Raw genomic sequence first — 72,089 nt, forward strand, 5'->3', positions numbered from 1 at the left:
GGAGAGAGAACATCAACCCTCACATTTTATTGGGGTAGGCCTTGCAAAGTGCTGCCTCACATGCCTCCCTCTTCTTCTAGCCCCTCAACTGCAAAGTGCTCCCAAATAAATGTAGAGCCTATTTGATTATTTTTGATTAGATACAGAAATTAGCACAGTACAGTGTAAAGCATGTACAGTGTCCAGATTCATTGAAGAAAATTCATCACTATCATCACAAAGTCCCTGCGAGATCAATGCACACATCACCCCTTTGGTCAGTCTTCAGCAGACCCCCTCCATTGGTGTCCCTCGGGGCCTGTCCCATATTTCTTCCCTTCTTATCTAAACAGCTCCTCGAGAACTGTCTATTATCTTCCCTAGCACCAATTCCGATTAAATCAAGCGCCCAGAAGCCAATCCCAGTGAAGTATATTTCCATATTTCCAATTCTAATTATTATATTTCAGGCCTTTTTTTCAGTTGGGGTGTGCAGTTCCTGTATTTAAACGATCTGCTCAAGTGGTTAGAGCTATCATTCTGTCTTTGCTTATTTTTCTACTTCAGCCGGGATATTTTCATCCTGAAAAGGGTTTAGAGTTGTGAGACTACCTTTGCTTATTTTGCCAATTCAGGAGCACTACATGACACAATGCAATGTTATACTCCTTCTCTTATCCAATAGAACGCAGCACTTCTTCTCTGCCTCGTCCACTTTCAAACAGTCCTTCTCGTACCTTCCTCTCTTCCTACAAGCACATTCTCTTTTCCAGCAGACCCCCATGTGTCGCGTCTTCCTTCGGCTAGCCTTTAGTCTTTCCGTTATCCTGGTCTGGCTAACCTTTTCTCTCCCATATTTTTGTTTCCCCTTATCCCTCCTTTTCCCCTCATGTAATGCTCCCTAATTGTTTGTGACACCTTCAGTCAGTGATAGCTTTTCAGCCAATAGAAGTTTTCATTCTGGGAGTTGTAGTTTCCTTTTTCTATTATAATCTAAAGTGCCGATTTTCAAAAACGATATGTCTCCATGTCACAGAATACAAAGTTCTTGCTATTGGCTAAAAAGTCAGGCCTGGTGGGGGATGTCACAAATGATATGGGACCACCACAAAGCTAAACTTATGCTTCTTCCTTGAACCCTTACGTTCTGTGACTTTCTTCTGTGAGGTTGTCCAGTCCGCTGCCCATGACCCTTCTTCTGACAACCTTCCCTCCTCGATGCTCCACCCATCTGCTCTTTCTCTCTCATGTACCCAGCTGCCCCCTCATGCCCTTCCCTCCTTCCCCTCCTTCCACCCCCTCTGCCCCTCATGCCTTCCCCATCCCACTGCTCCACATCTTTCCCTTGCACCATTTCTTTCTACGCCCACTCCTTCTTGCAGTGAAACCCATCTCCCTGACCCTGTGCCTTCCCTAAACCCTGCTCCCTTGCACCTTACTCCTTCCCCTCACAACCTGGCTGGGAAATTAAGGCTTGTATTACAGAGGGAGCATGTAACGGGAGCAGGAGTCGGAGGGTAGACCTGGGTCACCCACACAAACAAACCCAGCCCTTTGCACGCGCTGAGGCTAGGCAATCCCTCAGCAAGTGTATACACATTTAAATATATGCTTATTCAAAGCTTACTTACCACCAACAACGCCACCTGGTCGATCGGTTTAAAGAAGAACATCTTGAAAACCATCTCTGTCGACCAGTCTGCTGCTTTCATTATGTCCTCCAGTCTTGAATGTACTGTAAACGCCTTTGAAGCCATGGCTCCTCTCGCTGAATGAGCTCCAAAGGCTTGTGTGTCTATTCCGGCCTCCTCCATGAGCCATTTCAGCCCCCTGGTAAGTGCCTCGCAAGAAACGGCCTTGAAAGGCCTCACAATCCTATCAAAAGCTGTGTCTCCCCGGGGGGCGAGGGCCTAAGGCTCACCATCTCCATCTCATTAATCTTGAGTTTGATTACGCAGAGTTTTGGCTGCTTGGGAAACCCGGATAGGACACTGACGCCATACCTGTCTTGGGGCGCCTGGCGATGTGAATGGTCACCCCCTCCAGCATATACCTTCTACTGGTAACCCCAAGGGCCGTCCAATCCGACTATCTCTGGAAAAGTGTTAGCACCTCGTTAACATACCAGAGTTTGGAATATTTGAGAGCAGGGGGCTTCGAGAGCCGCACTCCTCTCATGAGACTTTTAACCAGTCGGTGTTCTCTGATAGGCGCACCCTTTATGGCTGTGTGTCCTGCTGAGATTGACGATCTGTATACGCTTACCATCCTGTGAGCTTTCGCCTCTGCTGCTAGTTCGTACAGGAAGTTCAGCACTGCTACCACATCAGCCTCAACTGGATTTTCATTCCTCTCCATACACCAACTATGCCAACCGGCCCAAGCTGCACTGTATGACTTGGCCATGCCATGAGCATCATCGTTATGTCTCTCACCAACGGATGAAATTCTCCTGCTGGATTCTGAATGATGCGTGCAATTCTGGGAAGCAACATAGGAGGCTCCACAGAGAGCTGCAGGAGGATCGAGACAACGTCTGTGCCGGCCAAAGCGTTGCCAAAAGTACTAGCCTGACCACTTGCCCCTGGGCTGTTGCTAGCATGCACGTGATCATGGCGAACAGGGGAAAGGCATAGTCTGTGTCCTGTCCCCATCGCCGGAGAAAAGTGTCTGAGTCTGTTGCCACTGCCGCTGGGTCCAGTCTCCATCTGTAGAATCTCCCCAGCTGTCGGTTGAGCCTCGATGCGAACATGTCCGTCGTACACGGACTCCAAATCTGCATCAGCCTCTGTCCAACTTCTAGTCGCTGAAGTCCTTTACATTCCTCGAGTTCCAGTCCGCGACAGTGTTTGACAACCCCGGAAGGTATTCCGCTATCAGTGCTTAATTTGTGGGGGTGCTTGCCAGGACTCAGCCCAGGCACTTATTTCTGAGCCTGGCACTTATTTCCCAGATTAAGTTTAATAGTAATGTGCTGTTTTAACAACTGTATCACTTTACCTGTCAATCAGTAGCAGTCACAAAGCCAGCAACATCAGTTTGCCCTGGTCACATGTCTCTGCATCCTGGGCTGGCTCATTGATGACCCGCACTGGAGCGACAGTGCTAGTTATTAATTTTCATAAATACCAATGAGGTGGAAAGTGACAGTGCCATGCACTCATGCTGGCCCTGACTGCCCTGACACCGCACCAGTCAGCCTGCATAACATTGATGTAGCTCCACTACTGTAATAACCAACAGCAATGCCAGAGCAGGGTGGGTTGACAACAGGAAAGTCAACAGTACCAATTTCAGGGCAATACCAGGGAAACGCCCATTGCCGAGGAGGGGTGCCTGTCCTGAGTGCCAACCGACACCAGAAGATCTTGCTGCAGTGTTTGACTGAAGAGTTAATTTGAAGTGCCTGCATTTGTTCACCAATTAACCATAGGAGGAAAGTGTGTTTGCTGTTTTCTGCGGCTGGCCAATAAGTTCCTTTTGACTCCTAAAGAATCATTGCAAGATGTTAACCATGATAATGTGTTTAAAGAAGCATTTAATCATGTGTCTCATTCTAAGACATAACTAGCATGTGATATTTTCTGCTGATTTTTATTTTAAATCGCATCTCTGCCATAGTCAGTGCATCAGCAGTGTGCCCGCGTGACTTGCAGCTTTAACCCCAAACATGATGATACTGTGGGGGGCAGCCATGGGCGGTGGCAACAATGGTGCAGAGCAGTCTGACCCAATGTGACACAGACAAATATTTGGGCCTGGCACTTATTTATTTGCAACTTGAGCACTGTTGCAGCAGGCGTCCACTTCAAGTTCTTCTTTGGATTCCTTCGTCCAGTGGTTGACTCTCCTTCCAAGCCAAAAGACTCGCCTTTTATTCAGTGTTCTCCCATTCATTCCAGCCTAGCTGTCAGTCACCCAGCAGGGTGGCTGTCCTTGCCGGACAGCCAGCCCGCCAATCACCTAGGAGTGCATTCCTGTCTCCTAAAAGACTAAGCACAGGGAGTTTCGGACACCTCCCTCACTTTCTGCCCCCACCAGACACTCTGGCGCTAGAGGCGGGTTTCACTCATGAAGCCCGCCAAAGACAAAGCGAACAAAGGGACACAACCTGGTTTGGACGCAGAGTAAATCTCAAGAAGGACTTAAACAACAATAAATGGCAAAAAAAGAAGACCGGGCAATTATGACAAAAATGGCACCCATGGGTGCTTTACTTTAGCTGTGAACGCAGCCCGCGGTAAAAACACATCACGGTAGTAAAAAGTAACAACTGCCACCAGCCATTAACTGTGTAAAGGGTAAAATTAAAAATGTTACATGAGAAGCTAGAAAAAGGGGCTACAAAGTAATCCCGCCAGCACCCTATTGTAAGATAGTGAGTGCTGGGTCTAGAAAGTTACAATGTAAGTAAAGTCAGTTTCACTTTACAGATCTTGGAAACAGTAGTTTTCCAAGAGAAAGGTACTTAAACCTTAGGAAATTTAAAAAAGACTTCCCTGTCTCACTGCACTGAAGGTGCTGTGTGACACAATGCAAAAAGATGGCTATGGAGTTGGTCAGATTCCAAAAACCAAAAGAAACACAGAGTTTAAATCAGAGACAAATACATGAGAGAGTGGGAAACAGGTCTAACTCTCTCCAGTTTCAAAATGTTAAAAGTCATGGAGTCCAGCATAAGTGCTGGGGGTCTCTAAGGTATAGAGGAATTAGCACATTTCTGAGAATTCTCCCTAACAATGCCACATGCCCAGGCAGTTCCGATGCCCTTTCTGCTTCATGCCCAGGCAGCTCCGATGCCCTTTTTGATTCATGCACAAGCAGCTCCAATGCCCTTCCTGCTTCATGCCAAGGCCGCTGCAATGCCCTTCCTGCTTCAAGCCCACGCAGCTCCGGTGCTCTTCCTGCTTCATGCCCAGGAAGCTCTTATGCCCTTCCTGCTTCATGCCCAGACGTCTCCAATGCCCTTCCTACTTCATGCCCAGGCAGCTCCAACGCCCTTCCTGCTTCATGCCCAGGCAGCACCAATGCCCTTCCTGCCAAGGCAGCTCCAATGCCCTTCCAGCTTCATGCCTAGGCAGCACCAATTCCAAGATAAAGGAAAACGCAGAGAAAGCAGAGAAGGGGGGCAAAGGCAGAGGCAAAGAGGAAGGTCTTGAGTGGACCCCTATGTGCTAAGTTAATGAGCCATAATGAGGGGGGTCTTTCAGACCATCAGTCAGCAACGCCCACACATAGGTAAAAGAAGGGCGCGGGTGATGAGAGAAGAAGTGATTGCAGGTCATTCAAGACCACAGGCAGCCCAGTCCAGGACGCCGCCTGTGGCCTCGTATGGTAACGGTCATATTACTTACCAGTAATCTCCACTACTCATAGGCATACTCTTCCTCGTCCCAGTACAGAATCCTAAGGTCAGTACTGGGACGGGGAAGATGGCCCTGGAGGGAATGGAAATCAGCCTGAGCTGCAGGGTGTTTGTTGCAACTGTGGTTGGGAAGATGGGGCTGTTGGCCGTGTAGGCAGTGGGAAAGGATGGACGCACACCAGGTCTTTTGGAATATGTATTCTTTATTCAAACACATAACCAAAACTAACTTCCTTCTCTCTCCTTCCTCCTTACACATCACACAACCACGTGACCCTTTCCTGGAGCCCTGTCTTAAAGAGACAGGGCCATGTAACAACACTATCGGACAAATGTCCTTGTACTCAATGTTTTGTACTCAACAGTTTATAGTCAACATTCTTCAACTAGCTTTGGTGGCTTCTTGATGGTCATTTGCAGACACCCGTGTGGCTCTTCAATCGGGCCATCATCGGAATTGTCAGGCAGTTCTAACCGATGTAGAGCCGGAGGCTCCGGGGGTATCCATAACTCATCTTAGGCATCATGATACTCAGGGTCCGGCTCAGGAGGCGGAGGTCTCGCCTCGTCTCCTCTGTTGGCATGCTTGAATCATGAGCTGTTCCTGGTAATCTCTTTTCGTCATTTGCAAACTGTGAATCTGTTTTCTTGCTCATGTTTTGTTGGACCCACACTTCATCCCATCCTCATCACCCCTCACCTCCCCAGAGATTATTTGATAAGTTTGACAAGTGCAATGTTGTGTTTTTTAATATGTGGAATTCTTTTGGTCTGGCCCCTTTCCTTTCGTCTGTCTCAATTCTTGTCTTCTCCTTCCTCTCGGGATCCCTCTTAATGACCACTCGACCCACTTCGGGCTGGTTTGCTGGGTTTCTGACAATTCTGGTGCAGACCTGGTAATTCATCATCAGTTCCGCAGGGGTCCTGTTTGTGACCTTGTGGGGTGTGTTGCGAAAATCTCTTAACATTCTGCAGAGCGATTGGTGTGGGTCTGCGCTTTCGATGCAGCCCTTTTGCAATGTCTTCATAATTGAGGCCATGAAACTTTCTGCCATCCCGTTGGCATGAGGCAATCGTGGCATGATCTTTTGATGGCTGAACCCCATGTGTCTCGCGAATATTCCAAACTCTTGGCCGCTGAAGGGTGGACCATTATCTGACTTGATGGTATCCGGGATCCCCCATTCGCTTATGACTTCGTCAACGATGGCGGCTACATGGGCGAATCCTGTAGATTTCGTCTTCTTTGCAATTGGGAATCTGGAGTGCTCATCAATGAAGAGTAGCAGGTATTCGCCGGTCTCGAGGGGTCCGTAGAAGTCTACAGCAACCCGCTCCCAGGGGTGATCTGGGATCTGAGCCACTCTGAGCAGAACTGGAGGCTCTGCTCTGGCTGTTCATTGGCAGGCTACACAGTTTTTTACCCACTCGTCCACCATGGCGTCCAGGAATGGGTACCAGACGTGACATCTGAGTTGTCATTTAGTGTTGACCGCTCCTCGATGGCCTTCATGGGCAGTCTTGATGACCTCTGATCGGAGGGCGGCTAGGATGACCAGTCGGCATCCTCTTAGCAGTATCGTCTTGTCATGGACGGCAAGCTATATGTGTGCCTTGGCTAGTGTTTTAACTTCATCTTTGCAGGTGCCTGGATGTTGGAGCACCGCACAACGAAAGTCCTTCCACCTGTTGTGTTCCGTGAGGCTTATTGCCAGGGCTATGGAGGGGTCCACTGCTGAGGCCGATGCTACAGTCTCGAGTGAGACAGCCATGACAGAATTGATGTATTCAGTGTCTCCTGGTCTGGGGACCGGCTTGCCAGCTGGATGTCTCGATAAGTAGTCTGCCAGGTTTTTTTCACCACCTGGTCGGTGGATAATTTCTAAGTCATACTCCTGCAGTCTAATGCCCCAGCATGCAATCCTTGGGGGCATTTTCGTCCTGTGGTTCCCAAAGAGGGACAGCAGAGCCTGGTGATCCATGATAAGGTTGAATCTTTTCCCGATCACGAAGTTGTGGAAGTGTTCGCAAGCCCAGCCCCTCTTTCTCGGCCTGCAAATAAGCAGACTCATGTGGGGCCAGTGCTCTGCTGGCGTACGCTACTATATGTCTCGGGTTGGCATCCTCACCGCTGGTCTGTGCTAGGATGGCACCTTGCCCCACTGGGCTTGCATCTGCCACAATCTCTGTGTGCCAGTCTGGGTCGAAAAAGGCGAGACTCCTGGCTTCAGCCAGTGCATGTTTGATTGTGTGGAACGCTGATTGGCACTCACTGGACCACTAGAATGGTACCTCCTTTTGTAGCAGTAGACGTAGCGGTTCCGTGATGGAGGTGAAGTGGGGTATGTATCTGGCACAGTATCCTGCCATCCCTAAGAACGATCTTACGTCCGCGACCTGGCTGGGTTCCTGCAAGGTGAATATGGTGGAGACTTTGTCAGGGTCAGGCGTCATGCCGTCAGCTGAGAAGATGTGGCCGATGAATTTAAGTTTGCACTTGCTGAAACAGCATTTTTCTAGATTGAGAGTCAATCCCGCCTCCTGGATGTCAGCGCAGGTGGCACGGAGGGCTATGTCGTGTTCCTCCCGAGATTTCCCATACACGAGTATGTCCTCGCTGTTATTGAGTGTCCCTTTCATGGGTATTATGATCTGCCTTATGGCTATGTGGAAAATTTCAGCTACCAATGAGATTCTGAAGTTTAGCCGTTTGTACTGGAAAAGTCGGTCATGGGTGGCAAAAGTGGTGATCCCTCTGGAGTCAGGATGGAGTTCCATCTGATGGTAACCTTGGTTGAGGTTGAGTTTTGAGAAAAGGACTGCCTTATTGAGCTGTACTATCATGTCTTCTATTCTTGGTCCAGGATGCCGTTCTCTCTGGATGGCGGTATTGGCCATCCTCATGTCCACACACAGTCTTAGGCGGCCCCCTTCCTTTGGCACGATGATGAGTGGTGAGACCCATGGAGTTGGGCCTGTGGCAGGTTCAATGATATCATCCTTGAGGAGCTGTTTGAGTTCATTGGATATGGCTGTCTGGAGGTGAAAGCCAATCCTGCGCGGGTGTTGAGGGACAGGGCGGACTGACAGGTCAATGTGTAATTTGACGGGGGAACCCTTCATTTTGTCTAGTCCTTGACATTGGAGTGGGAACTCCTCCAAAATGGCGTCTCTCGTGGCTTTGGTGCTGCGTTGTGTTCCGTGTTGCAGACATGTCCTTGTATTTCGGGTATGGGGGCTGTTGAGCGTATGGTGTCACCCTCTTGTACATGGATGTCAATCAGGCCTAGACATGAGGCAGTCTTGTAGCTCAAAAGGCCCCTGCCTTTTGTTGGACTCTGGATCACGTGGATGATCGTCGTCGTGACCTGATTCCGATGGATGAGCCGTCGTCGCTTGAAGGATCCTATGCTGTGTAGCAGGGTGTCGGCGCCCCATTGAAAAATTCTGGAGGGTGTTTGTGCCAGCGTTGGTTTGTTCTGGAGTTGTTGAAATTCTTTCTCCCCCATAATGTTCACGGTGGCCGCTGAGTCGATGAGGTAGCAAAATTGTTTTCCACATATCTCCACTGGTATCCGGGTTGCTTTCCTTGCCTCTCTGTCGTCCATGATGAGGTTCACGAACTCGTCTTGCGAGTACAGGTCATATTGTTCATTCTCAAGTTCTTGGCAATACGGTGGCATGGTGTAATAACCTTGACGTGGTGGTGGAAGTCTGTCGTATTCATCACAAATTTGTGGGTTCAAGTCTTGTGTCTCGAGCTCTTGAGGTTCATCTTCAGGGTAAAGTTCCTCTCCTACTCTTACATATCTTCTCGACCCTTGTTGGTATGGGCGCATTTGGTAGGTTTGATCCTGAGGTGTCTTTTGGTATGGCCTGTATTGCGGTGTCGAGGATGGTCATGGCGGGGGCATGGTCTGCCCTCTCTGCAGAACGACTGGAAGTGTCCTTCTCTTCTGCAATTTCCACATTTTTGGGTGAGTGCGGGGCATGTGCCTGCGTGGGCTACAGCCATCCCGCATCGGTAACACTGTTGTTGCATGCTTGGGGTCGATGCGTAGCTAGGTCCGTTGCCCCTATCTCCTCCTCATGCCGTGTTTGTGTGGATTGCTACTACTACGTCACCTCTGTCCTGCCTGGGTATCGTGTTGCTGGTCATTTGGGGTGCTTGTCTGTTCACTCTCTCAAGGATCCTGGCCATTTTGCTGACCTCTTTGATGGTGAGGGTTTCTTGAGGAGTTGTTTCTTAAGCATTGGCGAGAGACACCCACCAATCACTGGTAGGCGAATGGCTTCATCTACGGAAAATGCATGAAACTGGCAGTGTGCGCCTTTGATTTGTAGCCGGGTGATGAATTCATCTACGGTGTCATCTATTCTTTGGGTGCATTGGTTAAACATGTATCTCTCATAGACTCTATTGGGCTCTATGACTAGCCTTTTGTTGAGGGCTGTAATTAGTGATGTGAAGTCAGGGTGTTCTGCTGCCGGAATGGTTTTGATTAGTGTTGTGACTTCGGTGCCAGCTGTATTAATGAACATGCTCTGCAGTCGTGGGAATGTCTCTTCGTCTGCTACTGCAATGAAGTTATTGAAGTCCTCAAGCCATTCCACCCACCGGGGACCCTTGTCCTCGTGCAGGGTCATTGAGAATGGTGGGGGCATTCGCCAGGCTGTGGCAGTCGACTTTGTTGCGGGTGCTGGAGGCGATGGGGCTTGCCCGCCTTGATTGGGGGGGGGTGAGCTCATGGTCATGGCGGGCCGTAGTATGGGCCTTGGATACTTTGAGCCTGCACTGTGCAACCATGCTTGGCAGCATGTGGTAGGGATGGGTGGGTCCGGGTCACTGCTGCACCTCCGGTGAGTCTATTGGCGACTCCTCTGTTATATAGTGCATAGAGATGGAGCTCCGGAGTTGGCCTCTGTTGTTCCTGGGGCTTGTGTGTCGAGGCTTTATATTGTATGCCTCCACGCGCGTTCCTTTTGCTCCCAGTATACTCCTATATCAAGGAGTTGGAGCGTTGTGGGGTTGCTTCTGAACTGTACCTACCACATGACCCTTTTCTGGAGCTCCTGTGTTGAAGAGGCAGGGCCATGTAACAGGCGATCGACACGTGCCCCGTCTTCCCAAGGGGTGGGGGGGCGGTCAGCAATTAAGTGCAACAAAAAGCGCCCACTCAAGGAGATAGGAGGATAAAAACCAACAAATGTCCAGGAAGTTGAACTATACGCTTCTACCCTGTGGATATCAGCGCTCATTGCATCAATTTACTGATACTTCCCCTTCACCTCACCATAGACATGTACAAGGGGTTATGAGCAGCCCACTCCTTACAGAGGGTGACGAGTATGCAGATATTGCATATATGCTTATGACATCGGATCATTACCGCCGGGCCTCAGAAATGTCTTGTCGTGCTTTCTCTGCATTTTCCTTTATCTTGGAATTGGTGCTGCCTGGGCATGAAGCAGGAAGGGCATTGGAGCTGCCTGGGCAGGAAGGGCATTGGTGCTGCCTGGGCATGAAGCAGGAAGGGCGTTGGAGCTGCCTGGGCATGAAGCAAGGTGACCCTGTTGATCTGTTTCCTCTCATGGCATTGTGCATTGTGCACCTGGCCACCCTCTGTTCTTTCGGGCCCAGGTATCTGCTCACCCTGCCACCCTCCTGCACTGCCTCCAGGCCACCATCTGCACTAGGGTTCTGTATCTGTACCCATACAGTCCCCCTCCCACGTTTCATCTGCACTCATCAGATATACCTTTCTGACTAACTTTCACCTGCCATTTGCTGGCTGCACTACAATGGTTTAAAGCCCTTATTTATAATTTATTCTATTTAATATTTATTTGTTTTTCTCTCCTCTGCTTCGCACTTTTCCCCCATTTTCCTTTCCCATGCGCTTGCACTTTCTTAAATGTCACTGGGCCTAGGAAGATCGCTGTTTTTTCTGTTTTTTCTCTCCCTTGTTCCCCTCCCTTTTTGCCTGGTCGCGCTCTGAAACACTTGTGTACGAGCGCGATATAAATAAAATATCATTTAATTTCATTTAATTTCATACCTAAAATAAAACTTGTATTTTTTAAAGGAAGGCCACTATGTCGGACATGAAAAAGGGTTTGGATTCAACGGATGCATAACAGTATCAAGCGACATTACTGCAGTGGCCTAAAAAGAAGATGTTTGTTCAGGCTTGCATTATTTTACATTCTGAGATTTGTAGTTTTCCATTTAGGATGTGGGAAAATAATCTGCAACAACATTCTTTCTGTTTAGCATGTTTCTCTAAAGATGTACATGTTGTAATGTTGATTTAATATGAGATATGTGTATTTAGCTTGTAAACGCAGAAGCTCTGAAGTTTCCTGTGACCATGCGTGAGAAGTCCATGCAGTCCTGTTTGCCCCTTTGCATTCTCCGACTAGTAGTTTTCTTTCCCATTTGAAATTAAGGAAACATAAAAGTCCAAGGATGCCAAGCAAAATCAAGGCAAGGTGCCCTACTCATGCATAGCTGCCACAGGAAGCCTGAGAGCTCTGCTCTATAACACATTAATGTAGGTCTTGAAATACAAAATGTAAATACTTGTGCTAACCAGCACTTGGAAGGTATGTGATCAAGTGCCAAAATTGTAGCATGGGTTAAAATCTTCTTGACCAAAGTGGGTGATCCTAGGCAAATAATGTAATCTCAGCTAGTATAGAGGGCTCCACTGAGTAGAGCCAAATCTTATTTCTTCCTCTGTTCCTCCCAGAACAGAAAGTTGTGTGGGGATGTCAGAGTGCCCAACAAGAGAATGAGTGAAACTCTTTGCTATGCCCTGTTATGCTATGTTATCGAGTCTTGTATAGCACACAGGCTATCATTTTCATAGTTTCTTGGAGTTCAGGATGTGCACGAGGTGGGGTAGGGGGTCTAACGTATAAGCATGGCAAGGCATCTTTGTTGCAGTATTGATGGTGGTTTCTGTGGTGTGCAAGTTTTATATGTTTTGAGTAGTCTGGCGCAGTGGTTAATGTGCACTTCAACGTACATTTTGGGTGTGATTGTATTGTTTGTCAATGTGGTTTTTAAAGAGTGTAGAGCGTTGTGTTGGTTTATCTGTAGTGCGTTAGTGTGCTATGTAGAGACATGTAATGTAGAGACATGTCTTCAGTGGTGTGTGTTCTATTGTGTAACGTGCTGTTTCGGCGTTGCATTTCTGTGTAGAGATGTGTTGTTGGTTAGGGTAGGATGTAGAATGCTTTTCAGGTGGTTACTCTTAACATGTTTCGCTGAACAGACCACCTAATGACAGCTTGGGACAACCATTTCATTTGGAAACATTACAGCTGGTTATATTAATTTGCTTAAATCAATGCAAAAGATTAATCCTCCAGCTGTTATGCCTTTGTATGCCCTTTTGTGTAATGGTAGGCTAAGCGTTGCTAAACCAGGTGATTTTGCAATGGCAACAATTTAGGGGCAACATTTTCTAGTGGGTTTCCCGGGACCTCCGTTCTTAATGCCCACTGACTCCTTAAAGACACTCCAGCAGCACTCAGTCTTACGTGGGATTATGGCACAATGGAGCTGAACATGCATCAATACGTAGCAGCTGACAAAGCCAACTAGGCACCACATGCCGAGCACCAGAGAATTGATGGACCAGATGATAAATCACAAGGGAGCCAAAGACCAGAGGGGTCATAGACCATATGAGCTGAGGCCCAGACAAGAGCGGCCCACCAGGGAGCCAAATACCAGAGGAGAGTGACCCATTAGGCAGCCACGGGTCAGAGGAGTAACTGACCAGAGGGGAGTTACTCACCCGGGAGTCAAGGACCAGGCAGGGTAATGGACCAGATGGGAGTGATTCATCTGGGAGGCAGGGAACAGAGGGGAAACTGACAAGGGGGCCAACGACCAGAGGGGTGATGGACCATATGAACCAAAGACCAGAGGAGAGTGATCAACCAGGTTGCCCAGTACCAGAACAGTGTCTGACCAGAGGAGAGTGACTCACAAGGGCGCCAATGACCAGATGGGTTATAGACCATATGAGCTGAGGACTACCAGGTGATTTTGCCATGGCAACAATTTAGGGCCCACATTTTCTAGTGGATTTCCCGGGACCTCCGTTCTTAATGCCCACTGACTCCTTAAAGACACTCCAGCAGCACTCAGTCTTACATGGGATTATGGCACAATGGAGCTGCACATGCATCATCAACGAGCAGCTGACAAAGCCAACCAGTCACCACATGCTGAGCACCAGAGAATTGATGGACCAGACGATAACTCACAAGGGAGCCAATGATCAGAGGGGTGAAGGACTATATGAACCAAAGTCCAGAGGAAAATAATCAACCAGGTTGCCCAGAACCAGAAGGGTGACTGACCAGAGGAGAGTGACTCAAAAGGGAGTCAAGGACCAGAGGGGTCATAGACTATATGAGCTGAGGCCCAGACAAGAGCAACCCACCTGAGGAGAGTGACCCATTAGGGAGCCCAGGGTCAGAGGAGTGACTGACCAGAGGGGAATTACTCACCCGGGAGTCAAGGACCAGGGAGGGTAATGGACCAGATGGGAGTGATTCATCTGGGAGGCAGGGAACAGAGGAGAAACGCACAAGGAAGCCAACGATCAGAGGGGTGATGGACCATATGAACCAAGACCAGAGGAGAGTAATCAGCCAGGTTGCCCAGTACCAGAACGGTGACTGACCAGAGTAGAGTGACTCACAGAAGGGAGTCAAGGACCAGAGTGGTGACAGGCAAGAGTAGCAACTCACAATGGATTGCTGCCAAGTGGGGGGCCCATGTCATGTTAAACACCAGGAGCCAGTCCTGTATTTTCACTTTGCATGCTGGTTCTTGTAGGCCCTTACTTATAATGGGAAGAACAAGAATACCAGTCCCGGCATTCAACAGGAAATGCATGAACTGGCTCAGTCTCACGCATGGCCCGGGGCTACCCGATAGGTATGCAAGTGAGCCAAGGGCCAGAGGAGGGCCGCTAATCAAAGACCAGTTGGACGATGACCCGAGAAGCAAAGGACCCAAAAAGCCAATGTTGTGCTTTTATAAGTCACAAGCACACAAGAAATGAAAATAGACACTAATTGTCAGAAAAATAACATTGAATTTTAATAAATGCTTTTTGGTGGAACAAACTATGGCTGTGTTCTCTCTCTGTATGTTTGCTTCATTGTTTTATTTGTCTTACTTTTGAGACCTATCCACAGTGGCTTAGAGGTGCACTTGCTTTTCCAGCTCATTTGGTTGGGAGTCAGCTTGTTTTGGGCTTGTTTTGAAGGGTGCATTCAGCTAACATTTTCCTTCTGACCTGGACACGTTGGACCAGTGAAGGATGCAACAATCGCCTTCGACATAGTGAGGATGACACTATTAATCCACTTTCCAGGCTGGGTGGTGGTCACCCTGGGGATGGACAGAGTTGCCAGGTGAAGCCCATGGAAATATAGGGGTAATATGGCAGTGCCCAAGACAAGGGTCAGAGGATTGGCCAGGAACCTTTAAAGAAATAAAGGAAGAGGCCATCAAAGGGGTGAGCTGCTGGTGCATAAAAGGAGGCACCAGTGGTCTGGAGACAATTGCTTTCTCCCCCCAGTGTGTTTGGGCATGGATGGCCATCACCTTTTACCTTCCGACCCGCCCTGTTGGCAGAATAAGACATTACTTTGTCGCAAGAGACAGATTGGCAGTTACAAATGCAACCAGACGGCCCACTGTTATATGCAACAAACCAATGAAACATTGGAGGGGGGATTTCTGCCGCCTCTGCAAATGGACAAGCACCCTCTGGATGTCGAACCGCAGGGGCACTCTGGTATAAAATTGCAGACCCCTTGCCACTTGCCCCCTTCAACAGGAGCTGAAAGTAACATCACTCCTTTTAGCCCAGGCCAGTGGTGACCAGCATAAACATGCCAGCTGCTGAGGGGACATAGGTAAGGAGTTGCACCCCGATCCCGGTGGGGGCTTGAAGGAACAATTCCCAAACGCTGGTCGCTTGCGTCACTCCTTGTCCATAAAGAATGTAATGATGGGATGTTGATGTGATATTGTTGATTTAATAGTATAATAAATCCTGAAGCCTTTTTGTCTCACAAGGTAAATAGTTGAATCAATTTGTGTGTAATTATGTTAAAGTTAATATGCAAAATAACCATATTACAATTTTACGTGGCACCGCAGTGCACGAGTGCCGGGGTTTTTCACCTGTGCCCAGCTGGAGCAGTATCCAGACCTGCAGCACCTGCTCTACAAGTGGCATAGAGCAGGTTCAGAGGTCACAAGTGCCCAGTTGACAAGTGCAGTGACAGGCAAGGCACAGCAGCGCAGGGGCTGCATTTAAAATATGCAACTATGGTCCAAAAAGACATAATTATAAATCTACTGACCTGATGGCAAGTTAAACTTTAAATATAAACCATACCCGAGTTATGGTATGGTGGGTGGTATTTTTCATAATTATTACATCCACATCAAATTGTTGTCAGCCCTGTGAGCCCAGCCCAGTTGTGAAAGGAATATGTGTACTCCACTCCCCACCAGGGTTACTTTGCCTTCCTTAGCAAGACTGCAGCCCTGTGCGTTGCCTCTTTGTTCCTTTGTGAGAGCAGGTAACACTCTCCCCAGAGAGACAGTCACTCTACAGGAGCTGTCCTGTAAACAGGAATCATAGGGGACACCCATTCACAGAAGCAGTAGCCTCACATCAGGGTGCTGCATACCAAAAGGGCCTTTGAGTCTAGGGGAGCAGGGTTAGTGAAGACAGAGGCATCTCCTTACAGCTGGAGGAAGGATCCACCATCTTTACAAATATAATTGTTTTTTTATAAAACGCTTAATACGGGGAACCCTTTTTTTTTTTTTAGAGCAAGCCAAGGATTCCAACCTGTGTTGGTATGCATTGTCGTACTTCGAAGACAATCACCCCGCCCCTGAGCTACCCTCCCAGCCTTGTTACTCTCTGCCTCCATCCATCTTTCCTTCCTGTCCCCTCCACTTTCTGTCGCACAAAGCACTTTGAGTGTGATGTCAGAAGGCAAAGTACACAAGCTCTAAAGACAAGGAGTGGACCCTTAACGCAGACTTGCTGTTGACCAATCACATACAGACCTTTGCCTTTTATTAATATGCAGGTCCAATGTTTTAAGCACAAGAGAAAATACAGGCTGCATGAACATTATTAACATGGGTGTTGATGCCAATTCATTGAATTGGGTTTCAATTCTGCCACACTCTAGAGAGTCTGTTGACTGGCAAGTACAGGTCGGGTGGGCTGCCAGCAGAAAATACGAATCATTCTCCCAAGAGTTAGGCCTCTGTTACACTTTCTCATGAAACCTTTCCCAAGACACTTGATTCTGTAAAATAACGGTTTGTGTCCTTGGCCTAGGCAGACGCGTATGCAATAGTCACAAGGACATGTTTCAATGGGGAGCAGCAGTGGGGTGTGGGAATAGCCTGAGCTGCCAAGATGTCTGGTCCCACGCGAGGGAGCATGACTGTATCTAGCTTGTTGCTATGAGGGGCCGGTCTCGCACTTCCTATTAACTGCGCATGTCCGGTCATCCCCAGTGGAATGCAAATAGAAAGTTGCATGATATTGCAGTAGACAATCAGGATAGGCCAGTTTCTGCTTTATTAGATTAGCATAGGTAGGAGCAAATAGGAGGGATGGAGTTTGCGTACACCTGTTGTCTGTAAATTATTATAATTTGGTGGTTTTCACGTTTAAATACTATATCCCAATGTGGGCGGCTGAGCTGCAGCTTTTCAGCCTTACGAGAGTGACTGACTTCTGGCTGTTACTGCATTCCAGTAAAGCTGTGTTTTCTATAATTTGTGCAGCTCATTGTTGTTTCTGGATTTACTTTTGGCCTACCTCTACATCTGGTAATCCCGACGTGATCTCCAAGCCTCCTGAAGCCTGGTGTCATGCTGCATATCTCAGGCCACGGCGCCTGCCTGCAGAGAGCAGCTCGTGCACATAAACAGACAGGTGAGCAGACACCTTGTATTCTCTAAACGTCTGCCTGGTTTCTGGAACAGGCCGCTGTTCTGCGCTGTGCAGGCAGTTCACAGGGCCACGGCATCGGGGACTCAGAAGACACATAGTAAATGGAGTGCACGTTTTATATAAACTGCAGTGATTTTTATATTCCTTTCTCCATTGTGTGTAAACTGATGGATGAGATGATTTACAGTGGGAAAGCTCCTCTTAACGAGGAAAGACAACGCTGTGTGGTTAATAGACGGGATATCCCTCAATCCCAGGGAAGGGAACTAGAGGAGGTTTGAGTATCCTCGTCTCCAGGGAAGGCATTGCTAGCAATTGTGTTAATAGGCATTGTCAGCAACTGAGTAAATAACTGTGCTTTGTTGTCAGGTATTGTTAGTGATTGGCTAAATGAAGGTGTTTAGGTTGAAGTGTTGTTGGCAGGTGTGTGAATAGACCGGTTCATTATTAGATTGTGAGTTTTTGGAGATAAGAGTGTTTGATGGTTTGGTAAGGGAACGGCTATCAGGCCGGTGTTTGCAGACTTTGTTTTGATTGTGATCAGAGCTTTGTGGTAGTGTGGACAGGCCATTGGAGCATTATAAGGAAAAGATTTTAAACTATCATAAGTAATGGATTCAGGGAACTATAGGGAAAATGTTTACACCAAGAGGGCATGCACGATAACAGCCTGTTGGAACATTTGCATACGTACTTGTTATCAACCTATAAAGGGAAGCAATTGCAGAATCGCACGGGCATATTAGATTTATGGAAAATGTTTGTGGAGAAAGAGAGTATCCCTGATAGTGGTGGGGAGGGAACCACCCTGATGCTCCACCTCCTCAGAGTCATTCGGCCTTTCCTCACCTTCCCCCAGAAACTGAATGTCTCCAGAGCTCTGGTCCTCTCTAGGCTGGACTACTGCAACAGCCTCTTCCTCAATCTGCCTACCTCCTCCCATCGCCCCTTCAACTAATCCAGAGTAGGACTGCAAATCTTATCCTTGGCCTCAAGCCCAGAGATCGCATCTCTCCAACCCTAAAATCTCTCCACTGGCTCCTGGTTGCTGCGAGGATCAAGTTCAAGACCCTCTGCATCATCCACAAGGCTTTCTGGGGCCTGGGACCTCTCTACATCCAACTCTCTCTCCCTAAATACGTCCCTGCTAGAGCCCTTCGGTCGTCTAACTCCAACTATCTGCAGATCAGATGCTTTTCCAAGCAGAGAGTGAGAGGTAGATCTCTCTCTTCCGCAGGTGCCTCCCTCTGGAATGGCCTCCCTACCCCTCTCAGACTTGAGTCGTATCTCATTAAGTTCCTGAAGCTTCTCAAGACCGTTGTTTTCTCTTCTTCCTTCGCTCTCCCCCTCCCTTGCTAATGTCCCTGTCTGCTTTTTGACTCACTGCCTGGTTTCCTCTTAGTCTTCAGGGCACCGCCTGTTATGGAGAATTCTCAATTATGGCTAATTTCCCTTACCTATAGAGTCCCCCAGCAGCTTTGCTGGAGTTGAAGGGTTTATTTATTTTTACCTGCTAAGAGTGAGACTCTTTTTCGCACTCTTAGGCATCTTTGCTATGTGTGTTCTAGGCTATTTTTGTGTTTAATGCCTATGGGATCTTTTCTCTCACCCATAGGAACCATCTTTATGCACATGTGTTACACAGCACCCTCCGTGCAGTGACACAGGGGTGTCGTAGTGACCCCCAAACATAGACTCCATTCCCTGGGACTGACTATTGTCTCCCAGGGCATGTAAAGTCCCCATTGAATTTACTAGTCAATCTCTCTGAACTAAACCAGTACACCCCATCTTAATATGGAAGTACTGGAAGGGGTTAATAAAAGCCCTCCTTTCGGCGCCTCTGAGTCTGGGGTGGGTCTGTTGTTTGGGAGGGGGAGTAGAACCCCTGGACAGAGTTGCCACAACAGCTCAGGTCGCACTCTAACCTGATAGGCTGGAGGGTCTCCCGCCAAGATGACCACTCCACTATGTGAGTGACAGCTAGATTGTATGAATGGGTCTCTTCTGCATAAAAGCAGGGTCCCGAGGACTGGAAGAGCAAGACGTCGCCACTGGAACTACGGAACCGAAGGGGAGAGAAGCCAGAGACATCTTCAGCATCTACACCACCGGTGAAGCCCTGCCGGATCGTCTCACCACTTTTCTTCCAAACGACGAGAGGAGATCTTCAGTGAAAGAGCCTCCTTCCCTTGAGCTGGTGGGGTCAACCAGTTCACCAATCACTTCTTCGGACCTGCCTTAGTCGAATCGACAGTGCTCAGCACTTGGAGACCGGATAGCCAAGCAGCTATCGACCCGGACCGCGATTAAAAGGAGCATACCTTTTAAACTTTGTTTGGCAGCACTACGGCTGGTTTCATCCCTGGGTAGTGCAGCGAGTCGAACCTTCCTCCACGACGAGAGCTTCCTTTGCTCTGTTGGATCCCTCGACCTGCAGGAACTACCAGGAACACCCGCCACCGCAGGAGCCACCTCTTCACATTTAAGGTACATTGTTACGCCAGGCCGCCCTTTTTCTGTGGTAGCCCTAAAGGCGTTTTAAATCCTTTAACTACTTGTGGGGTCAGCCGCCCTCTCTCTTAACATTGTCTTTCGCCTCGCATCTACCTCTCCAACAATTTTCTACTAAAGACTTGACTGCAGCTACAAGAACATTTTTGCTCCTAAGCTCCTGGTCCTGTACCACTGACTCTGGCTCAGGCCTATTGACTCTGGCTGATTTGTTAGATCTGCTCTCACTAGATTAGTTTTCAATGAGAAATGTGTGGATGCACCTAAATCTTCTAAACCCCACTTCCTTCCTACTGTTTTAACTTGTGGAGTGCCATTTTGCTCAGTTTTCATTCACTTATCTTTTGGCTAAAGTGTTACGTACTTGTTCACAAAACTTCAGGGAAGTGTTGCTAGGGGGTGTCTGAAGATATTTCGGTTTAACTTGTGTTTTCCCTCCCTTTCACTGTGCCATTTTGCTCAGTTTTCACTCTACCGCAAACTTGTCTACAATTTAATAGGGAGTTGTATATGCTTTTCTTTTGACTAAACTTACTTTATTAACTGTGATCTATGTGTTGATTTAGAAGTGTATAAATAAATATATATTCTCTTTTTAATACAAAACTTTGGTCAGTGTTTCCTTGCTCCATGGTACTGTACTACCTATTGTGTCAACCCTGAATACTGCTCATCTCCCTCTTGAGATAAGTCTGACTGCTCAGCCACAGCTACCAAATAATCTTTGTGGTACGGACTGATCAAAGGGGATTTATTGCTCTCACCTGTAGTCCTAATCTGGGGTAGTGCTCCCTAAGGGAACTGCCCTGGATTCTGCATAACACCGCCGCCCATTCCAGTCTAACCCTGCACTTGGTCTCTCTGACACCCCTCCCTTATTCTGAACTTGCCCTTCGGGTCCCTCCAACCGCACTTGCATGGCTGGGCCTGCACCCTTGTAGACCTTCCAGCCCCTTAAAGTGCACTTAGCTAACGGACCTTCCTTCCCCTGCATTCTGTGCTTTCCCCTGGTACTGCCCACCCGGCCTCCTCTGGCATTCATTTATCTCATGGGCCCTTCTGCCCTGACCGGCACTTCCCCCTTCCCCTCTCCCCTGCACTTCTCTTACTGCACTTGCATGACTGGGCCTGCCCCCTTGTAGCCCTTCCAGCCCCTTAATATGCACTTAGCTCGTGGACCTTCCTTCCCCGGCATTCTCTGCTTTCCCCTGGTTATGCCCAGCTGGCCTCCTCTGGCATTCATTTTTCTCATGAGCCCTTCCACCCTGACCGGCACTTGCCCCCCTCCGCTCTCCCCTGCACTTCTCTTACTACACTTGCATGGCTGGTCATGCACCCTTGTAGCCCTTCCAGCCCCTTAATATGCACTTAGCTTGTGGACCTTCCTTCCCCGGCATTCTCTGCATTCCCCTGGTTATGCCCAGCTGGCCTCCTCTGGCATTCATTTTTCTCATGGGCCCTTCCACCCTGACCGGCACTTGCCCCCCTCCGCTCTCCCCTGCACTTCTCTTACTGCACTTGCATGGCTGGGCTTGCACCCTTGTAGCCCTTCAAGCCCCTTAATTCGCACTTAGCTCATGGACCTTCCTTCCCCGGCATTCTCTGCTTTCCCGTGGCTCTGCCCACCTGGCCTCCTCTGGAATTCATTTTTCTCATGGGCCCTGTCGCCCCTGACTGGCACTTCCATCCTCCCCTGTCCCCTGCACTTCTCTTACTGCACGTACATATCCCCAATGTCACAAGGCCTAGTAGGATTGTCTTTGTTTTGTCCTCCCGGTCCCGGTCCCCTTGTCTTGTTGCTCCTCGAAATACATTGTGCATGCGCGCATTATAAATACCCAATAAAATTAAAAAATAAATGGGCAGGAAAACCCCTGCACCACCACCCCCATATGGGTATTACTCCCTGCAGCATGACGTAGGGTACACCAACCCCCAGTGTACTCCCTCAGTGGAGGAGGGGAAGGACACACCATGGAAGCCTGAGGACACCACCAAAGATCCAGTTATTTTAGCATTTGAGAACAGCATTACAAAGGGCAGTACAGGAACTAACGCAAGCATTGCACAGCCAAAAGCGAGAGCCGGGCTATAGCACACCTATAGGTTATGACCAATGGAGGGTGGGACAGATTCTCCTTAAAATCGATAGTAAGGTTGTCAAAGATCCCCAGATATCCGCAGACGAGACCATGTTCTAGGACAAAAGCAAGGGCAGGAAGGGGTCACAAGTGAAGAATTGCAATACACGGATGAGGACAGGGGGGTGACAGACTATGATTCATTACATGCAGAGGGAGAATGAGAGGTTGATGACGATGGGTGGGAATCAGAGGTCTCGGAGGAGGCGACACTGAGGAACTGCAGACTTCAACCAGTGTCACTGCCGAATGACCCCAGCCACAACTAAAAAGTGAGTGTGGGCCTTTCGGTCAAAATAGCAGGCAATACAGTTCCCGTTGTTACAGAAGGGACCAGAGGTACCTCATCATGTGCCTTGGCCTCTTATGAATTGGGAAAACGTAATGCGTGCCCTGCCCTTCCTTACAGTGGGCGATGGCAAGTGGATTTATGCCCTTGAGAAACATACAGCAGGCATCAAATACCGGTGGGGAACATGGACAGTCTGTTTGCCTCCCTGCTGGGGGAGCAGGCGGATGTGGTATGGAGAAAGGCTGGGTATAAGGGGATAACGTTTAATAATACCACACATGATGGCTCCCCATTTAACAACTGTCGAATGCAAGTATGGAACCTTTTAACGGACTTGTACCCCGACAGACCTGACCTGCAATCTATCATGGCTCATACGATGAGCATCCCGCACTTTATATACAGCAGATACAAGAGATGTGGCATTTAGAGATAGGGGAGTCATGGGACAGAAACATCACCATTTTTGAGCACGTGTTACTCAAGGGGCTCCCCTTGGAAGTACAAGCAGATTTTTTAAAAATAGTTGGAAAAGAAGCAAAGTCGTGGCCCAATGGGCTCAGTGGGGAATGGGCAATACCCGTTCCGCCAAACCCGTGATCCTGCGCTATTGGCGGTAGGGCTATTAACGCCGCCCAACTCGTGATGACCCCCAATGTGTTATTGTAATGTATCAGATAGTCTAGTATTGGCAGATACTAGTATGGGGAAGAGCTCAAGAACGCTACAGCAAAGCATGAAGAATATTCAAACAGCTGTTGTGTTGTCAATCAAACTGATGTTGCATTGGGGCAGGCCCAACTCTTTAAGCTAAACACTAATGAAGAACAATAAGAACGATACCTGGAAGTCTATGGTCAGCGAGCCTGGAATCCGACAGAGAGCTTGTAAACCCAAAGCTAAGTGTGGAAGAACTGTTGTGAGGCAGTGGTACAGAGTTGAGAAGACAAATGGAAGGACACCCAGAACACTTCTACCTAGACTGTTCAGAGTCGGCACTACGGAAGCTGAGAGACAGTCTTGTGGTTGCGTGACCTGTGGTGGGTGGACCGTGTGGTCCAAGAACTACACTCAGACTGCCAGCACTATCCTAAAGCGGAGCCGTTTAGGCAATTGTATGGGAAGCATGAGGAACTGTGGTGGTAGTGCAATCTGTAACTGGTGGACTGGGTGGTCCGATACTTGCGCCCAGACCACCAACAGTACCACGTTGCTAAGTCAAGTGGACCCAATACGAGTGGTAGAAAGAAGCAAACACAGCAGCAGCTCACTAAGCCAAGCAGACCTAATGTGAGTAGCATAAAATAGTAGAAGCAGCAGTGGGTCACTAGGTCGAGATGACCCAAGACGAGTGGCCAAAAGAAGTAGAAGCAGCAGTGGGTTGCCAAGTCATGTAAACCCAATACAAGTAGTTGGGAAAAGTGGAGTAACGAACCCGCGTCCCCCTACAAAACTGTTGAAGAGTTCCATGAGAGAAGGTTACGGGAACTGTGAGAAGTCTGGGAGGGGCCGGGAAAGCTTCAAAGACTGTATGTAATTGCTATCGTTAAGAAGGAATTAGAGAATCCCTGAATAGTTACAAAGCCTCTCACTTCTCCCAGTGGGAACACCTCAGATGAAAGTGTTGAATTAGAGCCTAAGATGAGAGGTGGGAAGAGAGATCCAAAGGTCAGGAAATTTGGATGAGAAGAAGACCCAGTCTGCTTGGAGTGAGTTGAAGTAATTAATGAGGAACTTGCAAATTACACTGCTAAGAAAATCTACCAAGAAGTGACTCTAGACTAGGAGAAGGGAGTCATTCTCCTAGTCCCTGGACCTGGTGGAACTTTGGCAAGCATACCTTAGGAGACTTGTACCCAGTGACTCACCCGGGAGCCAAGGACCAGGGAGAGTGATTGACCAGATGGGAGTGATTCATCTGGGAGGCAGGGACCAGAGGAGAAACTCACGAGGGAGCCAATGATCAGAGGGGTGATGGACCATATGAACCAAAGACCAGAGTAGAGTGATCAACTAGGTTGCCCAGTACCAGAACGGTGACTGACCAGAGGAGAGTGTTGAAAGCGGTGTAGCTGCGAAAAGAGTCACTTCACACGTCATTCAGAGGATGGTATACTACACATATGAGAGAGGCAGTTACTCGAATTGTACTAACATAAAGCAATGAGTGAAAATGGGGTGGCAGTACAATGATACCTGCGTTTTGCCATAGCTTCTTAGCACCCTGTGGCGAACAGAGGCAAACAGTGCCTTATCTCCCATGGGCCTTCGCTCACAAGGGCCGGCTTCCACCTGCCAGCGGATGTTTGGCGTGATTTAAGCAGTTAGACCATGTTGCTAGGCAATAGTAAACAGAGGTCTAAGCCGCCATTTTAGGAGAGAACAGCCGTTACGAGCAATGCAGCACGGTGTAAATGAAAACAATAAGGGCAGATGGGGCGTCGGATGGTGCTCCGGATCAACAGGAAGGCAGAATAAGAACTCCAATGGTACCCAGCCAAGCTCACCTGCTTAGGACTGGGGTGAAGGCATGTGGATCATGCAGAGCAGGCCGTAGGCATTAGGACCTCTGCAGAAACCGCTCTCTCCCAGCCTACATGCAAATGGGAAGACACTCTATGCTCTACGCCCCAGCGTTGCACCAATATGCGCAAAGATGATATGATATGATATTTTATTTATATTGCGCTCGTACACAAGTGTTTCAGAGCGCAACCAAGCAAAGGGAGCGGAACAAGGGAGACAAAAACAACGATCTTACAAGGCCCAGTGACATTGAGAACGCGCAAGTGCATGGAAAAGGGGGAAGTGCATGGAAGGGGGAGAAGTGGAAAGTGCGGAACAGAGGAGAGAACAGAATAAATAACAAGTGAAAATAAATAAATAAATACAGGCAATGAACAGTGGTAGTGCAGCGCAAGTGGCAAGTGCAAGATTAGTCAGATTGGGTATATCTGATAAGCGCAGAAGAAAAGTGGGAGGGGGACTCTATGGGTACAGATACAGATCCCAGTGCAAGGGGTGGCCTGGAGACAGTGCAGGAGGGTGACAGGGTTAGCAGGTACCTGGGCCCGGAGGACAGAGGGTGGCCAGGTGCACAGTGCTTGAGAGAGAAAGCAGAATTGCAGGGGAGAAGAGGGGCAAAGGCAGAAGCGAAGAGGAAGGTCTTGAGGTGCTTCCAGAACCGGAGCTGGTTCTCCTCAAGTTTCAAGGTGGCAGGGAGGCTGTTCCAAAAGGAGGCCCCAGCTGAAGACAGAGATCTGCCCCAGCTCTTTTCTTTGAAAAACGACTCACCCTAAGAGAGTTAGAAGTAGAGGAGCAAAGAGCTCGAGAGGAGAGGTATTTACGGAGCGATAGTTGAAGGTATTTTGAACCAAACCCCTTGTGGACAATGCAGAAGGTTTTAAATTGAATCCTTGCATCGACTGGGAGCCAATGAAGGGATTTCAGAGCTGGAAAGATACGATCCAAGCGCTTGAGAGCAAAGACAAGTCTCGCAGTCCTGTTATGGATTAGTTGTAAAGGGCGGAGAGTGGAGGCAGGCAGATTTAGAAAGCGGCTGTTACAGTGGTCCAACCTAGAGAGAACCAGAGAGGTAGATAGAGAATAGGAAGGACCCAAGTTGTACCTGGGAGGGTCGATCAGAAAGAAAAGAGGTCAGCCAGGCTAGAGCCTGATCGGTGATACCCAGGTTGTCACGGAGACGATTGAGCAGGATAGTATGGTTGACCAAATGCGCAAAGGTGCTCTGCAATCAGGCAGACCTGGGGCCCATTTAGATCTTGTTAGTCTTCATGTGGCATTAGGACTGCTGCAGAATCCTGCTGTCTTCCAGCCTACGTGCAAATGGGAAGAAACTCTACACGGCAGCGTTGCACCAAGATGCACAAAGGTGCGCAAAGGTGCTCTGCAATTGGGCAGACCTGGGGCCCATTCAGATCTGGTTAGTCTTCTTGTGGCATTAGGACTGCTGCAGAAACCTGCTCTCTCCCGGCCTACGTGCAAATGGGAAGACACTCTACGCTCTACCCGCCAGCATTCCACCAAAGGGCCCGATTTATGGAAATTCACGCAGAAATCCCACAAATGCTGCTTCGAGAAGGACACTGCGAGAGCCTGAGCGCAGAAAGAAAAATGCACGCCCTGTGTATTCATGGAATCGATAGCGCAAAGTAACCGTATTCGCAAGTTGCGCCGGGAACGCCCTCGACACTCCCACATGCAAAGCATAAAGAGCCAGAACAACTACCTTTGCGCACTCCCCCAGGCGCGAATACATGCACCCTTCAAACAGTGTGTGGGGTCCCCCGTTAGCAGGCCTGTGACTCAGGGATCCTGTACGGGGTCCCCCATCACTGTATCCGGCACCCCAACAACATGTGTATGAAAATTCGTAACTCACTAATAACTCTGGAAATCTGCATGTGAACCTCAGTAAAACATTCCTGCACCCTGCTACACTGCTTACACGCACCCCTAAGTTATATAGGAACCCTGATTGAGTATGCGATCCCCGAAATCCGACATGCAACCCCACCTGCATGCTGCAAATCCTATGCGCAAGTGTACTTACGCCTGATTTCGGGTGGTGGATCGTGTGGCCATTTCCCGGCCGAGACGTTGTGCGATCGAATCCATGACTACTTCTCGTGCCGTGCAACTGGGGGCGTATGAGGTCGAAATGGCTACTTTTTTGCAAGTTCTACCCCATTTTTTGTGTTCCGCCCCCTTCCCAGCCCTTTGCACATGCCACGTCCACGGTCCGCTTGGAGTCTGCCGCAAAGACCTTGAAGGCTCGCACAGATATGCCGAGCCAGAACGAAATCCACACAAGTCCAGGAAAAGTACCACGCATTCAATTCCATGAATCGACAAAGGTGGATTTGTGCGTGCAAGTGCCCTATTTCCTGCGCCGATAATTCCATAAATCGGGCCTAGGATGCGCAAAGGTGCTGTGCAGTTGGGCAGTTGGCAAGTTAGAAGTTACTCTAGACTGGTATGAAGTATTATCACTAGTAATGTATTATTCAAGGCTGGGTCTGCAGGTTTCTCCGTAGGCGCGCTGCTCAGGAGTAGAAATGCCTTTCCTATCAAGAAAATGTGTTTAATGGAAGTAAAACCTAAACACTATTTTTCCATCTCAGTGCTCATATCTGCTGCGTGACTAAATGTTGCGAAACCTGTTAGGCAATAGAACAGCGCCAACTTATACATGTAGCGATCCAGCCAAGGATAGCTTTTTTTTCATGTTGACTTTATATTTATCAGGAAGCATGGTTTAATGTCAATTCTTTACACAATGTTGACCTTTTGGTACCTAATCACTAGTGCATGGTAGGCTTCACCAAGCCGGTGGAGGGGTTGCTATACCACAATCATGTTAAATCTTCCCAATTGAGTATTAACTCTTTCTCTTCCTTTTAATGTATTGCATTTAACATGTGTATCCATGTGTCATCAGCCCTGTAGGTTTTAGTGATTTATCACCCCATGGGTAATGATGTTTGTGTGTCTGAAGTGATGGATTTTATGACCAATGCACATGTATTCTCTCCTTGTTGTTTTTTTTATTGGAGATGTTCATGTTCCATGGGGTAATGCAGCTTGTAAGCGTTTTTACTCCCTTTCTTAATTGTTTGGGCTTTTAGATTTTCATCAGAATGGTTGTGCTCCGAGGCATTCAAGGGTAACCTTTTAGATCTGGTTATCAGTGCCCATAACTTTCGATCAAAGGTTGAGTTCTTGATGATCAATTGGTCTGATCACTCACTGGTGGCTTTCCCTAGAGCCACACAGCAAGACTTTACTCAAGGCCAAGGCAAGAGATCTCCTGTGTTAGACCGAGACTCCAGGTTAATTCATGCTCGGTGCCTTCTCTCAGTACCTGAGAATGTTGCCATATCAAGAGGCAGGCATTGCTCAGTGAAATCTGATGTAGATGTAATTTCCCCCCAACATATGGAAACAGCACCACACAGGCTGTCGCCCTCGGGGGTCTTTCAAGCCTTCAACTTACAATCACAACTTGTTATTGCCTCAGAACACACGTGGCGGCCATTTGCATCAGATCACAATTTTAAAATGTAAAACAAGCATGTGCTGTTGTTCTGCTAAAATGTTGGAAGCGAAATATTGCAATTCTAGGGTAGAATTCGCTGCTAATCAGCCAGAAGCTCTATTTACCCTGTTGAAAAACCTATCTTCCGCCTGCCCAGCCTTCTGCTTCCAACATGATTTGCCTTATTTTGCTTTATTCTTGTATAATAAAATGCCCAGGTATCGGGAGGAAATACCGCATTCTTTTGCGGAACTCTCTCAGTTAGTCCGCAAATCTGCCACTGTTCTGGGATCTGAGGCCAGGTTTTTATCTGGTTTTGATCATTTTTGATGGTCAGTTGTTTTTATGGGTGAGAATCGTTCTGATCCATTTCTTGTTCCCATTGGTGTCCCTCAGGGGTCCATTTGATCACCATTACCTTTTAATGTGTGCCTGGAACCGCTGGGTAATATGGCTATAAAGCATGGGGGGGGGGACCGCAACAGAATGCTGGTGACACCCAACTCTATTTGCCAATCGCATCACAAGCTCAGCCGGGTATAGAGATTTGGATATCTGACCATTTTATTAACCTGAATCAGTGCAAGACAGAGTTTCTTTTGTTTTCTCACTCTTCTAGTTTAGGAAAGCACCACTTCCGGGTTCATTCTCAGGTGTTTCACATACTGCTAAATAATGGGGTTCACTTTACTCGTGACCGACACTTGTTCCACACATACATGCGTTGGTAAAATCTGCAAATGACCCTTTGTTTTCCTTAAATCTGTGGAATCCTCTTCTCTTTTTCGTTCATTATTTCTATCTTTGGTTCTTTCCAGTATTGATTTTGGAAATTCTATTAACAAGTCTCCCTAGTTCATCCTTGACCCCTGACCCCGCTGAAAGTGGTTCTCCACCATGCTGCACGTGTGGTTTATGGTGCTCAGAGGGTTGAGAATATAGCTCCTGTTTTACATCACTTCACTGGTCGCCCCTGGATGCAAGAATTATTTTGAAGCTATTGTGCATTGTTTACAAAGCAAAGTGTTTGCTGCCTCCATCTTACTAGGGGAGAAACAGAAGATTTCCAGGGGGTCCAGAGGTCGCCGCAGTCGCGATTCCCTTCATTTGGAAGTTTGTAAAATCATGCATGCTTATACCCTGAAAAGGTCTTTTCCTGGTGCTGCAGTCTCTTCTTGAAATGCTCTACTAATTAGTCTCCAGGAGGTCCCAAAGTATTTGAGGTTCAGGGAACCACTCAAAACATGGTCATGGAATTCTGTTTTATGAAATGATGCTGTTAAATTTGCTTTAATGATTTATTTGTTTTTCTATTCCTGTTTTTATAGAGATTTTATTGTTCGTGTGTATTTGCTCAATGTATTTATCAGATATAGAATCTTGTACAGCGCTGTGATGCATTTTGCATGTACGCGCTATATACACATTTTAAATAAATTCATATCCTTTGCGAAAGCCTTTACGAAAGCACTGGCGCGTGCGCTAGTCACAGATGCGCTAGAGGTGCTTGTGGTTGCAGCCATAAGGGCACCCAGACTGGGCGCTGCGGGGTGACTGGGTTCAGCGCTGCGTGAGGCAGGGCTTAGTCTAGGAATCACTGGTGTGTTACCCCGCAACCCTTGACCTTGCCGGGGAGGACTTTAAGGACTCCTTCAACTTGAGCACCTGATGGAGGGGAGTGCTCCATGGAACCCCACCTTATTATGAAGCAACATTCAGGCTTAACTCCCTCAGCCCAGCGGACTACCTGAAGCCAGTCCTTGAGCATGGTGCCCGCCAGTCAGGGGTGGTCGCGAATCCAGTATAGTCACAAATATTTATTAGAAGTGTCTACCCAAATTACCGTAGCCACAAATAAAACAGAAACTTACACTAGCAGTATGGAAAGAGGGTAGGTATAGGCACACCAAAGGTGACGTCAGCAGTGCCTTCAAATAAGGTAGTGGGGTGATGGTCCTAACGACGAATAGAGAACAGGTATAAGCGGCTACAGGATAAGACACTTTGGGCCTGATTCATTGGAATTTTCCCATAAATCCCCACGCGCCGAAAATGACTTTGCGCGAACCTGCGTGCAAAGCTTTAATTGCATGTTCCACGTATTCATAGATCTCAAAATGCAAAGTACCCCGATGCGCATAGAACATTTTGTTTGACCAGGAACACACCCAACATGCCCCCACGCAAAGAGAATACACCCACATATGTCCGTCTACCTTTGCTCCTTCCTCATCCGCAACATGAGGCACCCTGGTAAATCTGTGGGGCATCCCCGCAAACAAGGCAGCACCCCGGCAACACTACGTACAAACCCTCATATCCCAAGTCAGCACCCGCTACTCTGTGTGCTATTTCCCGTAACTCAAAGCAGCACACCGATAATCTGCATGCGAACGCCTGTAAATCAAGCCTTCTCCCCGCTAATATGCATACAATCACCCCTAACTACAAGTGGCACCTCAACTACATACCATCACCCATAAATTGCTATGCTACCCTCTCCTTTGTGCTTTGGTTCCTATGTGCAAAGTCCCCTGTGGCTCCTATGGACATGCAGTAACATCCCGAGGTTTGTGTCTGACTTTGCCCGACATGAAGTTGTGTGTGGAATCCATGAATTTGGTTATGTTTGCGCTTTTCTTGGCCTTGTGTGGCCCTTCCCTCAACACACCCATGTTAGTCCTTGTTTTTCCTCATTCTGCTGAGAGAATGGGGAATATGCATGTTCCGCTCCCTTTTTATTTCTTTGCATAGGCCCGTTCCACTCTTTACATGGAGTGTCGCGCAAAGCAGGAGACTGCACATAAAGGGCCGAATCATGGGAATCCACGCATATATCCAGCAAAGGCTGCACACCGAGAACAACTCTGGGCAAGCCTGCTCGCATAAGAAAAAATGCATGCCCAGCGTATTCATGGAATTGTTCACGCAAAGTAGGCCTATATGAAAGTCGCAGCCGGAACACACTTAAAACATTCCCACGCAAAGCCAAAACTGCCACATTCACCTACACTTACAGGCTCAAAGGGCGCGAACACACGCATCCCGTGAACAGTGTGTGGGATCGACCCCAGCAAGCCTGCACCTCGGCACCACAGTGCTGGGTGCCCCATAACTGCAACCAACACCCCGAGAACATGCGTATAGTTTCCCATAAATGCATTGTTTTCCTGTCAAACTGTGTGCGAATCCCCGTAAACCGGCCGAACACCCCAATACACTGCGTACAAGCACCCCTAGGTCTGATTGAAAACCCCTCTGCGTACACGCACACCTAATTCCGACATGCGAACTCACCTCCGTTCAGCACATCCTATGAGCAAGTGTCCTTACGCCTGGGCGTGCCATGGACTGCATGCATCCCGTACCTTGGAACGCCCAGTTTTTCCCTTGTTCTTCCTAATTTACGAGTTCTGTTGCCTTCTCAGCGCTCTGCGCAGGCCTCGGGCTGCTCGCAGAGATATGCCAAAACAGCACGATTTCCATGCAGGTCCCAGAGATGTCCCGCGCATTTCATTCCATGAATCGATTAACAGAATTTTGAATGCAGTTTGGCATTCATGTTTCCGATTTTCTGTGCAAGTTATTACATGAATCGGCCCCAAAGACGTGACGGACCCACGCAATGTCCCTGCAAAGTGCCAGAAATGCACGCAAAATCCATTACATGAATCAATGAAGGGACTTTTGGATGCTGAAAAGTGCACCAAGTAACTTTTCAGCGTGCAAAGAGTTCTGTGAATGAGGCACTTTGGACCTGATTCATGGATATTGCACAGAGATTATGCAGAGCCTGCGCACCGCGAACGACTCTGCGCGTGCCTGCAGACAAAGGCTTTTCTACACGCTCCGCGTATTCATGGAGTTGTTCATGTGAAGGACCATACACGCAAGTCGAGCCGTAACGCCTCTTACACGCTACCCCGCAATGCAACAACAGCCACAAACAGCTACATTTGACTGCTCCTCAGGCACGAACACATGCACCGTTGAAACAGTGCATGGGGTCCCCTGCAACCAGGTCTGCACCTCAGGGGCACTGTGCGGGGTCCCTAATAATAGTTACTGGCACCCCAACAACATGCGTTCAAATTGCCGTAACTCAGGTAAAACTCTGAAAAATGTGCGTGCCAAACCCCGTAAACCATTCCTGCACCCCACTACACCGCTAATGGACACCCCTAAATTCGATCACAACCACAGCTGCATACACGCACCCTTAAATCCAACATGCAATCTCACTTCTGCGTGGTGAATCCTATGCACAAGTATCTGTGTGCCTGCCTTTGGGTGGCAGATAGAATGAGAGCTTTGCATGGCCATTTCCCCAACAAGATGTTGCGCAGTCGATCCATGAATACATCTTGTTTTGCGCATTTGTGGGCATGCGATGGAGTGCCTGCGGGCCATTCCTCGTAGCACCCACATTTTCCCTTGTTCTTCCTCATTTTCCGACTTCCACCCCCTACTTGGCCCTCTGCGCATGCAAAGCCCACAATCTGCATGGTGTGTGTCTCGCGCAAGGCACTCGGCTGCACGCACAGACGTGTTGAGGCTGCGCTAAGTACTGCAAAAAAGTACTGTGCTGTTAATTCTATGAATCGATGAAGGGGGTTTCACGCGCGATTTGCAGCGCAAACTCCCTATTTACTGCTCAATAAATTCCATGAATCGGGGCCTAGATCCTTTAAATACCCACCTTCTACCTGTCACCAGCAACCCTGCAACCCCCACTTGAGCCTGACCTTGGGAGCACCCTGATGTACCTCTGTGAGGAATGGAAGTGGGATGAAAAGGCAACAGTTAGGATTCCTCAAGCTCTTTAGTGTAGACTCACTAGGTTATAATACCTTTAAACACAAACAAGGAAAGGCAGGCAACAAAAGCACTGCCTGCAACAGAAACAGTGTGAATTCCTGTGAGGACATCTATTGGCTATCAGCAGAACTGCAGCCTTCCATAAGGAAGACGAGCAAAGTTATGGTGGGCTATGAGAGCAGGGGGAAAATACCTTCCCATGAAATGTGAAAGCAGAAGTAGCCATTTCAGTCAAGTCACAGATGCCACAGTGCCTCCCAGTGGCCATCACTGGAAGTTCACCTCTGCCTTATAAGACAAAGGCAGTTTTAATGATAAAGCAGGCACTTGTGATCATTTGCATACCCACAATGCATTGCTCGGTGGCTCTGAACAGGCATGAACTATGGCAGGTGGCATGTGTGTCATGGCTGAAAGAGATTATTTTACATTCGCTTTTTAGAAAGAGCTGGAGACAGTTTTCTGGATAAGAAGCTACTTACAGGGATAATCAGGGGGAGCACCGGCTAGAGGGGGGCGTGGGGGTGGAGTAAGAGGTGGGCAACCACCATCAGTCCTGGCAATAAGGGGGCATTGAGAGGGTGAGTTAAACAGGGTCAACTCAGTTGGTATAGAATGGTGCCCCTCCCTCGCGCCCCGCCCCCTTCCTCACGCAATCCGCGGTAAAAATCTGTTTACCCATAATGCCCTGCGATAATCTGCATCCGTGCAATCTTCTGAATGATCACAAGTTTCTCTTCTAATCTTAAATAAATTCCTACTTTCTGCCCGACGCCGCTTCTAGTTTTCTTTCCCCATAATATTTCTACATCTACAGGCGACCATAGGTGTGCAGTGTGTTGGTTCTTATAGGTACTACATAAGGTTAATTTCTCGTTGCTATTTAAACTACGCCCGATTATACGCGTCGTTCACTTGTACTTCGTGTGGCGGTGATGACGGTAGAATCAATTTTTGGGAGACCTCATTAGAGGTCCATTATTTTGTATAAGGTAGACTATTCTCACTATCAAATAGCTGTGTTCATTCTTGATACCCTTCATGCCAAGGCACCTCCAATGCCCTTCCTGCTTCATGCCCTTGCAGCTCCCATGCCCTTCCTGCTTCATGCCCAGGCAGCTCTGATGCCCTTCCTGCTTCATGCCCAGGCAGCTTCAATGCCCTTCCTGCTTCATGCCCTGGCTACTCCAATGCCCTTCCTGCTTCATACCCAAGCACCTCCAATGCCCTTTCTGCTTCATGCCCAGGCAGCTCCCATGCCCTTCCTGCTGCATGCCCAGGCAGCTCCAATACCCTACCGGCTTCATGCCCAGGCAGCTCCAATGCCCTCCCTGCTTCATGCCCAGGCAGCTCCAATGCTCTTCCTGCTTCATGCCCAGGCAGCTCCGATGCCCTTCCTGCTTCATTCCCAGGCAGTTCCAATGCCCTTCCTGCTTCATGCCCCGGCAGCTCCAATGCCCTTCCTGCTTCATGCCCAGGCAGCTCCAATGCCCTTCTTGCTTCATGCCCTGGTGGCTCCAATGCCCTTCCTGCTTCATGCCCTGGTGGCTCAAATGCCTTTCCTGCTTCATGCCCAGGCAGCACCAATGCCCTTCCTGCTTCATGCCCTGGCGGCTCCAATGCCCTTCCTGCTTCATGCCCAGGCAGCACCAATGCCCTCCCTGCTTCTTGCCCAGGCAGTTCCAATGCCCTTCCTGCTTCATGCCCCGGCAGCTCCAATGCCCTTCGTGCTTCATGCCCAGGCAGCTCCAATGCCCTTCCTGCTTCATGCCCAGACCCTCCCATCCTCTTCATGCCCAGGCGTCTCCAACGGACTTCCTGCTTCATGCCCAGGCAGCTCCAATGCCCTTCCTGCTTCATGCCCTGGTGGCTCCAATGCCCTTCCTGCTTAATGCCCTGGTGGCTCAAATGCCTTTCCTGCTTCATGCCCAGGCAGCACCAATGCCCTTCCTGCTTCATGCCCTGGCGGCTCCAATGCCCTTCTTGCTTCGTGCCCAGGCAGCACCAATGCCCTCCCTGCTTCTTGCCCAGCAGCTCCAATACCCAAATAAAGAGAAACGCTGAGAAAGAGCGACAAGAAATGTCTGAGGCCCAGCGGTAATGACCCGGATGTCATTTGCATATGCGCAGTACCTGCATACTCGCCACCCTCTGTAAGGAGTGGGCGGTTCATAATCCCTTCTGAATATCTATGACCGAGGTCAAGGCTGGAATCCACAGGGAAGATGCTCATATGGCTTCCTCGTCGTTTGTTGCAGTTTTTATCACCTTATCTTCTTCTTTGGGCCTTTTTGTTGGGCTTAATGGCTGTCCACCCCCTACACCTGTCGATGGCCCCCCCTCATCCCATTCACGACCATTACCATCCGAGGCCACAGGCAGTGTCCTGGATGTTGTATCTGCCCTGCGTCCCGTAACGCGGTTCAATAAAACCCCCGCCCCTGCGGACGGGGAGCAGTTCCGGGCCAAGCAGCATACAGAATGTGGCGTGTCTTATTTCGCTCCCGCTGGAGCTGCGCCACTGCGGCCTACTGAGAAGGCCCTGCACGTTCTGTCTCCCCGCACGCAGCAGCGCGGAGGCAGGACATAACAATGGCGACGAGGGAAACAGGACCAAGCACATGCGTTCGACACTCTGCCAGCGGTTGCTGATTTACGGTGACGCGCGTAATTTTTGGACACCAGGTGGGGGGGCACACAAAAGCCCCCACCCAAAAAAAAAACTTTTTCCTCTCCTTTTCCATGCCCATCGAGCTGCCCTTTCAACACGGGCCGCTGCTGGCTGGAGGGGACACAGTCCCTAAGAATACCCACAGACTAGTGCAACGACCACCCATTACCTTCCAGGAGTCAGAGCGCCACGGCACAACGTGGGAGGCCTTCACACTCACTCCATACTCGTGTGTTCAAGGCACCTGCACATGGTGAGCGTCTGGATTGATGCTGCTGCCCATCCACCACAGATTGAGACCTTCAACCGCGCAGGGGCACAGTCACCTTAGGACACGCATTAAGGTGAGGCGAACAAACCCCATCAAGGCACAGTGAGGCCCTGCTATGGCGACCGGCGCGTCCACCCCCAGGCCTGGCACGCCTTCTAGACTTGCGGCCAATCTGTCAATGTCATCCCCACTAGCTCGCCCACAAGGGAACTCCTCGGCAATGATTCAGCCGTTTGATCCATTCACGGACCCATCATCAGTTGGCCCCCGGTGGCAGCTATGGATCCAAAAATTGGAAATGGCAATGGAATGCAAGGACATAACCACCGCCAGGAAGATGAGCTCACACCTGTTGCTAAAAGTGGGGGACGAGGTACTACGTATTTTTAACTCGCTAACCATTGGTGATGGCAGGACATCTACCAGTAAGCAAAGGATGCCCTGACGGCTCATTTTCTCCCGCAACTCAACCCTGATTATGAAAACTTCATATTCTGCACCACAATTCAGGCAGAAGAGGAGACCTTGGATGCCTACCATACCTGACTTAGGAAGCTGGCAATATCGTGTGAGTTCACGGATGTCGAGAAAGAAATCCGGAGACAGCTCATCAACGGCATCCAATCGGAGAAACTGAGAAGGATGGTACTGAGTGAGAAGGGCATCTCTCTAACACGCATTCTGGAATTGGGTCGTCAAAGGGAACTGGCACATACCAGGGCCGCCAACATGGGGGCAACTCTTCAAAAACTACAGCCTGCCCTCACGACGGCCATGGTGGCCCATGTCACCAACAGACAGTCCGCAAGGGATGAGGCTGGCGGCAACTACGCACAAGCTAGATGGCAGCCACGAATCCCGGGATCCATGGAGTGTGGATGGTGTGGTGGACCGCAACATGGACGGCGAAACTGCCCCGCGCAAGGAACAACATGTGGGGCATGTGGCAGAAAGGACCACTATGCTAAGGTGTGCCAGTCATCGGGTACCCCACTGCCGCTCCCAAATAATCCCCAAGAAAAGAGCGGGACCAAGAAAAAGAAGCAAGCCAATGCAAGGCGAGCCGAAACAACAAACTCTTCGACTGAGGAACAAGGGTATGACGTCACAGGGACCCAACATAAATCCGGCAGGGCACAGTGGAAGAAAGGGAGAAAAGTCTACCTGGTGTCAGCCCTGGATCATGGACATGCGACGCAGCAAAAAGGGCTCTGGAGGCGCAAATGCCAGGTCACTCTCCAAAACCAACAGGAATGGATGACCATAGACACGGGAGCGTCCGTAAATGTTATGCCCACAAGCACATTCCAAACACTGCAACCACGACCGGATCTGAAGAACACAGACACTCTACTGTTTGTTTATGGCTGCAGGAAGCCCCTACCGGTGGTTGGCAGATTCCGCACCACCCTCAGCCATGGTGAAAACAGGCTACCATCAAAAATCTATGTGGTAAATGCGGGGATCGAATGCCTTCTGAGTGGGGATGCGGCTGAAGACCTAGGGCTAGTCAAGTTCATCTTTCAAGTGAAGGAAGCACAAGAGGTCGAGAAGATCCTGGCACAGTATCCCAACCTGCAAAAACGGATAGGGTTTTTGAAAGGAAAGACAATCAAGCTCCACATAGACGAGTCGGTCCAGCCAAAGGCCGTAAGACACAGGAGGACCCCATTCCACATGCGTGAACAAGTGGAGAAAGAACTTAAAGCATTGGAAGAAGCTGGCATAATAGAAGAGGTCACTGGGCCGACACCATGGGTTTCCCCGATGGTGGTCACAAAAAAACCCAAACAGCCGGGAAAAGTCCGGATTTGTATAGACATGCGTCTTCCGAACACTGCAATCAAGCGGGAGCGCCACATCACACCCACTTTCGACGAGATCTCACCGGGTCACGAGTCTTCTCCAAGGTTGATCTGAAAGCAGGATACCACCAGCTAAAGCTGCATAGGGACTCTCGATACATAACTACTTTCTCGACACACCTGGGCTTACGAAGATACAAGCGTCTAAGCTTTGGGATCTCTTCAGCTGCCGAAGTCTTTCAACAGACAATTCAGGAGGTCATCCGGGGCATACCAGGTGTCCTACATGTGAGTGACGATATCCTGATCCATGCTCAAGACAGAGAAGAACACTTGAGGAGACTACAGATGCTCCTGGGCAGACTAGAAGATGCTGGGTTAACCATTCACAAAGAAAAATGTGAATTCTTCAAAACAGGAATATCATTCTTTGGCTATAAGTTCAGCAGCACTGGCATTTCCCCGGACCCCCAGAAGGTTGCCGACATACAGCCTGCGAGTCTGCCTATGACGCCTACCGAAGTGCGCAGCTTCCTGGGGATGGCCACATACTGTGGGAGGTTCATTCGGAACTTGGCCACTCTCTCTGAACCCCTGCGAGAGCTCCCCAAACTTAACACAAAGTGGGAATGGGGGCAAGCGTGTCAAGAGGCTTTTGAAAACATCAAAGTGTCGCTGTCCGTCGACACAAAAATAGCGTACTACGACACCCAGCTCCCAACTGAACTATTTGTGGATGCTAGCCCTGTCGGCCTAGGGGCCATCCTCATGCAGGTCACCAAAGAAGGTGAGAAGAGGCCCATTGCATACGCGTCAAGAGCCCTCACAATGACAGAGCAGCGATACTCGCACATTGAGAAGGAGGCAATTGCCGTACTTTGGGGGTGTCGTCATTTTCACCTCTATCTCTATGGCCGAAGAATCACAGCAATTACGGATCACAAACCCCTGCTGCCTATCTTCATGCGCACATCCTCTCACCCGCTGGCCAGAATAGCCAAATGGCTGTTGCACCTCCAGCAGTACAATTTTGAATTGGCCTATCAGCCGGGAAGTGGAAACCCGGCAGACTTCCTCTCAAGACACCCTCGAGCGGCGACACCACAAGAAGTCCAGGTTGCCGAAGAGACTGAGGATCATATCTGCCAGGTTGTGCCGGCCATGAGACCAAAAGCGGTCAGCATCGATGATATTGAATTGGAAACGCACAAGAACCCATGCTGCGATCTGGTGAAGGATGCCACCCTCTCAAGCGATTGGAAGTCTTTCATGAAGAACACCCACAACAGGACAGCAGAAGCAAAGGCGTTACTCACGGGGATGTTCACCATACAACAGGACCTGTCGATCACAGAGCAAGGACTGCTGCTCAGGGGAAATCGCATTATCATCCCGCCAAGCCTCCAGGACAGAATAGTGGTGCTAGCCCATGAAGGCCACCAAGGGATGGCTCGAATCCGGCACCGAGTGTGGTTTCCACAGATAGATGAGAAGGTCGAAAGGTTAATCAACACCTGTCTACCGTGCCAGATAACCAGAGCTCCACCGGATCCAGAACCAATCCAGTCAGCGGAACGTGGTTTTGGCAGATGGGATGCAATCAGCATCGACTTTTGTAAACTACAAGAAGGCCTGTACCTCCTGGTGGCCATTGACGATCACTCCCGATATCCCGAAGTCGAGGTCTTTGAATCCACGGCAGCGGAGGTGGTCATCCCTGCCATGGAGAAGATGTTTGGAACACATGGACTGCCCACTACAATCAGGAGTGATAATGGCCCCCCATTCCAAGGGGAGGAATTCAAACAATACCTGCAGGAACTGAACATAAGGTACCATCACATTATGCCAAGATGGCCCCAGGCGAATGGGGATGTTGAACGTTTCATGAGGACACTCAACAAAGTGCTGAGGTTATCGAGGGAAAATGCTAGCCCGTGGAAAGTCGACCTTTATCGTTTTCTGCTAAACTACCGAGTCACCCCTCACAGCACGACGGGTGTCCCGCCAGCCGATCTCATATTTGGCACAGTAATAAAGTCTTCCATGCCACATCACCCCAGCAGGACCCCGGACAGATTTGACAAGGAGCGCACCGAAAGAAGGAGAACGGGAGCCAACGCACACATGAGTGCCAAGAGGAGGTCGAAACCATCCGACCACCAGGTGGGCGACCAGGTGGTCATGCTGCGGAACCTGACAAGGTCCAAACTGGACTCCCGCTACGAGTCACTCCCATGGACTGTCGGTGAGAAACAAGGGACCATGATAACTGTAAAGAGAGGACGCCGACAGGTGGCACGAAATGCGTCGTGGTTCAAGGCGGTGCCACGCAACCTGTGGACTGATGGCGAATGTCACCAAGAAGATGACGAACCCCAGTCGAACGAAGGAGACCCGACTCACCATCAGAATGAGGAAGAAGTGGGTGACAGGACCTGGGAGCAGTGGAGCGAGCCTGACATGGGTGAGCCGGACATGGAAGGTGAGGCACCCAGTGAGACAGTGGGGCCCAGCCCCAGACGGGGGCGATATGGTTTAAGAACTGCCACCAAGCTGCAAGCTCGGCTCAGAGACTATGTATGGTAGTCTGCCCCATTAGAACTATAAGAGGGGAGGCACCCGGGTTTTCGTAGCTTAAGTATCTGCATAACGGTTTGACATGTTGTGGTTAATGTTAAGTTAAGTTGAAATAAAGGAGGAATGTTATATCCACCCTGCGTCCCGCAACACGGTGATGCAGGGCGTCTCAATAAAAGCCCCGCCCCCGCAGACGGGGAGCAGTTCCGGGCCAAGCAGCATACAGAGTATGGCGTGTCTTATTTCGATCCCGCTGGAGCTGCGCCACTGTAGCCTACTGAGAAGGCCCTGCACGTTCTGTCTCCCTGCACGCAGCAGCGCGGAGGCAGGACATAACACTGGACTGGGCTGCCTGTGGTCTTTAATGACCTGCAATCACTTCTTCCTCTCATCACCCGTGCCCTTCTTTTTCCTATGTGTGGGCGTTGCTGACTGATGGTCTGAAAGACCCCCCTCATTACTTTAGCACATATGGGTCCACCTAAAATAAAACTTATATTTTTTAAAGGAAAGCCACTGTGTCTGACATGAAAAAGGGGTTGGATTCAATGGATGCATAACAGTATCAAGCGACATTACTGCAGTGGCCTAAAAAGAAGATGTTTGTTCAGGCTTGCATTATTTTACATTCTGAGATTTGTAGTTTCGCATTTAAGATGTGGGAAAATAATCTGCAACAATATTCTTTCTGCTTAGCATGTTTCTCTAAAGATGTACATGTTGTAATGTTGATTTAATATGAGATATGTGTATTTGGCCAGTAAACGCAGAAGCTCTGAAGTTTCCTGCAACCATGCGTGAGAAGTCCATGCAGTCCTGTTTGCCCCTTTGCATTCTCCGACTAGTAGTTTTCTTTCCCATTTGAAATTAAGGAAACCTAAAAGTCCAAGGATGCCAAGCAAAATCAAGACAAGGTGCCATTCTCATGCATAGCCGCCCACATGAAACTTGAGAGCTCTGCTCGATAACACAGTAATGTAGGTCTTGAAATACAAAATGTAAATACTTGTGCTAACCAACACTTGGAAGGTGTGTGATCAAGTGCCTAACCTGTAGCATGGGTTAAAATCCCAGCTTCACTGCTTAACCAAAGTGGGTGATCCTAGGCAAATAATGTAATCTCAGCTAGTATCGAGGGCTCCACTGAGTAGAGCCAAATCTTATTTCTTCCCCTGCTCCTCCCAGAACAGAAAGTTGTGTGGGGATGTCAGAGTGCCCGACAGGAGAATGAGTGAAACTCTTTGCTATGCCCTGTTATGCTATGTTATCAAGTCTTGTATAGCACACAGGCTATCATTTTCACAGTTTCTTCGAGTGCAGGATGTGCACGAGGTATGGTAGTGGTCTAACGTACAAGCATGGCAAGGCTTCCTTGTTGCAGTATTCATGTGTGCTTGAAGTGAAAATCTAGGGGTTTCTGTGGTGTGCAAGTTTGATACATGTTGTGAGTAGTTTGGAGCAGTGGTTAATGTGCACGTCTGGTTACTAACGTACATTTTGGGTGTTATTGTAGTGTTTGTCAATGTGGTGTTTAAGGAGTGCAGAGAGTGGTGTAGGTTTATATGTAGGCACATGTATTTGTATAGATATGTCTTCAGGTGGTGTGTGTTTTATTGTGCAACCTGTGTTGTTTCGCTGGTGCATTTCTGTTTAGAGATGTGTTGTTGGTTAGGGTAGGATGTAGAATGCTTTTCAGGTGGTTACTCTTAACATGTTTTGCTCAACAGACCACCTAATGACAGCTTGGGACAACCATTTCATTTGGAAACATTACAGCTGGTTGCATTAATTTGCTTAAATCAATGCACAAGATTAATTCTCCAGCTTTTATGCCTTCTTATGCCCTTTTGCGTAATGTTAGGCTAAGCGTTGCTAAACCAGATGATTTTGCCATGGTAACAATTTAGGGCCCACAGTTTCTAGTGGGTTTCCCGGGACCTCGGTTCTTACTGCCCACTGACTCCTTAGAGACACTCCAGCAACACTCAGTCTTACATAGGATTATGGCACAATGGAACTGGACATGCATCTTCCCGTAGCAGCTGACAAAGCCAACCAGGCACCACATGCCGAGCACCAGAGAATTGATGCACCGGAGGACGATTCACAAGGGAGCCAAAGACCAGAGGGGTGAAGGACCATATGAACCAAAGACCAGAGGAACATAATCAACCAGGTTGCCCAGGACCAGAAGGGTGACTGACCAGAGGAGAGTGACTTACAAGGGAGCCAATGACCAGAGGGGTGATAGACCATATGAGCTGAGGACTAGACAAGAGAGGCCCACCAGGGAGCCAAATGCCAGATGAGAGTGACCCATTAGGGAGCCAAGAGTCAGAGGAGTGACTGCCCAGTGGGGAGTGACTCACCGGGGAGCCAAGGACCAGGGAGAGTGATTAAACAGATGGGAATGATTCATCTGGGAGGCAGGGAATAGAGGGGAAACTGACGAGGGGGCCGACAACCAGAGGGGTGATGGACAATATGAACCAAAGACCAGAGGGGTGATGGACCGTATGAACCGAAGACCAGAAAGGTGTGGGCCACCTGGGAGACAAGGACCCGAGGAGAGAGACCCATTAGGGAGCAAAGGGTCAGAGGAGTGACTGACCAGAGTGGAGTGATTCACCCGGGAACCAAGGAACAGGGGGGGGGTTGACCAGATGGGAGTGATTCATCTGGGAGGCAGGGACAGAGGAGAATTTCACGAGGGAGCCAATGATCAGAGGGGTGATGGACCATATGAACCAAAGACCAGAGGAGAGTGATCAACCAGGTTGCCCAGGACCAGAACGGTGACTGACCAGAGGAGAGTGACTCACAAAAGGGAGTCAAGGACCAGAGTGGCCACAGGCAAGAGAAGCAACTCACGAGAGATTGCTGCCAAGTGGGTCGCCCATGTCATGTTAGACACCAGGAGACAGTCCTGGATTTTCACTTTGCATGCTGGTTCTTGTAGGCCCTTACTTATAATGAGAAGAACACAAATACCAGTCCCAGCATTCAACAGGGAATGCATGAACTGGCTCAGTGTCACGCATGGCCTGGGGCTACCCGGTAGGTATGTGTTGTGATTAACTTTGCATGCATCTGGAGCAAGTGACTAGAATCTTGAGATGGAATGCAGGGCTTAGAATGTTTATCTATGAGTGTGTTCCAGGTTTCTCAGTTGCAAGGATGTAAGCCCTGAGAGAGGATGCCGGTGGGTGTCCTATGTCCCCTTTTACTTACCTGACTCCAAGAACTGTATTTGATGTACCTGAACTTAAGTAAATAACTCAACAGTTCACTGGAGTGTCAGATTCATTTATGGCCAGACCCTGAATTCAACACTGGCGACGAGGATGAAGCTGGCTGTGCTGGGGGGACAGCACCAAAGAGAGACACCCACCGCCCCCCTAAGAGAAGTGATTCTCTCTCAGGTAAGAGCGCTGGATGGCTGTGAGGCGCTGCAGGCGCAGTGAGGGCAAGCGTGGCCCAGACAGAGGTGCTATAGAGGCAGTGGCGCAAGAAAGGCCCAGGCAGTGGCGCTGCGAAGGCACTGGAATCAGAGAGCAGCCATGGCTGTCAACAGGTGCTGCAAAGGCAGTGAGGTGCTGCAGAGGCAGTGGAGCGCTGTTATGTGCAAAGAGGTGCTGCAGAGGCAGTGAGGTGCTGCATGAGGCAGTGAAGGATCGCTTCTTGAGGCAGTGAAGAGGTGCTGCGAGGGCAGTGAGGCGCTGCAACAGGATGTGAAGAGGCGCTGCAGAGGCAGCGAGGTGCTGCATGAGGCAGTGAACAGGGGCAGTGAAGTGATGCTGCAAGGACAGTGAGGCGCTGCAAGATGCAGTGACGAGTCGCTGCATAAGGGGTGCTTCAGAGGCAGAAAGGCGCTGTATGGCACAGTGAGGTGCTGCAAATCTGAAGAGGCGCTGCAGATGTGAAGAGGCGCTTTGCTGAAGTATAGCGCTTTGCTGAAGTGAAGATGCGCTTTAGTAAGGGCAAGTGAGCCTCTATGTGATATGCTGCAGTGTGCACTGAGGTGCTGCAAGAGGCTGTCAAGCGCCATTGCAGAGTAAAAGTAATTGGACAGGAGGTCAAGGGAGCTGCTTAAAAGTGCCAGTGGAAAGTCAAGAGGTCCATTGGTTAGGAATGGCAGAGGCTGGAGTCTCAAGGAAGCGCTACAGGGAGCTGTGAGGAGCTGCAGTGGATTGGAGCTCAGTGTAGCGCTACAGGCGCTGTGAGGAGCTGAAAATTGAAGTGACTTTGGTTAAAGTTTAAATGAGAAAATGCTGTGTCAGGGAGTCACGTAGATGAACATTGCAGCGGTTGATGGGAGAAAGGTGCAATGGAAGCACCTTTGTTATGTGGCTGCATTACAGAAGGGGCTGGCTCCTAGTTTTGAAGTTTGGTGGAGGTTGCTGGGTTCAGTGTATTCAGTACAATGATTGCTGGTAGGAATATTGTGTCTAACAAGTTTTCTCCACAGGTGGACTTTAAAGCTTAAAATTTGATGCACTATTTAGTTTTTGCTTTGACACAAGTGTGATGTTGGATGAGTGTCAAAACACATGTTTTTGGGAACTGGCTCTTTAACCCTACATTTTGCCAAGGCACATTATCAGTAAAGGTCCTGCAGGCTTGAATTTTGGACATTGATGGGGCGTTTCCTTTACTTGGTTACCATGTTCAATGCTCAATTGGCCTATATGGTATGTGTGTGGGGAATGGTGGTTCTTGACTCAGGTGCAATGTCAACGTTATAGTGTTTAGCTCTTGCAAGAAGAGTGTGGTTTTAAATTCAGCTAAAACAATGTGATATATATGGCAATGCAAATGTAAACTACTCACTGGTGATGTAGCAGGAGTAGGGAGTGGTGCTGTGCATGGATTCTTAGATCTAAGTGTATGATGTGTAGCGTCAGTGGATGTGGTGTGAAGGGAGTCACATGAGATATTACTGTTATGAGTGTTGATTTTTTCTTCATTAGAGTTATTAAGTTGATAACAGTGCTCATCATTAGCTGTTCCATGTAGGTAGATTAATATGTTCTCTCCACAGGTGGACTATTCATTTTATTCCACAGATGGACATTAATGTTAATAGATTTTTGAAGTGGTGACAAGGTCTACACTTTTGGAGTTGTTTTTGGTTATTGTGAAATGCTTTCTTTAATCTTTTGTTTTTCAGGTGGGACTTTACTGGACACATTTTTTTGATGAAATATTGATCTTGTCACTCATATTTTACTGCTGTTCTTGTTGTCCCTATGGAGGGAAGATGTGTTGTGATTAACTTTGCATGCATCTGGAGCAAGTGACTAGAATCTGGAGATGGAATGCAGGGCTTAGAATGTTTATCTATGAGTGTGTTCCAGGTTTCTCAGTTGCAAGGATGTAAGCCCTGAGAGAGGATGCCGGTGGGTGTCCTATGTCCCCTTTTACTTACCTGACTCCAAGAACTGTATTTGACGTACCTGAACTTAAGTAAATAACTCAACAGTTCACTGGAGTGTCAGATTCATTTATGGCCAGACTCTGAATTCAACAGTATGCAAGGGAACCAAGGGCCAGAGGAGGGCCGCTAATCAAAGACCAGTTGGACGATGACGCGAGAAGCCAAGGACCCAAAAAGCCAATGATGTGCTTTTATACGTCTCACACACACAAGAAATTAAAATAGACACTAATTGTCAGAAAAATGAAATTGAATTTTAATAAATGCTTTTTGTTCTAACATTCTATGGCTGTGTTCTCTCTCTGTATGTTTGCTTCATTGTGTTATTTGTCTTACTTTTGAGACCTATCCACAATGGCTTAGAGGCGCACTTCTATTTGGTTGGGAGTCAGCTTGTTTTGGGCTTGTTTTGAAGGGGCATTCAGCTAACATTTTCCTTCTGACCTGTCAACGGTGGACCAGTGAAGGATGCAACAATCTCCTTCGACATAGTGAGGATGGCACTATTAATCCACTTTCCAGGCTGTTGGGGGATGGTCACCCTGGGGATGGGCAGAGGTGCCAGGTGAAGCCCATGGAAATATAGGGGTAATATGGCAGTGCCCAAGACAAGGGTCAGGGATTGGCCAGGAACCTTTTTTAAAAAAAAAAGGAAGAGGCCATAAAAAGGTTGAACTGCTGGTGCATAAAAGGAGGCACACAGTGGCTGGAACACAATAGCTCGCCCGCCCCCTCTGTGCTTTGGGCATGAATCACCATCATCTTTTACCTTGCGACCCGCCCTGTTGGCAGAAATAAGACATTACCTTGTCGCAAGAGACAGATTGGCGGTTAAACTTGCAACCAGACTGACGAATGTTATATGCAACAGACCAACGAAACATTGGATGGGGGATTTCTGCTGCCTCCGCAAATGGACAAGCACCCTCTGGATGTCGAACCGCAGGGGAACTCTGGTATAAAATTGCAGACCCCTTGCCACTTGCCCCCTTCACCAGGAGCTGAAAGTAACATCACTCCTTTTAACCCAGGCCAGTGGTGACCAGCATTAACATGCCAGCTGCTGAGGGGACATGGGTAAGGAGTTGCAGCCTGAGCAAACGCGAAGTAATGGAAGGGGAAGATGAGCCCAACAAAAGACAGGCGGCCGGTAGCACCCCGACCCCGGTGGGGGCTTGAAGGAACAATTCCCAAACGCTGTTCGCTTCCGTCACTCCTTGTCCATAAAGAATGTAATGATGGGATGTTGATCCTGCAGCCTTTTTGTCTCACAAGGTAAAGAGTTTAATCAATTTGTGTGTAATGATATATTAAAGTTAATATGCAAAATAACCATATTATAATTTTACGGGGCACCGCAGTGGACGAGTGCCGATGGTTTTCACCTGTGCCCAGCTGGATCAGTATCCTGACCTGCAGCACCTGCTCTACAAGTGGCATAGAGCAGGTTCAGAGGTCACACGTGCCCAGTTGACAAGTGCAGTGACAGCCAAGGCACAGCAGCGCAGGGGCTGCATTTAAGATATGCAGCTCTGGGACAAAACCACATAAATATGAATCTACTGACCTGATGGCAAGTTAAACTTTAAATATAAGCCATACCCGGGTTATGGTATGGTGGGTGGTATTTCTCATATTTATTACATCCACATCAAACTGGTGTCAGCTATGTGAGCCCAGCCCAGTTGTGGAAGGAGCATGTGTACTCCCCTCCCTGCCAGGGTGACTTTGCCTTCCTTAGCAAGACTGCAGCCCTGTGGGTTGCCTCTTTGTTCCTTTGTGAGAGCAGGTTACACCCTCTCCAGAGAGACAGTAACGCTACAGGAGGTGGTCCTATAAACAAGAATCAAAGGGGACACCTATTCACAAAAGGAGTATCCTCACATCAGGGTGCCGCATAGCAAAAGGGCCTTTGAGTCTAGGGGAGCGGGGTTAGTGAAGACAGAGGCAGCTCCTTACAGCTGGAGGCAGGATCCACCATATTTACAAATATAATTGTTCTTTTATAAAAGACTTAATACCAGGGACCAGTTTTTTTAAGAGCAAGCCAAGGATTCAAACCTGTGTTCCTATGTGTTGTCGTACTTGCAAGACAATCACGCTGCCCCTGAGCTATCCTCCCAGCCTTGTTTCTCTCTGCCTCCATCCCTCTTTCCTTCCTGTCCCCTCCACTTCCTGTAGCACAAAGCACTTTGAGTGGGATATCAGAAGGCAAAGTACACAAGCTCTAAAGACAAGGAGTGAACCCTTAAAGCAGACTTGCTGTTGACCAATCACATGCAGGCCTTTGCCTTTTGTTAATATGCAGGTCCAATGTTTTAAGTGCAAGAGAAAATACAGGCTGCATGGAGATTATTAACATGTGTGTTGATGCTATTTTATTGAATTGGGTTTCAATTCTGCCGCACTCTTGAGAGTCTGTTGACTGGCAAATACGGGGACAGGTGGGCTGCCAGCAGAAAATACGAGTCATTCTCCCAAGAGTTAGGCCTCTGTTACACTTTCTCATGAAACCTTTCTCAAGACACTTGATTCTATGTCCTTGGCCTAGGCAGACACGTATGCAATAGTCACAAGGACATGTTTCAATGGGGAGGAGCAGTGGGGTGTGGGAATAGCCTGAGCTGCCAAGATGTCTGGTCCCAGCAGGGAGCATGACTGTATCTAGCTTGTTGCTATGAGGGGCCGGTCTCGCACTTCCTATTAACTGCGCATGTCCGGTCATCCCCAGTGGAATGCAAATAGAAAGTTGCATGATAGTGCAGTAGCCAATCAGGATAGGCCAGGTTCTGCTTTATTAGATTAGTATAGGTAGGAGCAAATAGGAGGGATGGAATTTGCGTACACCTGTTGTCTGTAAATTATTATCATTTTCTGGTTTTCACGTTTAAATACTAGATCCCAATGTGGGCGGCTGAGCTGCAGCTTTTCAGCCTTAGGAGAGTGACTGACTCCTGGCTGTTACTGCATTCCAGTAAAGCTGTGTTTTCTATAATTTGTGCAGCTCATTGTTGTTTCTGGATTTACTTTTGGCCTACCTCTACATCTGGTAATCCCGACGTGATCTCCAGCGCCCCCTGAAGCCTGGTGTCACGCCGCATATCTCAGGCCACGGCGCCTGCCTGCAGAGAGCAGCTCGTGCACATAAACAGACAGGTGAGCAGACACCTTGTATTCTCTAAACGTCTGCCTGGTTTCTGGAACAGGGCGCTGTTCTGCGCTGTGCAGGCAGTTCACAGGGCCACGGCATCGGGGACTCAGAAGACACATAGTAAATGGAGTGCACGTTTTATATAAACTGCAGTGATTTTGATATTCCTTTCTCCATTGTGTGTAAACTGATGGATGAGATGATTTACAGTGGGAAAGCTCCTCTTAACGAGGAAAGACAACGTTGTGTAGTTAATAGACGGGATATCCCTCAATCCCAGGGAAGGAAACTAGAGGAGGTTTCAGTACCCTCGCCTCGAGGTAAGGAGACAGAAGAAGGATCCACATCATTGTGTAAATAAATGTGTTTTATTGTTAGATATTGCGAGCAATTGTGTAAATAACTGTGCTTTGTTGTCAGGTATTGTTAGTGATCGGCTAAATGAAGGTGCTTAGGGTGAAGTGTTGTTGGCAGGTGTGTGAATAGACCGGTTCATTATTAGATTGTGAGTTTTTGGAGATAAGAGTGTTTGATGGTTTGGTAAGGGAACGGCTATCAGGCCGGTGTTTGCAGACTTTGTTTTGGGTGTGATCAGAGCTTTGTGGTAGTGTGGACAGGCCATTGGAGCATTATGAGGAAAAGATTTTAAACTATCATAAGTAATAGATTCAGGGAACTATAGGGCAGATGTCCATCCCCTGCATTCTCTGCTTTCCCCTGGCTATGCCCACCTGGCCTCCTCTGGCATTCATTTTTCTCACAGGCCCTGCCGCCCTGACCGGCACTTACCCCCCTCCCCTCTCCCCTGCACTTCTCATACTGCACTTGCATGGCTGGGCATACACCCTTGTACCCCTTCAAGCCCCTTAATTCGCACCTAGCTCATGGACCTTCCTTCCCTGGCATTCTCTGCTTTCCCCTGACTCTGCCCACCTGGCTTCCTCTGGCATTCATTTTTCTCACAGGCCCTGACCAGCACTTCCCTCCTCCACTGTCTCCTGCTCTTCTCTTACTGCACTTGCATGTTCCCAATGTCACAAGGCCTAGTAGGATTGTCTTTGTTTTGTCCTCCCTGTCCCGATCCCCTTGTCTTGTTGCGCCTCGAAACACATTGTGTATAGGCGCATTATAAATACCCAATAAAATTAAAAAATAAATGTTCAGGAAAACCCCTGCCCCACCACCCCCATATGGGTATTACTCCCTGCAGCATGCCGTAGGGTACACCAACCCCCAGTGTACTCCCTCAGTGGAGGAGGGGAAGGACACACCATGGAAGCCTGGGGACACCACCAAAGATCCAGTGATTTTAGCATTTGACAACAAAGCTCACCGATAAGTGGAGGCAGCATTATAAAGGGCAGTACAGGAGCTAACACAGGCATTGCAGAGCCAAAAGCGAGACCTGGGTATAGCACACCTATAGGTACTGACCAATGGAGGGTGGGACAGATTCTCTTTAAAATCGATAGTAAGGTTGTGAAAGATCCCCAGATATCCGCAGACAAGACCATGTTCTAGGACAAAAGCAAGGGCAGCCCAGGGGTCACAAGTGAAGAATCGCAATACACGGATGAGGAGAGGGGGGTGGCTGACTATGATTCATTTTTTTTTTTCACTTGGCTTTTATTGAACGTTTTCAAAAAAAGAGCATAGCAATAAAACATTGATGACATCAACAACGTACAACAGAGGAACCCCCCACCCTTCCCACCCCCCCACGCTCATATACAACCGAACCCATAAAGGCGATGGAACCTCCTTTACCAAACAGCCAGGGACCGAACAATCAACTATGGCTGACACTGTGGGCTCAACCAAAAGGGAAAGGAGAAAAGAAAAAAAGTAACTGTTGTTGAAGGATTTGTACGTAGCGTAATTCCCACCACCCCATAAGCTCTCAAAGTCTCATCGACTCACAGTCTTCATGAAGCAAAACTACCATCTAGTCTTGAAGGAACGACTTCATGGTATCGTGGGTTAAAGCTGCAAGTTTCTCATATGTAAATATCGCCCAGAGTTTGGCAAGCCAGTGCGATTTAGAGGATGCCAAGCCACTTTCCCACCTTTGGGCAAGGGCGAGTCTCCCTGCTCGCAACATGGCCTGAACCACCCTCGGCAAGGCTGCCGAGACCGTCTCCGGGGACGGGATGCCAAAGAGAAGTTTGAGCGGAAGCAGCGGCAGGTCGGTACCAGTTATCTCCTTAATCCAAATCCGAAGCTCTGTCCAAAATCTCTGTATAGCGGCGCACTCCCACCAAAGATGAAACAAAGTTCCGCGCTGGCCACAGTTCCTCAGGCAGAGAGGGGAAACACCCGGGTACATTTTAGACAGTCTCTCTGGTGCGAGGTGCCAAGCTTGGAGAATCTTAAAGTTGTGCTCCATAGTTGCTGTGTACAAGGAGCCCGAGAAAAGAGGTTTAAAGGTAGCCGACCACGTGGATTCCTCCACCACCTCCCCCCCTCCCTACCCTCCCACTGCTTCTTGAAGCTCAGCCTGCCCTCAACATCCACTGTAATTAAGATGTAGTAACATTTAGAGAGGGACCCTTTCCTCGACCCGGATTCGACGATCACTTTTTCAAAAGACGTAAGGGGCGGGCCAGGTTATCAACCCAGTGGTTATCAGTAAGGATCCCCTTCAATCGAATGTAGTCAAAAATCAACATCGGAGAATTCCCCAAGACTCCCACCAAACTGTCGTAATCAATGAATGCACCTTGCCGAAAGAGCTGAGCAGCCCGTTCCAACCCAACATCCGACCACCTCTGAGTTCCACCTTAGATTCCTTCTGCCCAATTCGAGCGGGGGACCCCACAAAGAGGACAAAGGGGACGGCCAGGAGGAAAGAGAGGAGTTTCCCTTGTCGTCTTTCCATAACGACCACAGCACCAACAGGGTGGGATGAGGCCTCATCTTACTTGAGAGATCTTTACTAGGAGCCCATAGGAGATCCCTCACTTTTCTGGGGTGAGCATGGATGTCCTCAATATATGACCAAAAGGTTCTCATATCATCCCTCGAATGCTCCAACATTACTCTCACCTGGGCTGCCTTGTAGTAATGCTGGAAGTCGGCAAGCCAAACCCCCCATGGGATCTCGGAAGTGTCAGGATCTCGTGTTTCACCCTTGGTTTTTTCCCATTCCAAATAAACCGCAGGACCATCGAATGAAAGGATTTGCGTCTGGGATCGTGACAGGGAGAGAGGAAAAAAGGTAGAGAAGTTCATCTTAACTGACACCATGCGACCAAACCAAGAGAGGGACAGATGAGCCCATCTAAGCAAGTCAGACTTTATTTTGGCATGGAGGGGCGGGTAATTCACTTCAAAGAGGAGGGTCAAATCCCTCGGGAGGAGAACCCCCAGGTAAGGTGTAGCCTTGGGATCAATTCTAATACCCCCCAACGATTCCTTCCCTTCAACCTCAGCATCGACTCTACCCATAGGCATCAAACAAGATTTTGCTAAGTTAGTTTTCAGCCCAGAAAAAGTACCAAAAGAGCAAATCAGATCTAGGAGGTTTGGGAGGGAGCTTTGAAGATTGGTGACATATGCCAGGACGTCGTCTGCAAAAGAGTGAGAGCTTAAATTCGAGTTCACCACAGGGGACCCCCGTGATCCTTTGATGGTATCTTATGACAATATCTAAGGGTTCCATTGCAAGGGCATAAAGAAGGGGCGAAATCGGACAGCCCTGCCGAGTCCCCCTTGAGAGAAAGAACGGGACTGAGACCGTCCCATTTACCGCCACTCTGGCCATCAGGCCATTGTACAGAGCCCCAGTCCACCTGCAAAATCTACACCCCAACCCCATCTTCTGGAGGACCTTGCTCATATAGGCCCACTCGACCCGCTCAAAGACCTTCTCGCGTCTAAGGACAGGATATAGGCCTCCTCCCCTGTGAGGGCCACTTCGTGCATCAGGTCCAGCGATTTCCTAATGTTATGTCCCCCCTGCCTACCAGGGATGAAGCCCACCTGATCACCATGCACCAACGATGGAAGGTGCTGGGCCAGCCTATTCACCAGCAGTTTGGTCAAGATCTTCACGTCAGTGTTGAGCAGGGAAATGGGGCGGTAGGACTGGAAACTTTTGGGGTCTTTACCTCCCTCAGGGATGACGACTATACGGGCTGACAGCATTGATTGAGGATGACAGCCTGAGTCCAGAATAGCATTAAAGAGTTTAGACAGGAACGGGGCTAGGGCAGAGTGAAAAGATTTGTAAAAGAGAACTGTGAACCCGTCATCTGCCGGAGTGGTGCCTGCTTTCATCGAACTAATAGTATCAATCACTTCCTGGGGTGTAAAGGGCCTCTCCAGTGGATCAGCTTTCTCTGCGGGTAGGCGGGGAAGGGGCAAGGAATCCAGAAAGCTGTCAATATCCGAACCATCCCCAACATATTCTGTCCTGTACAAATGCTCATAATATAAACGGAATTGCTCTGCTATCCCGGGATCGTCCTTGCATCTCGAACCGTCCGGAAGAACCAGCGAGTCCACCCTCCTACTATTCCTAAGCTCTCGGAGCCTCCAAGCCAAATTTTTATCGGCTTTCTCCCCCTTCTCCATATAATTTTGCTTAAGAAAGGATAGTCTCCTATCCGAGTCTCGTTTTCAGTTGCTGGAGCTCCGCCCACTTGCCAGGAATCATCTGGGATTTTAACTTGCCCCCTGGTTGTATGGCTTCGATTTTGTCCCTAAGGAGTCTCTCCTCCCTCCCCCCCTCCCACTTCCTCGCTGCCCCCATCCCGATGAAAACACCTCTAATAGTGTCCTTAAAAGCTTCCCAGACCCCCGCCACCCCCACCTGCCCATCGTCGTTAATTTCAAAGAACTCGAGGTTGTTACAGGTCCATCTACCAGGTCCTATAGCTCTCATGGGGATCCCCAATTGAATTTTAACCAGGTCGTGGTCAGACCACGGAGTCACTTCCACCTTCACTTCAGAAATCCTTTCATAGAGCGCCCTATCCACCAAGGTATAGTCAATTCTAGAAAATGATGAGTAGACTCCAGAAAAAAAAGTATATAAGGGGTCTTGGCCCTCATGCGCCAAATGAGAATCTGTGAGCCCTAGCTCTGCATTAGGGCTCTAGAAGGAAGCTACCATACGCCTCTGCACCTGAGCCCCCACGCGAGGCCGATCAGATCTCCTGTCCTGGACCAGGTCAAGGACCATATTGAAATCACCTCCCACCACGAGAGACCCCTCAGTAAGGGTCATCAGTTTAGGCTTTACCTCACACCAAAAGCGATTCTGGGCTTCGTTAGGAGCATATATAGAGACTAGGGTCACCTTAGAACCCCTAATTTCCCCCTTGGCCATTAAATAACGACCCTCTGGATCTCTGCATTGGGCTTTCGGGGCAAGTGTGCTTTCGAAGCGACCACTCCTGCCGTTCCTCTTTTCTTAGCTAGTCACGGAAAACCTTTTGTATTGACTTGGCTTTAAAAGGCGGTTCACCGCCCCTCACTCAGTGAGTTTCTTGGAGAAAGAGAAAGTCAAGCTTCAACCTATTGAATTCTCTCACAACTAGGGACCTCTTATGGGGAGAGTTAAGACCACATGCATTCAGAGAGCCCAGGGTCAGCGAGTGGTTAAATTCAGTCATCGGGTAGGCACAGTTCAAGCACTAGTCTACCAGGAGCACACGCTCCTGTGAGCCACTCCTTCTGACTTATTCTATTACGGTAACCCAATAAAAACATCACTCCCCCATGAACAGAGACTCCAATCGGTTGATGCAAACAGATGCACCCCATACCCAAAAGGACGAACCCCCTCATGCCCCCCTCAACCTCCTTCCCCGAGCCTTAGCCTCTTATGAATTGGGAAAATGTAATGTGTGCCCTGCCCTTCCTTCCAGTGGGAGATGGCAAGTGGATGTATGCCCTTGAGAAACATACAGCAGGCATCAACTAGCGGTGGGGAACATGGACTGTCTGTTTGCCTCCCTGCTGGGGGAGCAGGCGGATGTGATATGGAGAAAGCCTGAGTATAAGGGGATAACGTTTAATAATTCCACCCATGATGGCTCCCCATTTAACAACTGTCGAATGCAAGTATGGAACCTTTTAACGGACTTATACCCCGACAGACCTGACCTGCAATCTATCATGACTCATACGATGAGCATCCCGCACTTTATATACAGCAGATACAATAGATGAGGCATTTAGAGATGGGAGAGTCATGGGACAGAAATATCACCATTTCTGATCACGTGTTACTCAAGGGGCTCCCCTTGGAAGTACAAGCAGATTTTTTTTAAATAGTTGGAAAAGATGCGAAGTCGTGGCCCGAGATACAGGCACACATAATACATTATTGTCATCGGAAACAGGAGAAGGATAAGGATCAGGCAGTACAGACACAAAGGGCAGAAGCAAAGTTTGTACCAAAAAAATAGCTAAGCTAAGCATGGAAAGGGCGGTAATAACAGGCACTCTGGAAGGGCAACCAGCGCACAGCCCCCCGCAGGCATGGGCACAGGAGCCTAGGAATGCGAGGACGGAAACAGGAATTTATCAGAGAAGAAGAGGACATTTTCAGATGGGTGGAGGGGAGAAGTTGAAAGCATGAGACCCCGAATGGGGCAGAAATGTTGGTCTTGTTGGAAGATTAGTCATTTTGCATGAGAATGCATGAACAGGCCGGCCATACCCTTCCACCATAGTGTCCCAATGTATCAACCCCCCTTTAGCTCTCAAATAGCCTTTAACCAGCAGCCCCCAATTTGCCCCAGGCCCTGTACAGCAACAACCATTGCAGCAGCAGGCACATAATTATACCCAGCCCCCCACTCAGCTGTGCAATAAGAACGCATTGCCACAATGTACAGTAATTTACTAAACTGTGTGATGATCCTAAAGATGACATCACTACTCCCCAGATAGGAGCCCTTTTCCATGAGGCTACGGTGATGAGGCCGCTAACTGATAATTCCCCTAAGGGTGGTAATATGTGGGAGGACCTCATGGGGATGAACTCCCATAAGGATCTGAATCCAGGATGTTGGCCTTCTAACCCAAACTCCCACAGGCCAGAACATCACCTAACCCTTTTTTGCCGATTATGATATCTGAGACAATGGGCCTCATTACACGGTAGGTGATGGACCAAGGGGCTATTGGCAACTGGGTCCATGCCGGTAAAATACCGGCACCGCCTTGGAGGAAAGGGGAATTACCGCCCCATTCTAAGGTTGGCGGGGCGGTAATTCCCCCTTCCCCCATTGCCCTTCCCCATTCCCATTTTTCCCCCATAGGGCATAATGGGAATGGGGAAGGTGCTAATTACGGTACCGCAAGTTGCGGTACCGTAATTAGCACCCTGGTCCCTTTGCGGGTTGGTTTTGTTAAAGTACCAACCCGCAAAGGGACCTCGTAGTAAGGCGGTAAGGGTTAACGGTCACCGACCGTAAACCCTTACCGCCTTCCGTGTAATGAGGCCCAATGTGTTATTGTAATGTATCAGATAGTCTAGTATTGACAGATATCCAACAGCTGATCGAGTGTGCGCTCGGGACCGCACATGCAGCAGGGCTCACCTCTCTGCAAATAACGATGAGGGAGTATTGTCCTGCAAGCTTCTGATGAGTGCTTTGTGAAACTGTATACATTTCATCATTTGCTGTTGGGCATTGGACTGGTACATTGGGAGCCGCACTGGGTGCAGCCATGGAAGCAACCATGCAGGCCCCACCTGTATTTCAGGCAACACCTGCTGAACCTGCCATTGCATGGGTTCAGTGGAAGAAGATCTTTGATACATATCTTATTGCTCTGGGGGTAAGGAGTTTCACCCCAAAAGAAAACAGGCCTTCCTACTAAATTGTCTTGATGTGGAAGGTCTGAGGATTTATGAGACCTTGCCCGTTATTTCAGGTGGCAAGGAGATGCCAGGGATGTTCTGCGGAGCAGTCGCTTCTGGCCCAATTTGCACCCTGTGTGAACGTTGTGATGGAGCAACATTTGTTTTTTCCCTTTCCCAACAGCCAGGAGTAATGTCTGGGTGTCTAGGTTTGATGTGAGAGCTAGCTGGAGAGTTCCCTTACATCTTTCTACCATGCCATATTTCATTGGACAGTACACAATTGTTGTCTCATGTCATGCCCCCGCCTGACTTGGAGATGTCGCTACCACATCAGATTAAAACTACACACCATTGTCTGTTAGCAGAACAGAGGGAACACCTTCACCCCTCAATACCTTAACCAGCCACCCTATGATAGCCATAGATGTGGTATCTTCATTTCACTCCACACACTCCCCACTTCGAATGATAATCTCCCAGGCCCACTCCCTTATTCATCGCTTTGAATGATAATCCCCCGGGTCCACTCCCTTATTCATCGCTTTGAATGATAATCCCCAGGAGCACTCCCTTATTCATCGCTTTGAATGATAACCCCCCAGGACCACTCCCTTATTCATCGCTTTGAATGATAACCCCCCATGACCACTCCCTTATTCATCGCTTTGAATGATATCCCCCCAGGACCACTCCCTTATTCATCACTTTGAATGATAACCCCCAGGACCCCTGCCATATTCATCGCTTTGATAACCTTCTTCCTCAATGACCCCGGTGGGTAATCTCAAATATTAACGTGTTCCCCCCTAAATAAAATATCTCCTTTTACCCACAATTAATGTTGGACTTGGTGACATCGAGGACTTATACCCTTCGTTTCCTTGAGCCAACCCTCCACTAACAGGTGACTGGCTTCTGCCAATTCTTGCAGAGCTAATGTCCAGCGATGCATTCTAGAGATAGTGCTCTGTTCTGTCAAGGTGTGACCACATAGGTAATAGCCACAAAAAACATTTCAAATGGTCTGCCACCCAGTAGCATGCTAGGCTTTTCCTTTCCATGATAGAATAATTTCTTTCTGCTCCTTAAAATGTCCTTGATGCAAAGGCTATCACATCTTCTTGACCTTGTCTCACTTGTGTAAGCATTGCCCCCAATTCTACATTCCTTGCGCCCATTGCAGCATACCAGGTGTATTTGTAAAGCGCAGGTTCACCCCCGAATGGCATCTTGGCACTAATAACAGATGTTTATTGTTACCCAACTTAATGGAACTCATTTTATGGGATGAAGAGCTGAGTGGGCCTGCCGGGATTCGAACCTGTGACCATGAGGTCAAACACAGGCCCCTGTAGTGGGTGCATTAGTCCACAGAGCCGCAGACCCGGCTGTCCCAACCTGTCATTATGGTGCGATCTAATGTGCAGAACGTACTTAAAGTTGGCCCCTATGTGATGAGATGCTTCACCTGTGTGACTATTCGGCCATGCATTTCAGATCACACACGTCTCATTCTTTGTAGTAGGTAATGTAACAGAGTGCATTTAGTTGGAAAACCGCCCATGAATTTTGCGTAGTATTCAGCAAAGGCAGAAGCGAAGAGGAAGGTCTTGTGGTGCTTCTGGAACCGGAGAAGATTCTCCTCAAGTTTCAAGGTGGCAGGGAGGCTGTTCCAAAGGAAGGCCCCAGCCGAAGACAGAGACCAGCTCCCAGCTCGTTTCTTTGAAAAACGACTGACTCGAAGTGAGTTAGAAGTAGAGGAGCGAAGAGCTCGAGAGGGGAGGTATTTACGGAGAGCTAGTTGAATGTATTTTGGACCCAGGCCCCATAAAGCCGTGTGGACAATGCAGAGGGTTTTAAATTGAATCCTTGCATCCACTGGGAGCCAATGAAGGGATTTCAAAGCTGGAAAGATACAAACCCAGGGCTTGAGGCCAAGGACAAGTCTCGCAGTCCTGTTCTGGATTAGTTGTAAAGGGCAGAGAGTGGAGGCAGGTAGATTTAGAAAGAGGCTGTTACAGTGGTCCAACCTAGAGAGAACCAGAGCTTGGGAGACATTGCACTTCTGAGGGAAGGAGAGGAAAGGCAGAGTACCTCTAAGGAGGTGCAGTAAGATGTTTGACTTTTTAGAGACATCAGAGATGTGTGCAGAGAAGGAAAGTGTGAAGTCAAAGATGACCCAGAGGTTCTTAGCCTCACAAGTAGAGGTAGTAGGAGGGCCAAGGGAGGCCGTCCAGAGAGTGAGGGGAAAGGATGGTGAAGGTGTACCAATGTTGATGATGAAAAAAGGGGGGTTGGACCTAACGGACAGGGAATAGCCACTTAGTACATTTATTTTTTTATGAATACCAATAAATGTTCAATTTTCGTTTCTAAAAACTTTTTATTCTCATAATAAATACATATGTAAATGCTAAAACATTTCAGTAAACAATTAAATGTAAATTCGACTCAAACTGATTCACTCCTACCATTCATACTGTTATTATTTTTTAACACACTAGTGACATGTGTATATTTTGGCCTCATATATAGAAGGCCTCTTGTTCTATTGACACAATTCCACAAAGGTCCTCCATCCACTGTTCTGATGGTTCCATCTGTGCGGATGGTTCCGTCTGTGCGTGCTTATCACACCGACATTTGTCTACACGTGTTTCAGTTGTCTATTTTCGGGACGTGAATATTCGTCGGCCCTTAATTCGTACAACCTTCTTCAGGACAAGATTAATGGGAGTTTATTTATTCCCACAGATATCAAGTAGGGTGAGTATCACCACTTAGAATAGAATCCAATTGATTCTTTCTATTTATGAGATCTTTTGGCCCTTTTATTTCTTCAAGAGGGATTTTTCGCAACTCGGATAGTTACCTAAAGAGCAACCTGCTCTCTCCCGGCCTACGTGCAAATGGGAAGACACTCTACGCTCTACCTGCCAGCGTTCCACCAAAGGGCCTGATTTATGGAAATTTGCGCAGAAATCCCACAAGGGCTGCTCCGAGAAGTACAGGGCTCCCGTGTTTCACCCACACTCTATAATATTTTCACCAAACCTTTGTTTGATGACTTGGACCATCTGGGTATCACCTACACTAATTATGCAGATGATACCCAGATCCTCCTCCCACTCACCGGGGCCTACAGCAAGGACCTAGCAATGGTGAACAGAATCTATAGCATCGTTCAGGTATGGATGGCCACACATGGCCTCTGCCTGAACAATGACAAAACAGGGCTCCTCATCCTGGGTACTACACCCCTTCTCAACAGACTGGGCGCAAACTATTCATCCTTCATTATTGATGAGAACCTTATACAAGTCACAAAGGAAGTAAAAATGCTAGGTCTCTACCTAGACTCCACTTTATCATTTACCAAACAGGTAAACACCCTAGCCTCCTCTACTGCAGACACATGCAAACTAATCAGAGCAGGCAAACAATTCCTATCCCCTAACAGCTGCATGACACTAGCTAGAGCTCTGATCATATCCAAACTAGATTATTGCAATGCCCTATACATTGGAGCAACCAAATCTACCATCAACAAAATACAGATAGAGCAAACTAATGCTCTTAGAGCCGCACTGAATATATCTAAGAGAGAACATATCTCTGAGACAAGAAGGAAGCACAAATGGCTGTCCACACACGGGAAAATCAGACTTAAGCTGCTTCCCTTACCCACAAATGCTTAAACAACAAAGCCCCACAATATCTAGCAGATAGATTCTCGAGAACAGCATCCACCAGACTGACAAGACTAGCAAACACCAATCGCCTACAGGTACCCCGATTCAAACTCTCCACCATTGGAGGCTCTAGCTTCCCAGTTAAAGCCGCCCAATTGTGGAATGAGCTTCCCACCACACTGAGAATGGAACAATCCTTCACCAAATTTAGGCAAAACTTGATCAAATGGTTAATAGAGATGGACGACAAATGATTGCACAAACTTAATCCTGATTGTGTACAAATACTAATCCTGTATATAATTGTACATGTATATAATTGTTATTACCAAATAGTTAATTGCTAAATTGCTGGCGTGTGAATTACATGCCTTCTGCTGAGATTCTGTGAATTACATGCCTTCTGCTGAGATTCTGTGAATTACATGCTTCTGCTGAGATTCTGTGAATTACATGCCTTCTGCTGAGATTCTGTGAATTACATGCCTTCTGCTGAGATTCTGTGAATTACATGCCTTTTGCTGAGATTCTGTGAATTACATGCCTTCTGCTGAGATTCTGTGAATTACATGCCTTCTGCTGAGATTCTGTGAATTACATGCCTTTTGCTGAGATTCTGTGAATTACATGCTTATGCTGAGATTCTGTGAATTACATGCCTTCTGCTGAGATTCTGTGAATTACATGTCTTCTGCTGAGATTCTGTGAATTACATGCCTTCTGCTGAGATTCTGTGAATTACATGCCTTCTGCTGAGATTCTGTGAATTACATGCCTTTTGCTGAGATTCTGTGAATTACATGCCTTCTGCTGAGATTCTGTGAATTACATGCCTTCTGCTGAGATTCTGTGAATTACATGCCTTTTGCTGAGATTCTGTGAATTACATGCTTATGCTGAGATTCTGTGAATTACATGCCTTCTGCTGAGATTCTGTGAATTACATGTCTTCTGCTGAGATTCTGTGAGTTAAATGCCTTCTGCTGAGATTCTGTGAATTACATGCTTATGCTGAGATTCTGTGAATTACATGCCTTCTGCTGAGATTCTGTGAATTACATGCCTTCTGCTGAGACTTTGTAACCTGTAACCTATGCACTAAGCTGTACAACTTCTTACTTCTTGCGCCCTAATACCCTTGGGTCTGGCGCGCACAATAACTACTAAACAAACAAACAAGCAAACAAACTGCGTGAGCCTGAGCACAGAAAGAAAAATGCACGCCCTGTGTATTCATGGAATCTACAGCGCAAAGTAACCGTATTTGCAACTTGCTCCTGGAACACTCCGACATGGCCACACGCAAAGCATAAACAGCCAGAACAGCTACCTTTGCGCGCTCCTCTGGCCGCAAATACACGCACCCTGTTAGGGAGAATTCTCACTTATGGCTAATTTCCCTTACCTATAGAGTCCCCAAGCAGCTTTGCTGGATTTGAAGGGTTTATTTCTTTTTACCTGCTAAGAGTGAGACTCTTTTTCCCACTCTTAGGCATCTTTGCTATGTGTGTTCTAGGCTATTTTTGTGTTTAATGCCTATGGGACCTTTTTCTCTCACCCATAGGAACCATCCTTATGCACATGTGTTACAAAGCACCCTCCGTGCAGTGACACAGGTGTGTCGTAGTGACCCCCAAACATAGACTCCATTCCTTGGGACTGACTACTGTCTCCCAGGGCATGTAAAGTCCCCATTCACTTTACTAGTCAATCTCTATGAACTAAACCAGTACACCCCATCTTAATATGGAAGTACGGGAAGGGGTTAATAGTTTTTCCCCTATGTTCATTTTCAAGAGGTACCTTAAAGTCCCCCTCTACAAAGTTTCTGGCTGGTGGCAGTGGTTACTACCTTTTATATTCGACCGCGAATATTTTCCTATGGGATTTTCTCATTGTTCAAGGCTAATACTTTTACTGACAACCTCTAACATACCGCCGGTTTATTTTATTATTAACTTTACTCCGGTAGGTTTTATTTGCCAGAACTGTGATAAAACTTCTTTCTCGAGTCTTACTCCATTTTCCTAACCCAGGTCGGGGATCCTTTGTTTGCTCTTTTGGCGGGCTTCTGCACAGAAGCCCTCCTTTCGGCGCCTCTGAGTCTGGGGTGGGTCTGTTGTTTGGGAGGGGGAGTAGAACCCTTGGACAGAGTTGCCACAGCAACTCAGGTCGCACTCTAACCTGATAGGCTGGAGGGTCTCCCGCCAAGATGACCACTCCACTGTGTGAGTGACAGCTAGGCTGTATGAATGGGTCTCTTTCTGCATAAAAGCAGGGTCCTGAGGTCTGGAAGAGCAAGACGTCGCCACTGGAAATACGGAACCGAAGGGGAGAGAAGCCACAAACATCTTCAGCATCTACACCACCGGTGAAGCCCTGCCGGATCGTCTCACCACTTTTCTTCCACACGACGAGAGGAGATCTTCAGCGAAAGAGCCTCCTTCCCTTGAGCTCGTGGGGTCAACCAGTTCACTAATCGCTTCCTCGGACCTGCCTTGGTCGAATCGACAGTCCCCAGCACTTGGAGACCGGATAGCCAGGCAGCTATCGACCCGGACCGCGATTAAAAGGAGCGTACCTTTTAAACTTCGTTTGTCAGCACCGCGGCTGGTTTCATCCCTGGGTAGTGCAGTGACTTGAATCTTCCTCCACGACGAGAGCCTCTCTTCCTCTGTTGGATCCCTCGACCTGCAGGAACTACCAGGAACACCCGCCACCGCAGGAGCCACCTCTTCACATTTAAGGTACATTGTTCCGCCAGGCCGCCCTTTTTCTGTGGTAGCCCTAAAGGTGTTCTAAATCCTTTAACTACTTGTGGGGTCAGCCGCCCTCTCTCTTAACATTGTCTTTCGCCTCGCATCTACCTCTCCAACAATTTTCTACTAAAGACTTGACTGCAGCTACAAGAACATTTTTGCTCCTAAGCTCCTGGTCCTGTACCACTGACTCTGGCTCAGGCCTATTGACTCTGGCTGATTTTATTAGATCTGCTCTCACTAGATTAGTTTTCAATGAGAAATGTGTGGATGCACCTAAATCTTCTAAACCCCACTTCCTTCCTACTGTTTTAACTTGTGGAGTGCCATTTTGCTCAGTTTTCATTCACTTATCTTTTGGCTAAAGTGTTACTGTGCATTACTTGTTCACAATACTTCAGGGAAGTGTTGCTAGGGAGTGTCTGAAGGTATGTCAGTTTAACTTGTGCTTTCCCTCCCTTTCAGTACATTGTTAGAGTGTCATCTGTAGTTGGTTTTTACTGTGCCATTTTGCTCAGTTTTCACTCTACCGCAAACGTATCTATCATTGAATAGGAAGTTGTATATGCTTTTCTTTTGACTAAACTTAACTTACTTTATTAACTGTGATCTATGTGTTGACTTAGAAGTGTATAAAATAAATCTATATATTCTCTTTTTGATACAAAGCTTTGGTCAGTTTTTCCTTGTGCCATAGTACTGTGTTACCTATTGTGTAAACCCTGAATACTGCTCATCTCCCTCTTGAGATAAGTCTGACCGCTCAGCCACAGCTACCAACTAAATCTTTGTGGAACGGACTGAAACCAAAGGGGATTTATTGCTCTCACCTGTAGTCCTAATCTGGGGTAGTGCTCCCCAAGGGAACTGCCCTTGGTTCTGCCTAACACACCCTTCAAACAGTGTGTGGGGTCTCCCATAAGCAGGCCTCTGACTCAGGGATCCTGTACGGGGTCCCCCGTCACTGTATCCGGCACCCTGACAACATGTGTATGAAAATTCGTAACTCACTAATAACTCTGGAAATCTGCATGCGAACCCCAGTAAAACATTCCTGAACCCTGCTACACTGCTTACACAAAACCCTAAATTATATCGGAACCCCGAAATCCAACATGCAACCCCACCTGCATGCTGTAAATCCTATGCGCAAGTGTACTTACGCCTGCTTTCGGTGGTGGATCGTATGAAGGATTTATGTGCCCATTTCCCAGCCGAGATGTTGCGCAATCGAATCCATGAATACTTCTTGTACCGCGCAACGGTGGGCGTGCGAGGTCGGAATGCTGACTTTTTCGCAAGTTCTACCCCATTTTGGTGTTCTGTCCCCTTCCCAGCCCTTAGCGCAAGCCACGCCCACACTCTGCTTGGACTCTTGCGCAAGGACCTTGAATTCCACGCAGGAATTGTACTGCGCATTCGATTCCATGAATCGATGAAGGTGGATTTGTGCCCTATTTTCTGCGCCGATAATTCCATAAATCGGGCCTAGGGTGCTCAAAGGTGCTGTGCAGTTGGGCAGTTGGCAAGTTAGAAGTTACTCTAGACTGGTATGAAGTATTATCACTAGTAATGTATTATTAAAGGCTGGGTCTGCAAGTTTCTCCGTAGGCGCGCTGCACCGGAATAGAAATGCCTTTCCTATCAAGAAAATTTTCCATCTCAGTGCGCTTATCCGCTAGGTGACTTAATGTTGCGAAACCTGTTAGGCAATAGAACAGCGCTAACTTCTACATGTAGGGATCCAGCCGAGGATAGGCGGAGCATTCCGGTATATTAATGCATGTAAGTTAATGCCTGATCTGCTGTTGCTCAGGTTGCATTCCGGTACATTAGTGCCTGCATGTTAATGCCCGATCTGCTGTTGCTTACGTTGCATTCCGGTATATTAATGCATGCATGTTAATGCCCGATCTGCTGTTGCTTACGTTGCATTCCTTTATATTAACGCCTGCATGTTAATGCCCGATCTGCTGTTGCTCACGTTGCACCGATTTACAATAGCTTTTTTTTCATGTTGACTTTATATTTATCAGGAAGCATGGTTTAATGTCAATTCTTTACACAATGTTGACCTTTTAGTACCTAATCACTAGTGCATGGTAGGCTTCACCAAGCCGGTGGAGGGGTTGCTATACCGCAATCATGTTAAATCTTCTCAATTGATTATTAACCCTTTATCTTCCTTTTAATGTATTGTATTTAAAATGTGTCATCAGCCTTGTAGGTTTTTGTGATTTATCACCCCATGGGTAATGATGTTTTTGTGTCTGAAGTGATGGATTTTATGACCAATGCACATGTATTTTCTCCTTGTTGTTTTTTTTATTGGAGATGTTCATGTTCCATGGGGTAATGCAGCTTGTAAGCGTTTTTACTCCCTTTGTGTGCATGGAACTTCTGGGTAATTTGGCTATAAAGCATGGGTGGGGGGGAATGCAGCAGAATGCTGGTGACACCCAACTCTATTTGCCAATCGCATCGCAAGCTCAGCCGGGTCTAGAGATTTGGATATCTGACCATTTTATTAAACTGAATCCGTGCAAGATGGAGTTTCTTTTGTTTTCTCACTCTTCTGGTTTAGGAAAGCACCACTTCCGGGTTCATTCTCAGGTGTTTCACATACTGCTAAATCCTGGGGTTCACTTTACTCGTGACTGACACTTGTTCCACACATACATGCGTTGGTAAAATCTGCACCCTTTGTTTTCCTTAAATCTGTGGAATCCTCTTCTCTTTTTCGTTCATTATTTCTATCTTTGGTTCTTTCCACTATTGATTTTTGAAATTCTATTAACAAGTCTCCCTAGTTCTTCCTTGACCCCTGACCCCGCTGAAAGTGGTTCTCCACCATGCTGCACGTGTGGTTTATGGTGCTCAGCGGTTGAGAATATAGCTCCTGTTTTACATCACTTCGCTGGTCGCCCCTGGATGCAAGAATTACTTTGAAGTTATTGTGCATTGTTTACAAAGCAAAGTGTTTGCAGCCTCCATCTTACTAGGAGAGAAACAGAAGATTTCCAGGGGGTCCAGAGGTCGCCGCAGTCACGATTCCCTTCATTTAGATGTTTGTGAAATGAAGCATGCTTATACCCTGAAAAGGTCTTTTCCTGGGGCTGCAGTCTCTTCTTGAAATGCTCTACTTATTATTCTCCAGGAGGTCCCAAAGTATTTGAGGTTCAGGAAAGCACTCAAAACATGGTCATGGAATTCTGTTTTATGAAATGATGTTGTTAAATTTGCTTTAATGATTTATTTGTTTTGTGATTCCTGTTTTTAGAGAGACTTTATTGTTCGTGTGTATTTGCTCAATGTATTTATCAGATATAGAATCTTGTACAGCGCTGCGATGCATTTTGCATGTACGCGCTATATACACATTTTAAATAAATTCATATCCTTTTGAAAGCCTTTACAAAAGCACTGGCGCGTGCGCTAGTCACAGATGAGCTAGAGGTGCTTGCGGGTGCAGCCATAAGGGCACCCAGATTGGGCGTTGCGGAGTGACTGGATGCAGCGCTGCGTGAGGCAGGGCTTAGTCTAGGAATAACTGGTGTGTTAGCCCGCAACCCTTGACCTTGCCAGTGAGGACTTTAAGGACTCTTTCAACTTGAGCACCTGATGGAGGGGAGTGCTCCATGGAACCCCACCTTATTATGAAGCAACATTCAGGCTTAACTCCCTCAGCCCAGCTGACTACCTGAAGCCAGTCCTTGAGCATGGTGCCCGCCAGTCAGGGGTGGTGGCGAATCCAGTATAGTCACAAATATTTATTAGAAGTGTCTACCCAAATCACCCTAGCCACAAATACAACAGAAACTTACACTAGCAATATGTACACTAACCCCGGTATGGAAAGAGGGTAGGTATAGGCACACCAAAGGTGACGTCAGCAGTGCCTCCAAATAAGGTAGTGGGGTGATGGTCCTAACGACGAATGGGGGACAGGTATAAGCGGCTACAGGGTATGACACTTTGGGCCTGATTCATTGGAATTTGTGCAGAAATCTCCACGCGCTGAAAATGACTTTGCGCGAACCTGCGTGCAAAGTTTTAATTGCGTGTTCCACGTATTCATGGATCTCAAAATGCAAAGTACCCCGAAGCGCAAAAAAAAATTTGTCTGCCCAGGAACACACCCAACATGCCCCCACGCAAAGAGAATACACCCACAGATGTCTACCTTTGCTCCTTCCTCATCCGCAACATCAAGCACCCTGGTAAATCTGTGGGGCATCCCCCGCAAACAAGGCAGCACCCCGGCAACACTACGTACAAACCCCCATATCCCAAGTCAGCACCTGCTACTCTGTGTGCTATTTCCCGTAACTCAAAGCAGCACACAGATAATCTGCATGCGAACGCCTGTAAATCAAGGCTTCTCCCCGCTAATATGCATAAAATCACCCCTAACTACAAGTGGCACCTCAACTACATACCATCACCCATAAATTGCTATGCTACCCTCACCTTTGTGCTTTGGTTCCTATGTGCAAAGTCCCCTGTGGCTCCTATGGACATGCAGTAACATCCCGAGGTTTGTGTCTGACTTTGCCCGACATGAAGTTGTGTGTGGAATCCATGAATTCGGTTATGTTTGCGCTTTTCTTGGCCTTGTGTGGCCCTTCCCTCAACACACCCAGGTTAGTCCTTGTTCTTCCTCATTCTGCTGAGAGAATGGGGAATATGCATGTTCCGCCCCCTTTTTATTTCTTTGCATAGGCCCGTTCCACTCTTTACATGGAGTGTCGCGCAAAGCAGGAGACTGCACATAAAGGGCCGAATCATGGGAATCCACGCATATATCCAGCAAAGGCTGCACACCGAGAACAACTCTGCGCTAGCCTGCTCGCATAAGAAGAAATGCATGCCCAGCGTATTCATGGAATTGTTTCCGCAAAGTAGGCCTATATGAAAGTCGCAGCCGGAACACGCTTAACACATTCCGACGCAAAGCCAAAACTGCCACATTCACCTACACTTGCAGGCTCAAAGGGCGCGAACACACGCATCCCGTGAACAGTGTGTGGGATCCACCCCAGCAAGCCTGCACCTCGGCACCACAGCGCAGGGTGCCCCATAACTGCAACCAACACCCCGAGAACATGCGTATAGTTTCCCATAAATGCATTATTTATCTGTCAAACTGTGTGCGAATCCCCGTAAACCGGACGAGCACCCCAATACACTGCGTACAAGCACCCATAGGTCTGATTGAAAACCCCTCTGCGTGCACGCACACCTAATTCCGACATGCAAACTCACCTCCGTTCAGCACATCCTATACGCAAGTGTCCTTACGCCTGCCTTGAGGTGGCGGAGAGATCAAGGGATTTGCGTGGGCATTCTCAAGCGAGAGGTTGCGCGGTCACATCCATGAATATACTTTGTCATGCGCATTTGTGAGCGTGCCATGGACGGCATGCGTCCCGTCCCTTGGAACGCCCAGTTTTTCCCTTGTTCTTCCTAATTTACGAGTTCTGTTGCCTTCTCCACGCTCTGCGCAGGCCTCGGGCTGCTCGCAGAGATATGCCAAAACAGCACGATTTCCATGCAGGTCCCAGAGATGTCCCGCGCATTTCATTCCATGAATCGATTAACAGAATTTTGAATGCAGTTTGGCATTCATGTTACCGATTATCTGTGCAAGTTATTACATGAATCGGGCCCAAAGACGGGACGGATCCACGCAAAGTCCCTGCAAAGTGCCAGAAATGCACGCAAAATCCATTACATGAATCAATGAAGAGACTTTTGGATGCTGAAAAGTGCACCAAGTAACATTTCAGCGTGCAAATAGTTCTGTGAATGAGTCACTTTGGACCTGATTCATGGATATTGCACACAGATTAGGCAGAGCCTGCGCACCGAGAACGACTCTGCGCGTGCCTGCAGACAAAGGCTTTTCTGCACGCTCCGCGGATTCATGGAGTTGTTCATGCGAAGGACCATAAACGCAAGTCGAGCCGGAACGCCTCTTACACGCTACCCCGCAACGCAACAACAGCCACAAACAGCTACATTTGACTGCTCCTCAGGCACGAACACATGCAGCGTTGAAACGGTGCATGGGGTCCCCTGCAACCAGGTCTGCACCTCAGGGGCACTGTGCGGGGTCCCTAATAATAGTTACTGGCACCCCAACAACATGCGTTCAAATTTCTATAACTCAGGTAAAACTCAGAAAAATGTGCGTGTCAACCCCCATAAACCGTTCCTGCACCCCACTACACCGCTAATGGACACCCCTAAGTTAGATCACAACCACAGCTGCATACACGCACCCTTAAATCCAACATGCAATCTCACTTCTGCGTGGTGAATCCTATGCGCAAGTGTCTGTGTGCCTGCCTTTGGGTGGCAGATAGAATGAGGGCTTTGCATGGCCATTTCCCCAACGAGATGTTGCGCAGTCGGATCCATGAATACATCTTGTTCTGCGCATTTGTGGGCGTGCGATGGAGTGTCTGCGGGCCATCCCTTGTAGCACCCACATTTTCCCTTGTTCTTCCTCATTTTCCGACTTCCACCCCCTACTTGGCCCTCTGCGCATGCAACGCCCACAATCTGCATGGTGTGTGTCTTGCGCAAGGCACTCGGCTGCACGCACAGACGTGTTGAGCCTGTGCGAAGTACTGCAAAAAAGTACTGTGCTGTTAATTCTATGAATCGATGAAGGGGGTTTTACGCGCGATTTGCAGCGTAAACTCCCTATTTACTGCTCAATAAATTCCATGAATCAGGGCCTAGATCCTTTAAATACCCACCTTTTAACCCCCACTTGAGCCTGACCTTGGGATCACCCTGATGTACCTCTGTGAGAAATGGAAGTGGGATGAAAAGGCAACAGTTAGGATTCCTCGAACTCTGTAGTGAAGACTCACTAGGTTATAATACCTTTAAACACAAACAAGGAAAGGCAAGCAACAAAAGCACTGCCTGCAATATGAACAGTGTCAATTCCTGTGAGGACATCTATTGGCTATCAGCAGAACTGCAGCCTTTCCTAAGGAAGACGAGGAAAGTTATGGTGGCTATGAAAGCAGGAGAAAAAAATAACCTCTGCATGAAATGTGAAAGGAGAAGAAGCCATTTCAGTCAAGTCAGAGATGCCACAGTGCCTCCCAGTGGCCATCACTGGAAGTTCACCTCTGCCTTATAAGACAAAGGGGGCCTCATCACGACCCTGGCGGTAAGGGGTTAACGCCAGCGTTAGCTGCGCCGACCCCTTACCGCCAATTACGAGGTCCCTTAGCGCCATGGCGCTTTTAACACCTGCTTTTAGCAGGTGTTAAAATCCATGGCGCTAAGGGACCATGGAGTTAATTACGCCACCGTAATTTACGGTGGCGTAATTAACGCCTTCCCCACTCCCATTATGCCCTATGGGGCAAAAATGGGAATGGGGAAGGGTAAATGGGGATTGGGGACTTACCGCCCCGCCAAGGTCGGGATGGGGCGGTAAGTCCGCCAACCACCATGGCGTAAACGTAGTTTACGCCATGGTGGTAAAGTCACGGCCCAGGCGGTAACTTACCGCCTGGGTCGTGATGAGGCCCAGGGCCTCATTACGACCCTGGCGGTAAGGGGTTAACGCCAGCGTTAGCTGCGCCGACCCCTTACCGCCAATTACGAGGTCCCTTAGCGCCATGGCGCTTTTAACACCTGCCTTTAGCAGGTGTTAAAATCCATGGCGCTAAGGGACCATGGAGTTAATTACGCCACCGTAATTTACGGTGGCGTAATTAACGCCTTCCCCACTCCCATTATGCCCTATGGGGCAAAAATGGGAATGGGGAAGGGTAAATGGGGATTGGGGACTTACCGCCCCGCCGACCTCGGAATGGGGCGGTAAGTCCGCCAACCACCATGGCGTAAACGTAGTTTACGCCATGGTGGTAAAGTCACGGCCCAGGCGGTAACTTACCGCCTGGGTCGTAATGAGGCCCAAAGGCAGTTTTAATGATAAAGCAGGCACTTGTGATCATTTGCATACCCAAAATGCATTGCTCGGTGGCTCTGAACAGGCATGAACCATGGCAGGTGGCATGTGTGTCATGGCTGAAAGTGATTATTTTACATTCGCTTTTTAGAAAGAGCTGGAGACAGTTTTCTGGATAAGAAGCTACTTACAGGGATAATCAGGGGGAGTACCTGCCAGAGTGGGGTCTGGGGGTGGGGTAAGAGGGTGGGCAACCACCATCAGTCCTGGCAATAAGGGGGCATTGAGAGGGCGAGTTAAATAGGGTCAACTCAGCTGGTGTAGAATGTAGCCCCTCCCTCGCGCCCCGCCCCCTTCCTCACGCAACCCATGGCAAATATCAGTTTACCCATAACCCCTTGCGGTAATCTGCATCCGTGCAATCTTCTGAATGATCACAAGTTTCTCTTCTAATCTTAAATAAATTCCTAATTTCTGCCCGACGCTGCTTCTAGTTTTCTGTCCCCCATAATATGTGTATATCTATAGGTAACTATAGGTGAGCAGTGTGTTGGTTCTTATAGGTACTACTTAAGGTTAGTAATGCGTTACTATTTAAACCACGCCCGATTATACGCGTCGTTACCTGCACTTCGTGTGGCGGTGATAACGGTAGAATCAATTTTTGGGAGACCTCGTTAGAGGTCTATAATTTTGTATAAGTAAGACTTTTAATATTACCACTGCCAAACAGCTGCATTCATTCTTGATACGCTTCGTGCCC

This window comes from Ambystoma mexicanum, chromosome 5p (assembly GCF_040938575.1).
Source record: "Ambystoma mexicanum isolate Mex_15411 chromosome 5p, UKY_AmexF1_1, whole genome shotgun sequence".
Classification (NCBI taxonomy): Eukaryota; Metazoa; Chordata; class Amphibia; order Caudata; family Ambystomatidae; genus Ambystoma; species Ambystoma mexicanum.